The sequence below is a fragment of the Phyllobates terribilis genome, unplaced genomic scaffold (genome assembly GCF_046119375.1).
Source record: "Phyllobates terribilis strain yellow unplaced genomic scaffold, ASM4611937v1 Scaffold_2__4_contigs__length_985480577, whole genome shotgun sequence".
Taxonomy (NCBI): domain Eukaryota; kingdom Metazoa; phylum Chordata; class Amphibia; order Anura; family Dendrobatidae; genus Phyllobates; species Phyllobates terribilis.
Window position 1 is genome coordinate 101,735,076 of NW_027362762.1, and position 72,089 is coordinate 101,807,164.

Below are 72,089 nucleotides of genomic sequence, written 5' to 3' on the forward strand. Positions count from 1 at the left end.
ACACCATCCCTGCTGCCGTAACACCAGCTCCAGAGGACTGCTCCGCAGCGGCGGCCCCCTTAGCCGCATTCCACAGGTGGCGTCACGAACTTTCCCAATTCCCCTATAAACTATTCCCCTTTTACTGACCGCCCTGGGTCACGGACCGGGCCTGCCACCGTGATATCCCCCAACCGGCATCCAGAGGCCCGGCAGCCAAGTACCCTACGGCCCAGGGGGCGTGTCAAGTTCACACTCACACAAGGGAAATGTCTCACCTGCACCCAACTTGTCCCTGTACAGACTAGAAAGGCCCTAGCTGCACAACTAAAAAACACCACTATGGACTTGGCTCCCTAAAAGGCCGTCCAGGGGTTTCTTGAGCCTCCTGAGGGGAGCAATACGGTACCAAGAAGGGGAAAGGAAAGTGTGATGAACTAAGACACATTCAAATAAGGTGAAGGAGTGATGGTTAAGGAGTAATAAATATAAAAGGAACAAGTAAGACCTCCGAAGAACCTATCAGTGATAAAACGAAAAGGTACTGGGAGGGAAAGCAAATCAACTTACTGCAAGAATACAAATGGAGTTTACCCAGCAAGGTAAACCCTTAAGATAAAGAGCTGGAACTCCTAAATGTATATCCACCAGAAAATATAGCCAGCAAGGAAATGCAAAGAAGGGATACTATATAAAGCCCCACACCTGGAAAAGGGCAAACCAAGAAGGGAGAATAAGAACAAAAGAACAATCAGCATTTGAACAGGTAAGCAAAAGAACCATAGCTCAAAAGACAGAATAACCGACCACGAAGCAACAGGTCACCAGACCAAATTCTCAAACCGAGCCATGACACCGAGCAACCCTGAATAGTCCAGATGGATGGAGTAGAGGATATTTGGTGGATTGCCACCATATCCCAACAAACTGCAACGTAAGCAAGTAGGTGGTGGAGTCATGGTTTGTACCAGAATCATGGAGAGAGAGCTGGTAGGCCTCTTTAGGTTACCTGAAGGTATGAAAATGACCCCAGCAAAGTATGTAGAGTTTCTGACTGACTACTTTCTTCCATGATACAAAAAGAAGAACCGTAGCATCCATAGCAAACTCATCTACATGCATGACAATGCACCATCTCATGCTGAAAAGAATATCTCTGAGTCATTGGATGCTATGGGCAGAAAAGGAGATGGGCAGCACGGTGGCTCAGTGGTTAGCACTGCAGCCTTGCAGTTCTGGGGTCCTGGGTTTAAATCCCACCAAGCACAACATCTGCAAGGAGTTTCTATGTTCTCCCCGTGTTTGCGTGGGTTTCCTCTGGGTTCTCTGGTTTCCTCCAAAGACATACTGATAGGGAATTTAGATTGTGAGCCCCAATGGGGACAACGATGAATATGTATGTAAAGAGCTGCAGAATATGTTAGCACTATATAAAAATAAAGATTATTATTATTAGAGACTCATGGTGTGGCTAACATTCTCACCTGACCTCAACCCTATTGAGTACCTTTGGAGTATCCTCAAGCAAAAGATCTATGAGGGTGAGAGGCGGTTCACATCAGAACATCAGCTCTGGGGCCATTCTAACATCCTGCAAAGAAATTCAAGCAGAAACTATTCAATAATTAATAAAATTCAATGGATGCAAGAATTGTGAAGGTGACATCAAAGAAGGGGTCCCATGTAACGTTAAGATGTTTTTGATTAGAAAAACGTTTGATTTCAGTAAATGTGACATCTTAATGCTGCAAATTCAACAAATGATCATTTTCAGTTCTTTACAACCTATAAAATGTCTGAAAACTCTATTGTGCATAATAATTTGGAGCAGTGCATTGTGAGTTTTTTTAGCTTTGAAAAAAATACTGTTATCATTGGGAGGTTTGTCCAATAAAATATGATTTATCCTCTAATGGTTGATGATGTGAACATTATACTGACTCATTGCATCAACCATTTAGGAAAATCACAAAAAAAATAGCATTCGCATAATAATTTGAAACAGAGGTGGTGTATATTATACACACTGTATTAGAATTTTAGGGGTTTTAGTTGCAGTATGCGAAGTTCAGATGAGAGTGTGAAAAAGTTTCAATTTTGCACCCTACAAAGACTGTTGACTGTTCATATGTATGTGTGTCACCCCAGGCCTGGATGCCACAAATATTAAAGGCTGTGTCTGAGAGCAGGAGGGAGGTTCCCTGGTCAGGGACCATTAGCATGCAGCACCTCCTGTCCCAGGCCAGTAGGGGGAGCAGGCTGCCCCTATAAAAGCTGGAACTGGGACAGGGTTAGAGAGACCAGAACCCACTTCTGAAGTGTCCAGAAGGGTTCTCAGAGAAGAGGGACAGGTCAGCAGCAGCTGAGGAGTCCGTGAGGCAGAGGAGAGACTGCAAGCCAGGGACAGAGGGGCCAGAGAGCCGGTCCTGGCTGAGAGAATCACCACCGGACATTGGGGTTCGAGGCTGTCAGGGTTGCAAGCCCAGCAGCAGAGAACCAACCTGCAAGGGATTTCAGGTCCCTTGGCCTAAGAAGCCTGGAGGCTCCGCCACACAGAGGGACCAGTACAGCAAGGAGAAGCAAAAGGTACCCAAGGCCCGAGTCGCAAGCCATACAGGCAAAGTACACGGCCAGCTCAGGGACGTGGGCTATTACACCACGAAAAGGGGGATAGTTAGGAAGAGCATAGAGAGAACGGTAGGCCTACACACTCACCCTGACCAGTGGGGCTCGCCCAAATGCTCTCAGACACCCAGGCCCATTCCTAACCGGTACTCCTGTCGGGTCAGTAATAACATCTGCAATAAAGACCTTGGACTGTTTGAAGCGGACTCTGAACTCTTACTATTACGGCCGGCACTATCACCCCCAGCATTCACCTACACTGCCCTGAGGCTACACTCTTCCCGTGTGGAGTTATCCTATCCCTGTGCTGCACACCAACACCAGCTTCAGCGGTCTGCCTTGCAGCGGCGGTTATCCCTGACCGCAATCCACGGGTGGCGTAGTCGGACATTCAAAACACTTATAAATAGACAGACACCATTCGGTCTGACCACCCTGAGCCACGGGATCGGGTTGCCACTACTACCCCCAGCATCGTACAGAAGCCCGGTTCTGGGTACCCCACGGCCCAGGGGGCGAGTCATATGGTATTCAGTTTTCAATAGAATCAGGTCGTCATGGGGTCTGTATATCTCTTTTTACTATCCACATGAAATTTTTTTCACATTTTGCAAAAACAAAAGCCCATTTTAGTATCCTTTGCCATTTTTGCTACTGATCTATTAAAAATGGATGCCATTTTTTTCTTTCACACCTGTCAAGTTCTGTGGGAAACTTTTGTCTGCAGAACAGACTTGACAACTGCATCCTGAAATTTTCTTCACTCGAGCCGTGTGTCCAAATTGTGCCATTGACTTACATTCATCTACTGTATGTGCTCTCTGGGTTCAGTCCCTCTTGAACACAGACTAAAACCATGTTAGCCTGAACTTAGACTTGAAGAATAAAGACATTAGTGTTAATAGTACTTCTAGCATGTGCAGAATGTACTATATGTGATAGCCGCAGGTCTTATCCATTCTTAATAGTGAACCATTTCTTAAATTAAGAAGAATAACCCCTAGACACTGAGCAGAGTATTCTTGAGTGCTTCTTTCCTGATGTACATGTAACAACAGAGGACACTTAAGATAATAAAACTGCCTTTGAGCCTGGAGCAGTAGACAATACATCTTCATGGCAGATTACTGATCTGTTCCTTGTAGTAATGTCCTCGATATGATGGAAGACAATGGATGAGTAAACCCATTGTCATTTTCCCACGGTGGAATTAACTGGTCACGGTCTGACCTCTGACACAAACCAATGATCTTACACAGTTTGAGAAAGTTGTTCTGTAAACTGAACCTAGAAAACACTGTAATAGGAAGCGGGTGAGTGAGAATTATTCTGGTGGGAAATCATTCAGAACTGTTGTCGAGCTACATCTATCTTCGTCCTCCGGTGCCCGATCTGCAGGTTGGAGGTCATGTACGTTATACTCCTATGTTGAGCTTCAGACAACATCAACTCATTGTGGTGCAGAATATCAGTTGTGGAATTCGCATAGAAATCTACAACAAAGTACAATGCAATTCTGGGCAATGAGGTTTACAACTAAAGTTATTCACACACATCATCAAAAATCCAAAGCGGACGTTAGACATCCTGAATTATTTCTTGAGCTGGACCGGTAGCCTGAGTTTCAGAATAAAGGGATCTTCTTTGTTGAAACAACCGCTTTAATCTTTACGATGAAAAATTGTTCTTAAAATGTTTACCCCTGAGACGCTGCTGTCAAAAGCGACCACAGCATCTAAGGCAGTCATGTCAAACTTAAATACACAGAGGGCTAAATTTTGAACAAATTTGTGGTCCTTGATATTTATTAAAAACATGTCTACAATTGAGGAAGATTTTCTTTATCATCAAATATAACGATGAACCTTTTCATATGGAAACAAACTTAAGTTTTGCTTAAATGTTGAATCTAGAACAAGCAAAGTTTACAGGGAATCTGTCACCAGGTTCTGGCTATCCCATCTGAAGATGGAGTGAACAAAAGGGGTAAGATCTAAATACATAGGGAAAGGATAACAATGTACAAAATAAGCTAAATGCAGAATACATGAAATAGAGCAATAATATAAATCATGGCAAGATCCAAAAAGGCTTAAAGGGGCAAAGCCCCACTAGAAATGACCCATGTCTTGCAGGTGAATAAAACTACATTAAAGTAGTGATTTTATGGAGTAATGAATTTAACCCCTTTCTGACATTTTCGGTAATAGTACGTCCTTGTACCCTGGATCTATTGGGCCAGGGACGTACTATTACGTGGAGTGTGATCGCGCCCACACGCAAGCGGGGCGGGGCGATCGGAGCCGGTTGTCAGCTGATTCTCACAGCTGACACTCAGTGCTATGTACTAGGAGCAGTGCCGCACCAATCCCTGCACATTAACCCCCGAAATGCTGTGATCAAAGATGATCGCAGCATTCTGGGAGCAAGGGGAAGTAAGCGCCGTTACTTACCTCCTCTCCGGCATCCTGCGCTGTCTCTGCCGGGTCCCGGTGGTTGTCATGGTGACCTGATGTCGGTCGTCATGACAACATCCAGGTCACCAGACAGCAGGAAGCTAGGTAGATCGTGCTCAGTGCGCGGTCTACCTAATTTGTGTGCGCAGGGCTGCAGCCTGCATAGTATAGAGATGCTGCTTCAGCAGTTCTATGCTATGCAAGCGATCTATGCAAAAAATGAAAGTCTCATAGTGGGACAAAGTGTAAAAGTTAAAAAAGTGTCAGAAAGTGGAAAAAAAAATATTTAAAAAAAAATAATTTCAAAAAAATAAAAATATATTGTACCCATAAATAAATATTCTGAATAAAAAAACAAACAAAACAATAAAAGTACATATGTTTGGTATCACCGTGTCCAGAACGACCTGACCTATAAAACTGTCCCACTAATTAACCCCTTTAGTGAACACGGTAAAAAAAAGAAAAAAAAAAAACGAAGCAAAAAACAATGCTTTATCATCATACCACCAAACAAAAAATGGAATAAAACGCGATCAAAAAGACGAATGTAACTAAAAATGATACCGCTGAAAACGTTATCTTGTCCCGCAAAAAACAAGCCGCCATACAGCTCCATCAGCAGAAAAATAAAAAAGTTATAGCTCTCAGAATAAAGCAATACAAAAAAAATATTTTTTCTATAAAATAGCTTTTATTGTGTAAAAGCGCCAAAGCATAAAAAAAATATATAAATGTGGTACCGCTGTAAACGTACCAACCCAAAGAATAAAGCTACCTTATCAATTTTACCAAATGCGGAACGGTAAAAAAAACAAAAAAAAACCAATTCCTGAATTGTTTGTTTTTGTTTATTCTGCCTCCCAAAAATTAGAATAGTAAGCGATCAAAAAATGTCATGTGCCTGAAAATGATACCAATAAAAATGTCAACTCGTCCTGCAAAAAACAAGCCATCACATTACTCTGTCGGCGGAAATATAGAAAAGTTATAGCTCCCAAAATATGGCGATGCAAAAACTAGTCTTTGCAAAAAAAAAAGCGTCTTTTAGTGTGTGACAGCTGTCAATCATAAAAACCTGATATGAATCTGGCATCGCTGTAATTGCACCGACCCGAGGATTAAAGTCGTCTAATCACTTATACCGCATGAGGAAAGGTGTAAAAAATGAACTCTAGGGTTAGGGTTGTGCTAGGGTTAGGGTTGTGCTTGGGTTAGGCTTGTTCTAGGGTTACGGTTGTGCTACGGTTAGGGTTGTGCTACGGTTAGGGTTGTGCTAGGGTTAGGGTTTTACTAGGGTTAGGCTTGTACTAGGGTTAGGGTTTTGCTAGGGTTAGGGTTGGGATTTTTTCAAAAGTAAAGAAACAAAATGATGACGATATGGCGACTAGTGTTGAGAGCAAGTGCTCTCTACTTTAGTTTGCATCAGGTGCTCGGGTATGCACCGAGTATCGCGGGTGCTCGAGTCTTCACCTCATATGCTTTGTGGCCAAAAAAAATCCCTCGCGGGGATTGCCTGCCATGCACAAGTGATCCCCACGTGTTTTTTTTGGGTGTCTAACAACCGTGAAACATGCGGGTTGGGGACTCGAGCATGTCACTCGAGCACCCGCGATACATGGTGCATACCGGAGTACCCGATGCAAACTCAAGTAGCGAGCACCTTCGCTCAAGACTAATGACAACTTATTCAATATGATGACCTAATGTTATCAATTTCTGTGTCGTACCTCTGGGTTCAAAATGTTCACTATACCCCTTGATAAAATTGTTGAGAGGGCTAGTTTCCAAAATGGAGTAAATTGTGGGGGGTTTCCACTATTTAGGTGCATCAGGGACTCTCCAAACGCGGGATGGCGTCCTCTCTCAATTCCAGCCAATTTTGCGTTCAAAAAGACACACAGTGCTCCTTCCCTTCTGAACCCTGCCGTGCACCTTAACAGTGTATTTTCCCCACATATGGGGTATCGACGTACTCAGGAGAAATTGCACAAAAGTTTTTGGGGTACATTTTCTCCTCTTACCGTTGAGAAAATAAAATATTTGGGGCTGAAACATTATTTTTGCGGAAAAAGTTACATTTTTTTATTTTCACGGCTTCATATTATAAACTTCTGTGAAGCACCTGGGGGTTCAAGGTGTTCACCACACATCTATATAAGTTCCCTGAGGGGTCTAGTTTCCAAAATGGTGTCACTTGTGGGGGGTTTCCATTGTTTAGGCACATCAGGGGCTTTCCAAACGCAACATGGCATCCGCTAATTATTCAAGCAAATTTTACATTTTACAAACAGTGTTTTTCTCCCACATATGGGGTATCGGCTTACTCAGGAGAAATTACACAACAAATGGTATGGCGCAATTTCTCCTGTTACCCTTATGAAAATGAAAAATTGAGGGCTCAAAAACATTTTTGTGGGAAAATGTGAAAATTGTATTTTTACGGCTCAATGTTATAAACTTCTGTGTAGCACCTGAGGGTTCAAGGTGCTCCCCACACATCTAGATAAGTTCCCTAAGGGGTCTAGTTTCCAAACTGAAGTCACCTGTGGGGGGTTTCCACTGTTTAGGCACATCAGGGGCTCAACAAAAGCAACATGGTGTCCGCTAAATATTCAACCAAATTTTACATTCAAAAAGTCAAATGGCACTCCTTCCCTTCCAAGCCCTGCCTGTTATGATCTGCAACATAAACTAAGGAAAGAATGGGAAAAGCTGTCCCTACAGTAAGACTAAGCTGGATCCCTACGATGTAGCGGGCAGCCTGTTCCTTGTGAACAGACCTGCCTTCGTCCTCGGCTAGTCTGAACAGAGACCTACAGAATAAAGGGAGGGGTCCCTAAAAGAACTAAGGACTGGGACAAAAATGGGACACCTCCTAACAGAAGTTGTTGCAGAGCAAAAGACAAACTGACAAAAAGTACTAGAGGTCCCAGAGGACCAAGCAAACTAGGCAGAGATAGGCACCGAAGCACCTGGCTAGAGAGACAGGCAAAAAACACTGAAGTTCAGCAAAGCCAGAAGGGCGGAGCTGGAATATATAGGCAGCTGGTCACGTGACCGCAAAACACAAGATAGCAAAAACTAACAGGAGGGTTCTAACAGTACCCCCTCTTCTATGAGGATCCTCCGGATCCTCCAGGCCCAGGCCTATCAGGAAACCTCCTGTGGAAAGCTTTAACAAGCCTAGGAGTAGAGACATCATCCGTCTTTACCCAGGAGTTGTCTTCGGAACCGAAACCATTCCAGGAGACAAGATACTGTAATCTCCCTCTATGCCATCTAGAATTCAAAATACGAGAAATTTCATATTCACCGTCTTCCACCACAGGAGGAACTGTGACAGTGGCGTCCCTATTAGATACGTCAGCCTTTTTCAACAAGGAAACATGAAACACAGAATTGATCTTCCAGGAAGTAGGGACATCCAACCTGACAGCAGACGGGTTAACAACCTGAAGCACTTTAAATGGACCCACAAACTTAGGACCCAGTTTTTTAGAGGGAATCCTCAAACGCAAGTTCTTCGAGGACAACCAAACCATGTCACCCACAGTAAACGAAACCTCTTTACGTTTCCTGTCAAAATACTTCTTGGACTTCTTGTTAGCCTCTTGCAGGTTACAACGTAAATTAGTCCAAACTCTCTCCAAATCACCGGAAAAATTCTCCTCCTCCGGCACCGCCGACCCCAATTTGGAAAACGAACCAAAAGACGGATGTCTCCCAGTGCAACAAAAAAAAGGAGAACACCCAGCAGAGGAGGATGTATGATTGTTAAGAGCAAATTCTGCGAGAGGCAGAAACTCAGACCACACCTCTTGATTGTCTGCCACAAAACAACGCAAAAACTGCTCAACATCCTGGTTCTTTCTTTCAGTCTGTCCATTAGACTCAGGATGATAACCAGACGAAAATGACAAATGGACTCCCAACCTGTCACAAAAAGCACGCCAAAAGAGAGCCACAAACTGAGGTCCTCTATCAGAAACAATATCCGTGGGAACGCCATGGAGCTTGACAATCTCCTTAACAAACGCCTTAGCGAGTGTCTTGGCGCAGGGCAACTTAATGAATGGAACCAAATGACACATCTTACTAAAACAGTCTACGACCACCCAGATGACAGTAAAACCCTCAGTCACAGGAAGATCAGTAATAAAATCCATAGAGAGATGCGTCCAAGGCGCACTAGGAACCTCCAGAGGGCAAAGCAACCCTGCAGCAGGAGTATGTGAAGCCTTTGACCTAGCATACACAGTACACTGACACACCCAGTTGATGACTTCCTTCTGCCATCCAGGCCACCAAAAACTGCGACTGATAAGTCTCTTAGTCTCCGAAACTCCTGGATGACCTGCCAACCGAGACTCATGACACTCCACAAACAAATCTCTTCTAAAGGCTCTAGATACGAACAACCTCCCATGGGGAGTGTTAGATGGAGCATCATCTTGAGCATTCAGAATCCCATTCTCCAAATCGGAGTCCAATGCCGCCACCACAACTCCTTTCTGCAAAATGCTCTCCTCCTCCTCGGCACCGACCGTAGGAGAGAAGCTGCGAGATAAAGCATCGGCTTTAACATTCCTAGTACCAGGGATATAGGTAACAGAAAAATGAAACTAAGAAAAAAAAAGTGCCAACCTAGCTTGACGGGCATTCAAGCGCTTGGCAGAATCCAGATAGATCAAATTCTTATGATCTGTGAAAACCTGAATAGGAAATCTAGCGCCTTCCAAAAAATGACGCCAGTGTTCAAACGCAAGTTTAATAGCCAGCAACTCCCGATTTCCAACATCATAATTCAGTTCGGTTTCCGAAAATTTTTTCGAAAAGAAGGCACAAGGATGTACTCCACCCTTGTTCTCCTGAGACAAAACTGCTCCGACTTCCACCGATGAAGCATCGACCTCGACCAAAAAAGGTTTGGTCTCATCAGGCTGTATAAGGATAGGGGCAGAACTGAACTTCTCTTTGAGATACTCAAATGCTTCAATGGCTTCAGTAGTCCACGGGGTCGTATTCGCACCTTTCCTGGTGAGATCGGTTAGAGGTTTAACAATTACAGAAAAATTCTTAAGGAATTTCCTGTAATAATTGGCAAAACCCAAAAACCTCTGTATAGATTTCAAACCAATAGGCCTAGGCCATTCCTGCACAGCCTGAACCTTCACAGGGTCCATCTCAAAGTCCTCACTGGAGACAATGTAGCCCAAAAAACTAATTTTCTGCACAGCGAACTCACATTTCTCCAGCTTAGCAAAGAGTGAATTGTCACTCAATAACTGCAAAACTTCATGTACACTCTGCCAATGGGACTCTAGATCTGGTGAATAAATCAAAATGTCATCCAAATACACAACCACATTCTTACCAATCAAAGGTCTCAGGATGTCATTAATAAGGTTCTGAAAAAATGCAGGTGCATTGGTAAGACCAAAAGGCATCACCAGATTCTCAAAATGACCTACCGGAGTGTTAAAGCAGTTTTCCATTCATCACCCTCCTTCACACGTAACAAATTGTATGCCCCTCGGAGATCAATTTTTGAGAACCACTTGGCTCCCACTAACTGGTTAAACAAGTCAGGAATTAACGGCAATGGGTAGGAATTGCGTACGGCAATCTTATTAATTTCACGAAAATCCAGACATGGACGTAAACCGCCGTCCTTTTATTTAGCAAAGAAGAATCTGACTGCCACAGGTGACTTAGAAGGTCTAATGTGACCAGCAGCCAAGCTAGTCTGTATGTACTCCTCCCAGGCCTTTCTTTCAGGGATAGTCAGATTAAACAAGCGACTTTTGGGAAGAGTAGCACCTGGAACAAACTCAATGGCGCAATCATAATCCCTATGAGGAGGTAAAACTTGCGACACCTTCTCCGAAAAAACCCTCCAAAAATCTTGAATAGGTACTGGTAATTCCCCTTTTTCCACAGCCGCAATGCGACCATTACAACATTTATCATAGCACTTCGGACTCCAAGACTTAATCACATTAGTAGACCAGTCCAATAAAGGATTGTGCAGTCTTAACCAAGGCAATCATAGAACAACTGGAGAGGGCAAATTATCCAAAACAACCAAGTCCAAAATTTCTTGGTGAACACCATTAATAGTGAGAGGAAATGCAGCAGTCTTGTGAGTAATACATTTCAAAGGAGTGTTATCAATTGCAACCACAGAAATAGGAGATAACAATGGTTTGGATTTCAATTTAAGTTTTTCCAAAAACCCTTTATCAATCACATTAAGTGTTGAACCACAATCCACAAATACCTGAAATTCAATCAAATCTCCCTGCAGAGTAGTATACCCTGAAAGGAACACTCCGGCAGAGCGTAAACAAGCTATACGGGCGTAACTGACCTTTTTTTTTTCTTTACTTAAACGACGCTCACAGTGCTTAATCAAATGATCAGCTTTACCACAATAAAGACACAAACCTTCGGCGAATCTCCGATCTCTTTCCTGAGAGCGGAGTGACATCGCCCCAACCTCCATTGGTTCTCCGCTGTCAGAGCAGATTTTCTGGAAACTAGGACCTGAAGTTACAGGAGTTTTTACATCATTGACCCTGGACCTTATTCTCCTGTCCACGCGAACAGCTAACTGCATAGCTTCCTGCAGAGTCTCAGGTGCAGGGAATGCAGTTAGCAAATCCTTAACCCTTTCACTTAGACCAGCAAGAAATAAACTTTTCAGCGCCGAATCATTCCACTTAACTTCTGAAGCCCATCTCCTGAAGTGTGTGCAATAAATTTCAACATTATCAGACCCCTGATTCAAACGTCTAAGTTCTGATTCAGCAGATGAGATTCGATCAGGATCGTCATATAATAGCCCCATAGCAGAAAAAAATTCCTCAACAGAACTTAAACATGGATCATTAGGTTGGAGAGAAAAGGCCCACCCCTGTGGTTCTTTGCGCAAAAGTGACATAATAAAACCAATGCGCTGTGATTCATTCCCAGAGGACCTCGGTCTCAAATGAAAATATAACAAACAAGCATCTTTAAAGGAAAAAAAATCTTGCTGTTTACCGTAAAAAATATCAGGCAGTGCTACCTTTGGTTCCACAAAATGCGCTCCAGGACAGCTACTCACGTGTTGCTGAAGCTCGGCCACCTCCAGAGACAATCTCTGCAGGCGTTGAGCCAACTCCTGGACGGAAACCATATTGATCCCCGAATTTCTTTCCTTTTAGGTTTTTGGTTTTTTTTGGGCTGGACTTACTGTTATGATCTGCAACATAAACTAAGGAAAGAATGGGAAAAACTGTCCCTACAGTAAGACTAAGCTGGATCCCTATGATGTAGCGGGCAGCCTGTTCCTTGTGAACAGACCCGCCTTCGTCCTCGGCTAGTCTGAACGGAGACCTATAGAATAAAGGGAGGGGTCCCTAAAAGAACTAAGGACTGGGACAAAAATGGGACACCTCCTAACAGAAGTTGTTGCAGAGCAAAAAGACAAACTGACAAAAAGTACTAGAGGTCCCAGAGGACCAAGCAAACTAGACAGAGATAGGCACCGAAGCACCTGGCTAGAGAGACAGGCAAAAAACACTGAAGTCCAGCAAAGCCAGAAGGGCGGAGCTGGAATATATAGGCAGCTGGTCACGTGACCGCAAAACAAAAGATAGCAAAAACGAACAGGATAGTTCTAACACTGCCGTGCGCCAAAACAGTGGTTTTCTCCCACATATAGGGTATTGGCGTGCTCAGGAGAAATTGCACAACAAATTTTGGTGTCCATTTCTTCCTGTTACCCTTGCAAAAATAAAAAAATTGGGGTCTAAAGTAACATTTTTGTGAAAAAAGTTAAATATTCATTTTTTTCTTCCACATTCCAAAAATTCCTGTGAAACATCTGAAGGGTTAATAAACTTCTTGAATTTGGTTTTGAATACCTTGAGGGGTGCAGTTTTTAGAATGGTGTCACTTTTGGGTATTTTCTGTCATAAAGACCCCTCAAAGTCACTTCAATTGTGATGTGGTCCCTAAAAAAAATGGTTTTGTAAATTTTGTTGGAAAAATGAGAAATCGCTGGTCAAATTTGAACCCTTATAGCTCCCTAACAAAAAAAAAATTGGGTTCCAAAATTGGAAAATGTTATTTATTAACTATTTTGTATGACATATGTCTCTGACTTAAGGGCATGAAAATTCAAAGTTTGAAAATTGCAAAATTTTCTAAATTTTCGGCAAATTTCCGATTTTTTTAACAAATAAACGCAAGTGATATCAAATAAATTTTACCACTATCATGAAGTACAAAATGTCACGAAAAAACATTGTCAGAATCAGTGGGATCCGAAGCATTTCAGATTTATTACCTCATAAAGTGACAGTGGTCAGAATTGTAAAAATTGGCCTGGTCATTAATGTGCAAACCACCCTCGGGAGTAAAGGGGTTAAATGACAATGAAGGAGGATGGCAATTGTAGGAAGTGAGGAGACACTTATCAGATCATGGGTATAAAAAAGGTAGTTTTTGTGCTATGCTGGGGGATTGCAGACTTACATACAGCGTACTAGAATGCTGCAAAAAAAGGCCTTAAAGGTGGTGGCCGTACTTTATGTTGGGAAAACCTGGTGACTAACCTGGTGACAGGTTCCCTTTAAAGATGTAAAATACCCACAAAGCTTTCCTGAATTAACTCCTTGTAGGGCATATATCCCTTGTAGCAGTTTGTGCATTTTGGGTTACTAAAATGAGCAATAATTACCAAAACAAAAACAATACTGTCCAACTATTAAAAAAAAAAAACCCTTAGATGTAAAAACAATAACTCACAGTTTTAATGCAATGTTTTTAGTGCAATATTGCCTTATAGCTGTTTGAGGACATTGAGAATAGTAGGTGTGTATTGAGTAACACATAGTTATTTTGAGGTCATTGCATTCCCCTCCATGTGTCCAGGTAACTGCAACGATTTCACACAGTTTATCATCACAATGCCTGGATCAACACTGACGTCCCGAAAATACTTGTCTGAGTCAAAAGCACTTAGTGAAATGTGAACACTTGCACCAGCTGGCATTGTATACACTGTTCTTAAAAGTTCTGCTGCAAGTGTCATCTGTAGACCGGCTGTTTGCGGAATCCACATCACTGCAATGTATATACAAGGAAACATTACATCAGCATCCACAGATATATTCAATCTACTGTACTTCCTATAGTTGAACTTTAGAGCTGAGAAGTCAATTATATACCTCTATTACGAATCAGATGTGTAAAGTGGAGTGTATAATGTACTGTTCTGGGCCTATATTGTATCTCTGCATACCTATGATGTTATACAGAGTAATAGGCTTGTCATACTGCATCACATTCCCCTACACATAGACACCATATGGCAGCACATGGATTGTCTACAGTTCAGTAAAATAGCTTTGCCATTTGCATTCGGCCTTAGGATTTTAGAGCTCCTCTGTCCTAATCTCCTCCTCTCTCCTAATGTTCTCATATTTACAATCACCAAACTTGTCATTTATATTCACCTAATATCATGTTGCCATATCAGCTGTTTTGCTGGGAATTTCTACAAAAAAAAAAGTTTTAGTCTTTTCTCACATGAAGTGTTGAGGTCAGTAATACATGCCGGATGTAAAATCTGTGTGGCGAGGATGCCTTCACCAGCTCTTATGTATTAGCAAGAGCTTCATTTTAGGACTGCTTTCTCCTTTGACAGCCCATGAGTAGGGATGAGCGAACCCGTGGAAATTCGGTTTCTGGTACCCGACCGAACTTTAGTTCAAAGTTCGGTTTGGGTATCAGAACAGTACCTGAACTAAGACCAGAACCCCAACCCCAATGAAAACAATGCAGAACCGAACTATGGATCTGGAAAATCAATCAATCTCTCTCTGTCGTCCCCGGGCTTCCCCCGGAATTCCGAACATTAAAACGGACTTCCCTGTTCGGTACCAACCCCAAACTTTTAAGTTGGGTTGGCTCATCTCTACCTATGAGGGATCTCTTCTGTGCTAACTAAGCTGCAGATGAGGATGTGATTTCTGCCTCTTCTTCTCTGAGTCCGCTGTGAGTGCTCTACCCTGTCTACACTCAGTGTATTTAAATCTGACAAATTCTGCTCATCAATTCACCTTAAAGAGCACAAATTGACTCTATAATAAATTGCTTGGCAATCCCTTACTGGCCTGTTATATAGGCCAGCAAACAATGGTGGAGACAGAATGATCACTAAGACAATCGTTTTATCATCACACAATATCATAGTATTGGCAGCACAATCACCGTTTAAATAGGCAATGTGTTGCCGATAACGATGATTTTTGTTGGCCTGTATAAACGATCTAATCATCTAATGAACAAGCATTTTGTTTGTTTGTCAGGTAATCACTGACATGTTTACACAGGGTGCATTTAGAAGATTATCAACTTGTTGAAATGCACCATTAAACAATACTGCATGGATGCTTTCCTTTCCCTCTACACCATGATCTGCATATATAAACTCTTTCCCCTCTCATGGCATTTCTTATAGTAAGATATGTGAGTGTTACAGCAGAGAGAGACAGAGGCAATGTGTTGCCAGATCTATGTCAGAAGCAACAGAACAAGCAACTATGTACAGGTGTTGCACAGTCTTTACAGCAGTAAAATGGTCAGAAATGTTTAATAAAAACTATGTGCAAAGTTGCTTAATTTTGCATTTAAGAAGTAAATAAAATAATAAAGTAAATCAAAACAAAGGTGTCTATAGCCTTTAAGACACGCAAAGTACAGAAGAATTTTGAACAAGTGTTTTTCCATGCGGTGTTGTTCAAATCATTATAACATCTCTGGGGCTTTGTCCTTCATTCCTACACTATGATCACCTGCTGAGAAAAGTAGAACAATGAATACATTTTACATTTGAAAGAACGGATTGTTTTGTTACTATAGAAACAGTGATAATCATGCATTATACGCTCAAATTCTCATTATTAAATCGCTTCTACTGTATGAAACACCTCCACTTTTGCGTTTGCATTTTTCATCATAAATTATCTGCAACTGAATAATAACCATTGATTTATAACAGGCTCTTTGCCAAGCAGGATTGAGCAGCAAAAGCTTTGATAAATATTTCCTAAGGGGGTTAATGCATTAGTTTAACCAATTTTTTAAGTATAAGTCCACTAGTGATCACTGTGAGTATGGTAGATGAAGCCTACCTTGACTGGTGCTTGCATCACCAGGAGATTTTGTATGTAGACCTTTTTTTATTTTGTGGATGGAAGTCAGTCACAGCATTATTATAACATGTAGTGAATGGAGTATATACTACCACACTCGCTGATGTCAAAAATAAATGTCTGAAAGAATCTAGAACACCAGGGTAAACATATGTCAGGAGTAATCCAGCTAATGCCGTAATAGACCTACCTAAAATAGTGTCAATAATAAAATGGAATAAAAAAATCCCTGCACTTGCAATCCCCTATTGTGCTGCTATAGGGATCACAGAGACAACTGATAAAACCATCCAATTAGACACTACATATGAACCAATGCAGTGGATAGCACAATGGTTAAAGTACATGTGTAGTTTGCTTTGTCCTCCTATATTGTGCTGGGTCCTGGAATCCCCTTATAATGCCTGGCAGTGAAAAAGTCTGTAATGGGAGCGTCCTCCCAGAGATGCCCCTTGCCGTGAATCTTCAGCTGGCGCTCGACCTGCGGTATGCCCCGGCCGGAAGCTACGCCGCTAGCTGATGCGGCACACGGGGGGGAGGGAGGGGTGGTTAGGGTGACGTCACTGCTCAGAGAGCCTCAGAGCGACCACATTATTGTAACAAGTACTTATCCTTGACCCTGGTATTGTAAATTGCTTGGTGGTCAAAAACCCAACTTTCATGACCCCTTACTTTACATTCCCTTCTTCCAAACTATCCAATCCCTCCAATAAAACTTTGACACTTTAGGTAGGATAGTTTTGACCACAGCAGCCTTTATTATAACAAATACATTACAACTTCATACAGCTTATATAGCGTAAACTTGGTAAGGTCCTTGAAGCTACAAAATCTGGTGATTTCAAAAACAACCCAATAAACCGTAATTACTTCCAGTCATAACCTACAGGTTCAGGATCACCATAACCCAAATGGTTCCATATCAAGTAACAGATGCATTCCCACCCATCAATATCCTGATGAATCACCCTGACCAGTTTAAAACCAACTTCAAGGACCCTGCCAAGAGCCACAACAAGAGGATTTTGATCCCTTCAAATGCTCCAGATACCCCCCCCTCCATGGTCCGTTCAATGCCCACTTGCAGGGCCATATCCCACGAATCAATACCCATGGCATTTAGATGCCTTCCTGTGTTCCAGATCAAGGTGACACACTACAACTCCCCTGTTGTTCCGACTAACAAAATTAGAAATTGCCCTATTAACTTTTATGCAAGCCTTGTTCAACTTCTCTACTGACTGAGCGTTTCACCAGGTTTTCTGTGGAACAATTTCAAAACACATGGTGATAAGCCAAGAGAAGGATGCCCAGAGATGCAACAAATCATGCTTTATATCTGTGACCAACTCTCTAAGGCTGTGTGCCCACTATGCGTTTTTTAAGCGTTTCCGCAGCGGCAATTCCACTGCAGAAACGCTTAAAAAACGCTTGGTAGAAGGCCTGCCATGTTCCACAATGATAACCCGCATGTGCTGTGCACATGCTGCGGAAATTTCGGCTGCGAATTATCATTGCGGAAAAATCTGCAGCACTTTGTGGAAGCGCTGCTTTTTCGCCGCCATTGACTTGCATTGGACCGCATGTCATCCGCATCACTGGATCTGTACATGCGAATACCATGTGTTTCAGTGTGCGGATGGTACCCGGGTTTGGAGAAGAGGAGACTCTCCTCCAGACCCGGGTACCATAGTACCTGTAAAAAAAAGAATAAAATAAAAAATAAATATTATACTTACCTTCTGATGGCCCCCGGTCTCCTTGTCTCGGCTAGCCGGCAGCTCGCGGTAGACTAAAAGGACCTGTGGTGACGTAATTTAGTCATGTGACGGGTCACGCGACCGCTGACGTCAGCAGGTCCTTTAATCTACCGCGAGCTGCCGGCAAGCCGAGACAAGGACACCGGGGGCCATCAGAAGGTACGTATAATATTTATTTTTTATTTTTTACCATTCTTTCGGTCACACTATATAAATCCATGCCGTTTGCATGGATTTATATAGTGTGACCAAGTTGTCAAGCACTTTCCAAGTGATGCTAAAATCGCTTGGAAAGCGCTTGACAACCCGCATGTGGAAATGCATGCAAAAACCCTTCACATCTGCTTGTCCCTGGCAAGAAAAACGCATGTTAAATTCGCATGCATTTTTTCTGCCAGGGAGATGCAGAAACGCTCAGGAAAAAATCCGGAGCATTTCTGCATCGTGGGCACATAGCCTAAAAGTGCGATCCCCTAAGTCATTACTTCCAACATGTAGAACTAAAATATGTAGGGCCTTATCTAAATGGACGTATCAGTGCATCTTGTAGCACTCTGATCCTCCCCATTCCTCTAAAACTCAGCCACCTGAGCTCACCTTACTCAGCTCGTTTTACCAGCGCATCCACGGTTCTCTACCTTCCTTCCGCAAATCTGCCCGAACCGCTCCCCACATACTAATGGCCCATAATCCATATCAAAAGAGGAGTGCACTCTGCAATAAAACAACAACAAACAGACAACAAAATGGTGTTAATGGCTTATGGCATTTTACTTGTATCAAATACTAACCCTCTACTAGTCTATGAGGCCTAACGTATGATAAAAAACACTAATATTCCCATTGGCCAATAATGATTTCAGGGCTTAAGCTGCAGACAGCGGCATGAGTTGCAGCCCCGATGCGAAAAGAATGAGGCGCTAAACAAGAAAACTCCAAACTGACTAATCATCTCAATAATATTTTGGTGAACTGATACCTCAACAGAAAGGAACCATCTTCATAGCATAGCAAGGGGCCATATAGTTTTGGCCTAAAGCTTTTAAAGCATTCTAGATTTTATAAGGGACACATAACCAATTCTGAGACGACACCTAATAATACATGCCTGCCTCTTCCTGCTTGGTTCGTCTTTGATTTCCGAATCCAAAATTCAACCCCTTTTTTTGTGGCAATGACATCTCTCACCAAGACACCTCCCACTTGCTTCTTACCAGGTGCGACCAATTCCCCCACCATTAAAGCACCAAAGAAGCCAAAGGAGATGGCCAACTGAAAACGCCATTCCTCAAAAACCAAACTGCAAACCGATGCCAATTCCCTACCCAAACATGCAAGAAAAACAAAGAAATTGGAACACCTACCATCTTTCTGTGCCCTGCCTCTCTGAAAAACATTTAGTGCTTCATTCACCAAAAAATTATTTAAGTCCCTCTGACCGTGCAACTTAAAACCAAAAGCCAAACCCAAAATCAAACTATTAACTATCATCTGCTCCATTGCTCAACCCTAATAACAATACTCCTACCTAATCATCTTCAGACAGTACTCCACCAAATGATCCTAACGTTGCCAGACGATTGATATACAGCCCGTGTACTGCTGGCAAGAGACGACCTAATCAGAGGTTTGGCTGCTCGAATACCAAGCTCTATAACTGTAGAGCTGGCCTCCGTGTCTGGAGCCAAATGCTCCCACTGAAAATGGGAGAGGGAATCAGTGATGGAATTCTGAACACTTGGCACATGTGATGCCGTAACACAAGCACTTATAGAGAGACATTCCAAGACAAACTGTACGAAAACTCTAATGACTGCAAGTGATGATGCCAAAATGCTATTAATCGTCAACACTAGCCTCATGTTATCACAATTGTTTCAAAGACGCCTTTTCCACGGTGCTATTGTGACAAGTATGATTCGCTATGATAAGGGAACTGAAGGTAAACTAATCAAATTTGCAGATGATGCAAAGCTAGGAGGGATAGCGAACACTAGAGGAGGCAGAAAAAGGATTCAGAAGGATCTAGATAAGCTTGAACAATGGGCAGCGACTAATAGAATGGTACTTAACAGGACAAGATTTTATATCTGGACAAAAAAAACGAAAATTACATCTACAGAATGGGAGGAATAGAACTAAGCAACAGCACATGTGAAAAAGACCTGGGTATACTAATAGATCACATGCTGCACATGAGTCAACAGTGTGATGCAGCAGTAAAAAAGGCAAACACAATTCTAGGATGTATTATGAGAAGCATATAGTCTAGATCACGTGAAGTAATTATCCCCCTCTACTTCTCCTTGGTCAGACCTCATCTGGAATACTGTGTCCAGTTCTGTGCACCACATTTTAAAAAAGTCATCCGAAAACTGGAGCAAGTTCAGAGAAGAGCTACCAGGATGGTGAGCGGACTGCAAACTATGTCATACGAGGAACGGTTAAAGGATCTGGGAATGTTTGGCTTGCAAAAAAGAAGGCTAAGAGGAGACTTAATAGCGGTCTACAAATATCTGCAGGGATGTCACAGTGTAGAGGGATCATCCTTATTCTCATTTGCACATGGAAACACGAGAAACAATGGGATGAAACTGAATGAGAGAAGATACAGATTAAATATTAGAGAAAACTTTTTGACAGTGAGGGTAATCAATGAGTAGAACAGGCTGCCACGAGAGGTGGTGAGTTCTCCTTCAATGGAAGTCTTCAAACAGAGGCTGGACAGACATCTATCTGAGATGGTTTAGTGAATGCTGCATTGAGCAGGGGGTTGGACACGATGACCCTGGAGGTCCCGTTCAATGCTAACATTCTTTGATTCAATGGTTCTATGTCGCTTACCCCATACGCAGGGCATTGCAGTAGCTTAGGTATCCTTGGTTCCGACCACTAAAAGCTAACTAACTGTCACTATATGAGTGGTCGCATCCATGGATAGTGAATCAGAAGAACAATACTACATTTCTAATTGGAGATATTTGCTAATATTATTATTACACCTACTACATATTTGGATAGGATCTTCTTGGAGATCGGAATACCTCTTTAAATTGCTAACACAAACCCGGCTTTTGAGGTATAGGTTGTCCAGATCAACAATTTTTTGGCATGCTCCTGGTCTTGATTTATATAACCATAACGGCTCAAAGCACCACTTCAGTGTTTTTTCTTTTTTCAGCGCTGGAGTGGTGCTTCTCATCTAAGGTCCCTGACCATAGTCTTATATTTACCCACCGCCATCTTCATATTGTATCAGTGTCTATCAGGTTTATGAACAACATACACCATGTTGAAGAATTTGGTGCAAAAAAACATTAACAAGTAACATAAGACCAATAAAGAAAAGTGATTTAAAACCTCCCACAAATGATGAATCAGATCCATAGTGTTTTAACTTCCCTGACTTTTTTTATTTATCCTAAATGGTGCCTGTACGATCAGAGCACCTCTCCTCATTTGATAAATAATGTGATAGATATCCGCAACTAAATTTATTTAAAATTACTGTATGTTGTTTTGTCCCTGAAAAAATCACTCCAAATTGTCAGCCAATAGGTGTCTCGCTTCTGTCTAATTTTCTGTCTACTGCCTATTGTCAAGTGTAATCTGTCTCTAGCAGCAGAGGCTCAAATCAGATTACAAGGAGTGAAGGCTGGGTTTTGTCTCTCTAGTCCTACTCTACTGTCAAACAGCATGCAGATATACCGGAAAGGTAGGCATTCCGTTCAATGCAAGCAAGTGATTGGATAGTGGCTAGATGTTGTGAGGGAATGTAGGGTCCTGCTCCTATAGTGCTGGTAGAATTCTGAAGAGGAACCATCTGCTCAAAAGAGTGAACAGCAAGTTAGAGCACGAAAATATGGCCAGTTACTGGACATATTAGACTGGTGTGTACACCAAAAGGAATTTTAACTTGTTGTGTGGGGACGACAGTAGCAAAAAAAGCTTTTCTACAAGTTTTGTATGGAAGAGACTTTGACTTGCTGAAGGCTGTGTATGGAGCCAAGTGGGCATATCTGTCACTGGAAAGGCTCTTGGATATTATATGTGTAAGATGTCGGCGAGCCACTGAGATGGACTATGTTATGAGCGGTTTATGATATGTAATAAACTGCTGGACTGTGAATTACCAGAAAAACATTGCATGTGTGCTTTGATTGTCCCGGTGTAGCGTGTACCCCAGAGTGATGAATAGCGCTACCTTACATGTGGTTGGAGAATGCGGGCGACTGCAGCCTGGTTGCTAGGTGTAGCGGCACAGGATGACGAGTGTGGATGCAAGCATCTTGCTGTGGCTCGGCGGGATAACAAAGATTAAAGCATCTGGCTGTTACTCGGCGGGGTTACGAAAATTGTCGTCGCACCCAAACCTGGTTTGCTGTGGCTCGGCGGGGTCAGGAAGATTAAATCATCTTGCTGTAACTCGGCGGGGTTACGAAAATTTTTCCGGGGAGAGCAGTGTGAAGTGTCTAGTGTGAACAGCGTACCGCGAAGGCCATGAATGGAGCAGTATTCCAAAACGGAATGAAGAAGTGGTTAGATGTCCAGCTGCAAACGTTCTGCAGAAAAATGGAGTTTCCTGAAGAAATGCAGGAGCTGATAAAGATGGCTGTGAAGGGAGCAGCAGATGAGACTGAAGCTGTTGAACGATTAAAGTGCCTGTTAAAATCACAGCAGCAGGTATTTGAGAAACAGCAGCTGTTATTTGAGAAACGACAACAGGACTCGCAGCAGGCATTTGAGAAACGACAACAGGACTCACAGCAGGCATTTGAGAAACGACAACAGGACTCACAGCAGGCATTTGAGAAACGACATCAGGTCTTGGTACAGGAAGGGCAGGAGCTGTTGGCCCTTTACAGAATGGCGGTAGCAGACCATTCCTTGAGTTCTCCTGTGGCGCCGGTGCTATCCCAGAGTGCCCAGGGAGGTCGTAAGATGTGTTGTGAACTGGGTCCTAAGACTATTGCTGGTTTTTGTTGTAAAAATCTCCCTACAGGTGTGGGTGTCCTAAAGGGGGCGGAGTCTCAAAAGGGGGCAGAGTTTCAAAAGAGCGCAGAGTATAGAAAACCAAAATTGGTTACTGGTTGCGGGTTGGTACCGCCTAAAAATGACAATTTGACCGTTGATAACGGGGTAGCTCCAGTAGAAAGGGTTGACATCAAAGTGGGAGGTGACTTGTTGGTCCACAACACCATGGGGAGTGACACAGACCCCATAGCTGACGGTGACACTACAAAAGTAGAAAGAGCTCAGTCAGGAGGAGCTAGAAGAGGTGAGAAAGTCCCCCTCTCATCGTCGACGCCACAAGGGCCACAAAAAAGTTGCTCCTGTAGATTTTGCTGAAAGGGCAAATAAAGAAAATGCAAGGCTGTGGACCTTTATTCTGAGTTTGGATCCTCTTTTAGAAGAAGAGGAGGTGACGTTGCCAGTAGCAACCTCCGATACAGTACTGAGACAGAAGGATCAGGATCCGACAGCCCTGAAAGAGGAGGCGGCCAGTCATGACCGAGAGCTGGAGCCTATCAGGCAGCAGTATAAGAGTGACATGCAGCAATTAAGGAAAAACATGGAGAACGGGTCCTCAGACCAGCGGAGCCTGGAGTCTGAACGGCAGAAAATAAACCAGGTTGTAAGGAACTTGCAGCGGGAACTGGAAGAAAGCAGCGAGGAAATCAACAAATGGAAAGAAATGTTCCAGAGAAATAAAGAGGAGGTTTCTCAATTGGAGCTTGACAAAGCGGAGTGTGAATATGAGTTGTGTGAGGTGAAAGATCGTTTCTCCCTGGTACAGTTAGAGCTGTACCAAGTGAAGAAAGAGCTGCGTGAATCCAAGAAGGAGTATGTTGAACTCAGTGGGGAACTGCAACAAATTAAGAGAGACTATGAGGATCTCCTCAAGGTTAAGGAAAAACTAGAGGATGATAAAGCGGATGCAGAGCACATGCGCTAAGTGGTTGAGACCACTGTGCAGGACACCCGTGATGAAAATGATGATCTCCACAGAAAGACCCTAGGTCTGAAAGCTCAGGTGAAGGAGCTGAAGACATTCTGTGATGATCTCCAGAGGGCAGAGACGTGCCCTAAGGAAAGAATCTGCAGGATGGAGGAGTCTATAGGAGAAGGGAGGTATGAAGCAAATGCCTATTTGAATAATGCGAGCTTGGGTAATTCGGTGGATGTAAAAGCCGAGATCAGGGAGCTCAAGGAGGCGCTCCAAGCCCATTTGAACCATGAGAAGGTGGACCTGAGGAGAGCTGAGAGAGTGTTAAAAGAAGATAAGTGTGAAATGGAAGTGGTCAAGACGAGAATTCTTGAATTCATAGCTGCGAGTCAGCTCAGGTGAAGCATACAGGGTGAAGAAGCTGAAAGTCAGTTGTCCCTGAAACCTGAGCCAGATGATCATTTGGACACCACTGGTGAGACAGAAACGTCTCGGTACAAGTGTCTCATAGATGTACCCGAAGATTTGAGAGAAGAATGCACCAGAGAGTCAGTGCATGAAGAGTTTAAGAAGGCCGTGGGAGCCTGTAAGGTGTACCCGACCTCAGAAGCTAAACAGCTGGTGGTCCTGTCCACAACCGAAGTCACAGTGAAGAGGGTGGCGATGCTAAGTGACATGCACTGGCGATGTATTCGCACGAAGCGGTTTGTCCGGTTGAAGACGGAACAAGCCATTAGACAACTGGAGCTTATGAGAAAAGCTCAAAGTCTGCGTGACGAGGTCATCCGGGTGCCTCATGCTCTGGTAAGAAAGCTCATTGGGAGAAATGGCCAAGCCATGCAAATGATGGTAAAGAAGTCTGGTGTGATGAAAGTAAACAGTCTACGTGAACGTCAGGACGGGATACCAGATGAAGACGGCATGGTTTCATTCTCCGCTGTAGGAAAGGAAGAAAATCTTGCATATATACACATGCTGATGGAGTACAGAGTGACCTACCTGCGAGAGGTAGAACGGTTGAATCTCGCCAGACTGTGAATGGAAAGACAGCATCGTCTGAGCAGCAGAAGATGGCAACCGTCTATAAATTGTGAGACCAGACAGAGAAAGGGCCCTTCAAATAATAGGACGGCTACAGGAGAAGTTAGAGACCTTTCAAGATGTCCTGAGGATAGTGGCCGTGGGTTTAGAGGTAGTGAGACCTCCAGTAACTCAGGTCTGAGAGGCCCATACAAACGACCCAATAGAGTACGGGACAGCACGAAGTCAGACCTGACCGTAGATACAAGGGCAAGTAAGTCACACTGCTGTATTGACCGCTGGGAGCGGGGGAGGTCTGACAAGGTTACGACTGACCGCTGAGAGCGGGGGAGGTCTGACAAGGTTACTACTCGGAAATGTGACTTGACGAAGTTAGTGACAATGACAGATGGTAGGTCCCTAAGGAATGGGCTAATGTCAATGACTAATGTTCCAGGGGCTGAGCAGCGCAATTGTCAAGTACATGGTCTCTGTGTGAACCGTGGGTAATAATGTGATTGTGTATGTTATGTGTTCAACCCCACAAGTTTGAACAGAGGGGGGGGATATGTAATGCAGTGGCTTGCTGCATTGCTAGAATGTCCAGGGGGCGTGCTCTAGCTGACCATTTACCTCCCCCTCAGGTGACTGATCACGTGACTGTGACATCATCACAGGTCCTGTGTGCACAAAAGGATATATAAACCCTGGTAGTTTTGAAACAGGGAGAGAAAGAGTGGCCTGGTGAGGCCTAGAGAGAGAGGCCTGGTGAAGCCTGGAAGGCAGAGGCTGGATCCCCCTGTGTTTAGGATACCAGTAGCCTTGGAGGGCAAGAGGCCTGGTCCCTGTGTGGGACTCCACTAGCCTGGAAGGCAGAGGCTGGATCCCTCTGTGTTTGAGATACCAGTAGCCTTTGAAGGTACGTGGCCCGGAGGCCCCATCTGGGAAGCCTTAAAGCCACAGCTGTGGCAGAACTGAGCTGACTGAAGCAGCTACGACCCGGCAAAGGTAAAAACGCTGCTTGATGTGGACCTTGATATTGTTACCTTGCTGAAGGCTGTGTCTGGGCATATCTGTCACTGGAAAGGCTCTTGGATATTATATGTGTAACATGTCGGCGAGCCACTGAGATGGACTATGTTATGAGCGGTTTATGATATGTAATAAACTGCTGGACTGTGAATTACCGGAAAAACGTTGCATGTGTGCTTTAATTGACCCGGTGAAGCGAGTACCCCAGAGTGATGAATAGCGCTACCTTACAGTATATATCTATAAATCTTTTCCCATATGATTGTTCCATATCTCACCTGACCCACACCTATAGTCCCGGAGAGCACTCTTCATGAATCAAAAATCTATCACAGTGGATGAGATTAGTGGACGCGCTCTGTTACTTTAGATTTATTTACGTCAAAAGAGAGAAATTTACAACAAGCAGCCGACCTCTTCACTAAGTTGTGATGTGCTGTCATTTATTACCAATGATGACTGCGCCTCCGAAGAGCCTTACCCACGCTCATCACATCATCATAAGAAGTGCAATGGTTTAAATGTCTATGCTAACCTCATCCTAATTACATTTTCATTTTATTTCATAATGGCTTTTCCTGTAGCGGCTTCTTTCTGTTCAGTAGCCGGCAGTAACATATAATAACACACAATGGCCTTGGTTGCCTCTTGATGTCATTTTCACTAACGTAACCATTTCTCTTTAAACTGAAATTCCTGCCAAAATGTATTTATACTAAGATGTAATCAGTATCTGTGTAAAGTGTCCCGAAAAGTAATTATTTTATTGTTCTGGACCAAGACCATGATGCAATTCAATCAACTGGCTCAGATTAAAATGGGGGTCAGACCATTAAGGCTTTACACAGTGTCAGACTGGGGTGCCAAGGGCCCACCAGTAACCAACTCCAGGGCCCCACTTTTCTGCTACATGTTAATATGACATTATCCTCAATCACAGATTTATATAACAATGAACTGGGTAGATTGTTACATGAATAAGATGCTGCCTTTGTTTGTACATAGTGATTCAAGTATATAGTGCCAAGTACTGCTCATATAAGAGGGTGGTGGCCCACCGGAGGATTCTCCTGCTCTCCTGTGGGCCAGTCCAAGCCTGACAGCTTGAGTAGGATGAGAATCGTGATGGGTGCAGCTGTCACATAGAGGTATGTGGCATCATCACTGCAGGGACCTAAATAAAATGGCAGTGCTGGATCGGTTGGAATTGAATGAATATAGTTTTTTTTTATTACATCTTTTTTATAATTATTTCTTGATCTTAACTCTTTTAGGCTTTGCTCACACAGAGTTATTTTGGATCAAATCCCCTCCAAAATCCTCCTGCTTCAAAATTACTTTTCCTAGTAATTTCTATATAAAATCCACTTAAGCTATGTTCACACTGAGGGTTTTTTTCAGGCGTTTTTGAAGCAGAAGCTCCCCAACTCTCCAATCAAAACACAAGATAATTTAACTCCAGACTTTTATAAAAATTTTGCTCCCAAAATTCCTGAAAAAAAAAAACGTATTGTGGACACACCATGAGCTGTTCATCAGAGCGTTTTTTTTGTTGTTGTTTTTTTTACAGTTTTTTCCCTCTGAAGAGGTTTAGAAAAACAACTGGTGGAGAAAAAAGTAATTTTTTTAAACAGATCCTCATGGTATCTGCTGCAAACTGGCACTGATAAATTAAATAACTGGGAAAAAATTGCTGCAGGTGCAGGGAGAAAAAACTCTTCCAAAACTCTTCAAAACTACTTCAGGAAATGAAAAACGACTTAAAAAACTCAATAAAATAGGAAAACATTCTGAAGTGGTTTCTGCTAAAAATAAACAACAACCCTTGGTTCTGTGTGCCTCAAAAAACTCTGTGTGAACAAAGCCTTATTTGTATTATGAAACAAAATAGGATTTGAGAAGTACAAGGTCTCTGTTTCTGCATTTTTAATATGTAGTGGGTCTCATGCAGAAAAAGTTCTACAGTCAATGATGAAATGTCCCAATTCCTAGTCATTTATCACTGTGCAAATGCCAAAGTGTCATGTATTACACTTGGCTGATATGTGTTGAGCATTTTCCGGATTGCACATGATTAAGTTGCACTGGGAGTTGGTGTTATTAGGGATGAGTTCAGCACAGTCCAGCTGTCCGACCTTCCTGTTTACAATAGCGACCACATATTGCTGAGAAATCTGCTTCTCTCCCTCATAAACCAGTGCACAATTTAGCCTGTGTGTTATGATTTGCTTTCTTTTGTGCAGCACCCCCAGGGCACGCTCGCTTATTAAAGGATTGATTGCTAGTCATCTTACACTTGTAAGGTTGTCTATTCAAAACCAAAATAGACATCAGCAATCAAGTTCACGACACTCCATTACAAGCGCTCCTTCTTACAGATGAAACATCATGGGAAAATATCATTCAATGCACAACATGAATATTCCCTTATCAGGACATTATAACATATAGGTCATTCATTCGGTACATTCAGTAAATATCTAACTTAAAGGGGTTCTCTGGGAATAAAAAAAAAAAAATAACTGAAGGAAATGTTATTATACATAAATTCCTAAATACATTTAATTAGCAGGTCACAATCGTTTTGTCTAGGGAGGTAATCACTATAGGATTAAAATAGCCATCACCTCGTTAGACTGGCATAAACCTGTAATAGAATGTTAGGTAAGATACCTGTGAGCATGTGCAGGAGGAAACTCCTTTGCTGTGACCTGAAGTTACTTATATTGTTATACATAAGTTTGAGTGGCCTTGTCTTACATGAGATCTCTGTTATCTCCAGTATTAGATCAGATAGACAGGGTGGACAACAGTGCCAGCAGCCTCTTCTTACCTCAGCACCACTGGTATCTCCAGCATTAGATCAGATAGACAGGGTGGACAGCAATGTGATCAGCCTCTTCTTACCTCAGCACCTTTTGATCTCCTGTATTAAATCAGATAGGATGGACAGCAGCGTGAGCAGTCTCTTCTTACCTCAGTACCTTTTGATCTCCAGTATTAGATCACATATACAGGGTGAATAGCAGTGTGAGCAGCTTTTTCTTAACTCAGCAACCCTGGTATCTCCAGTAGTAGATCAGTTAGACAGGGTGGACAGCAGTGTGAGCAGCCTCTTCTTACCTCAGCACTTTTAGTATATCCAGTATTAGAATAGATAGACAGGGTGGGCAACAGTGTGAGCAGCCTCTTCTTACCTCAGCAGCCCCGGTATCTCCAGTATTAGATCAGATAAACAGGGTGGACAGCAGTGTGAGCAGCCTCTTCTTACCTCAGCAGCCCCAGTATCTCCAGTATTAGATCAGATAAACAGGGTGGACAGCAGTGTGAGCAGCCTCTTCTTACCTCAGCATCCCTGGTATCTCCAGTATTGGATCAGATAGACAGGGTGGACAACAGTATGAGCAGCCTCCTGTTACTTCAGCACTCTTAGTATATCCAGTATTAGATCAGAAAGATAGTGTGGACATCAGTGTGAGCAGCTTCTTCTTACCTCAGCACTCTTAGTATATCCAGTATTGGATCAGATAGACAGGGTGGACAACAGTATGAGCAGCCTCCTGTTACTTCAGCACTCTTAGTATATCCAGTATTAGATCAGAAAGATAGTGTGGACATCAGTGTGAGCAGCTTCTTCTTACCTCAGCACTCTTAGTATATCCAGTATTAGATCAGATAGACATGGTGGGCAGCAGTGCGAGCGACCTCTTCTTACCTCAGCATCCCTGGTATCTCCAGTATTTGATCAAATAGACAGGATGGATGGCAGTGTGAGTGTCCTCCTCTTAACTCTTGTTTGCACTGTTATCTGAACAGCGCTGTTGAGTAACATTAGTTCGAGTGCTGTCCATTTGATGTCAGTTTTTTCAAGGACAGCACTCGGACCAACTAAAAATATGGTTGTGTGAAGTACCCTAATACAGGGCAATATGGAGGCATGGCATGGAGTGCCTATAGCGCTATCAGGGACAGAAAACGCATCTTACTCTTTAAAGGGGTTTCCCAAAATTGATACCATTTATCTACAGTTCAGTTGATAAATGTACGATCACAGGGGCTCCCTGCATTGAATCACTAGAATGGGGTTCATATATCCCTGTTCCATCACTAACTGACTGCAGTGATGAGGAGTTTTAATGGAGCGATGGTAAAGCACTTACCTTGCTGCTCTATTCATTGTCTATGGAAATTAAAGAAGTACCTGTGCACTATACTTTCTACGGCATTTCCATAGACACTAAAAGAAGCAGAGGTGCAAATGCCCGACCTCCATTCCAATCAGACTGGGGCTTTTCAGTGCCTCATTGTTTTAATCGCTGGGGTCCTAGAACTCAGACCACCAACAATCAGTAAATTATCACTAGAGATTAGCAAATTTTTTGAAATTCAAATTCGCTCCATTAGACTAAATTTTCAAAAAATTTGATTTGAGGAGAATCAATTTGAAGCCCTGAAAAACGTGTAATCTCTTTTCCTCACGCACTAATCTTTTTCACTGCTGAGCTGTTACACACTAGCTGTACAGTTTGTTCAGTGCTTTATAACTTTCTTTCCAAGTCTTTACAACTATGTCCTCTCACTATCCAGATTCATCCCAAAATGGCTGCTGCATTCCCTGTCTCTGCTTTTATACAGGCTGTGAAGGTCCCTCTGGAATGGCTATGCTATATCATGTGATGTGATAGCTTCAAGGCATTATGGGAAAGTCTGTCTTTGGTCATGTGATCCTTCTTTGGTTGATGCAATCTTCTGACGTGTAAAATTTCAACATGCATTTTAGGAGATTAGCACAAAGCAAATGGCAGATTGTTCTAATCACCGAATTAAGCAAATTTGATTTGCATCGAATCAATTTGCTCATCTCTAGTTATCACGTATCCTAATTATTGGTAAAACCTATTTAATATAATTTCATATTTAAAATGCTCAATACAAAATAAAATTATTTGCAGCTTTTAGTGGCAGATATTATAATCCATTGAAAAGACTGATATAGTCAGGTGTGACATTCCTTAATCTGGCATCTGACATTTACCCAGCCCAAAGGAAGACTGAGAAGAGAACAAAACAGAAAATTCGAGGCTTGTGACCGAAGACCCTAGCTCAGGGAAGTCAAACTCAAACACACAGAGGGCCAAAATGAAAAACTTAGACAAAGTTTCGGGCCAACCAGTATACAGTATAATGGGCCCCACATAGTCCTCCATACAGAATAATGGGTCCCACATAGTCCTCCATACAGAATAATGAGTCCCACATAGTCCTCCATACAGAATTATGGTCCCACATAGGAATGATGGTTCTGGTGTCGAGGGCCAAATAAAACCACCCTGCGGGCCAAATTTGTCCCACGGGCCGGAGTTTGACATGTGTGCCCTAAGGCAAGGTTCACATCATGTTTGACGTTATGCTCAGTGGCTCTGTCTGGGCTTATGTCCAACCATCTTCCCTGCAAAATGGGATTTGGGCTCATGCACTAACGAGGCAATGGACTATAATAATGCAGATGGAGTCAAAGTGTGCTCTGTCCCACATTATGTTTGTCCATATCAGCTTATTGGAGGCAGGCAGCAAGACGTAGTAGACTACATCTTGCTACCCGCTTTAGCTAGGCATATACAGCTGAAAATGATGTCCAACAGAGCACACTGTGTCTCCATCTGCATTATTATAGTCAATGGTCCTACGTTAACTTTCAACTTGAACGACTGTTCACTTCATATGAGGCAACTGGCTTTACAGTTGCATTCTCTCATTTGAGGGAACAAACTTGGGGGTTACACACTATGGGCACAGTTAAGATATATTTGTAGTAAGAGGTTGGATGAGTGCTCTGATAGTTTTTGTCATAGCACCCCCCTTACAAGAGTAATAAAGGATAGGTGAAGAAGAGGTTCGTATAAAAGTGCAATCTTAATTACTCAGCTATAGCTATTGCTAGAACCCTCCTGTTTGTTTTTTCTATCTTGTGTTTGCGGTCACGTGACCATCTGCCTTTATATTCCAGCTCTGCCCTTCTGGCTGTGCTGGACTTTAGTGTTTGACTGTCTCTCTAGCCAGGTGCTTCTGTGCCTATCTCTGTCAAGTTCGCTTGGTCCTCTTGGACCTCTAGTACTTTTTGTCAGTTTGTCATTTGTGTTCTGCAACAACTTCTGTTTAGGAGGTGTCCCATTTTTGTTCCAGTCCTTAGTTCTTTTAGGTACCCCTCCCTTAATTCTATAGGTCTTCGTTCAGACTAGCCGAGGACTAAGGCGGGTCTGTTCACTAGGAACAGGCAGCCCGCTACATCGTAGGGATTCAGCTTAGTTTTATTGTAGGGACAGCTTTCCCCTATCTTTCCTTAGTACATGTTGCAGATCATAACAGTAAGTCCAGCCCAAAAAACTAAAAGGAAAGAAAGATCAGTATGGTTTCCGTCCAGGATTTGGCTCAACGCCTGCAGGGATTGTCTCTGGAGGTGGCCGAGCTTCAGCAACACGTGAGTAGCTGTTCCAGAGCGCATTTTGTCGAACCCAAGGTAGGACTGCTGATGCTTTTTATGGTAAACAGAAGATTTTTTTTCCTTTAAAAATGCTTGTTTGTTATATTTTTGTTTGAGACCAAGATCCTCTGGGAATGAATCACAGCGCATTGGTTTTATTATGTCACTTTTGCGCAATGAACCACAGGGGTGGGCCTTTTATCTCCAGCCTAATGATCCGTGTTTAAGGTCTGTTGAAGAATTTTTTTCTGCTATGGGGCTATTATATGACGATCCTGATCGAATCTCATCTGCTGAATCTGAACTTAGAGTTTGAATCAGGGGTCAGATGATGTTGAAATTTATTGCACACACTTCAGGAGATGGGCTTCAGAAGTTAAGTGGAATGATCCGGCATTGAGATGTTTATTTCTTGCTGGTCTGAGTGAAAGGGTTAAGGATTTGCTAATTGTATTCCCTGCACCTGAGACACTGCAGGAAGCTATGTAGTTAGCTGTTCGTATAGACAGGAGACTGAGGTGCAGGCTCAATGAGATAAAGACTCCTGTAATGTCAGGTCCTAGTTCCCAGAAAATCTGCTTTGACGGCGGGGAACCGATGGAGGTTGGGGCGATGTCACTCCGCTCTCAAGAAACAGATCGGAGATTCGCCGAGGGATTGTGTCTTTATTGTGGTAAAGCTGACCATTTGTCAGTATTGTGAGCGTCGTTTAAGTAAAGAAAAAAAAAAGGTCAGTTACGCCCGTATAGCTTGTTTACGCTCTGCAGGAGTGTTTCTTTCTGGGAGTTCTACTCTGCAGGGAGATTTGATTGAATTTCAGGTATTTGTGGATTGTGGTTCAACACTTAATATGATTGATAAAGGGTTTTTGGAAAACCTTAAATTGAAATCCAAACCTTTGTCATCACCTATTTCTGTGGTTGCAATTGATAACACTCCTTTGAAATGTATTACTCACAAGACTGCTGCATTTCCCCTCACTATCAATGGAGTTCACCAAGAAATTTTGAACTTGGTTGTTTTGGATAATTTGCCCTCTCCAGTTGTTCTAGGATTGCCGTGGTTAAGACTGCACAATCCTTTATTGGACTGGTCTACTAATGTGATTAAGTCTTGGAGTCCGAAGTGCTATGATAAATGTTGTAATTGTCGCATTGCGGCTGTGGAAAAAGGGGAAATCAAGATTTTTGGAGGGTTTTTTCGGAGGAGGAGTCACAAGTTTTACCTCCTCATAGGGATTATGATTGAGCCATTGAGTTTGTTCCGGATGCTACTCTTCCCAAAAGTCGCTTGTTTAATCTGACTATCCCTGAAAGAAAGGCCCTGGAGGAGTACATACAGACTAGCCTGGCTGCTGGTCACATTAGACCTTCTAAGTCGCCTGTGGCAGTTGGATTCTTCTTTGTTAAAAAAAAGGAAGGCGGTTTACGTCCATGTCTGGATTTTCGTGAAATTAATAAGATTACCGTACGCAATTCCTACCCATTGCCATTAATTCCTGACTTGTTTAGCCAGTTAGTGGGAGCCAAGTGGTTCTCCAAAATTGATCTCCGGGGGGCATACAATTTGATACGTGTGAAGGAGGGTGATGAATGGAAAACTGCTTTTAACACTCCAGTAGGTCATTTTGAGAATCTGGTGATGCCTGTTGGTCTTTCCAATGAACCTGCATTTTTTCAGAACCTTATTAATGACATCCTGAGACCTTTGATTGGTAAGAATGTGGTTGCGTATTTGGATGACATTTTGATTTATTCACCAGATCTAGAGTCCCATTGGCAGAGTGTACGTGAAGTTTTGCAGTTATTGAGTGATAATTCACTCTTTGCTAAGCTGGAGAAATGTGAGTTCGCTGTGCAGAAAATGTGTTTTTTGGGCTACATTGTCTCCAGCGAGGGCTTCGAGATGGACCCTGTGAGGGTTCAGACTGTGCAGGAATGGCCTAGGCCTATTGGTTTGAAATCTATACAGAGGTTTTTGGGTTTTGCCAATTATTACAGGAAATTCATTAAGAATTTTTCTGTAATTGTTTAACCTCAAACCGATCTCACCAGGAAAGGTGCGAATACGGCCCAGTGGACCACTGAGGCCATTGAAGCGTTTGAGTATTTCAAAGAGAGGTTCAGTTCTGCCCCTATCCTTATGCAGCCTGCTGAGACCAAGCCTTTTTTCGTCGAGGTCGATGCTTCATCGGTGGGGGTCGGAGCAGTTTTGTCTCAGGAGAACAAGGGTGGAGTACATCCTTGTGCCTTCTTTTCGAAAAAATTTCGGAAACCGAACTGAATTATGATGCTGGATATCGGGAGTTGCTGGCTATTAAACTTGCGTTTGAACATTGGCGTCATTTTTTGGAAGGCGCTAGATTTCCTATTCAGGTTTTCACAGATCATAAGAATTTGATCTATCTGGATGCTGCCAAGCGCTTGAATGCCCGTCAAGCTAGGTGGGCATTTTTTTTTTCTCGGTTTCATTTTTCTGTTACCTATATCCCTGGTACTAAGAATGTTAAAGCCGATGCTTTATCTCGCAGCTTCTCTCCTACGGTCGGTGCCGAGGAGGAGGAGAGCATTTTACAGAAAGGAGTTGTGGTGGCGGCTTTGGACTCCGTTTTGGAGAATGGGATTCTGAATGCTCAAGATGATGCTCCATCTAACACTCCCCATGGGAGGTTGTTCGTGCCTAGAGCCTTTAGGAGAGATTTGTTTGTGGAGTGTCATGAGTCTCGGTTGGCAGGTCATCCAGGAGTTTCTGAGACTAAGAGACTTGTCAGTCGCAGTTTTTGGTGGCCTGGATGGCAGAAGGAAGTCGTCAAGTGGGTACGTCAGTGTACTGTGTGTGCTAGGTCAAAGGCTTCACATACTCCTGCTGCAGGGTTGCTTTGACCTCTGGAGGTTCCTAGTGCACCTTGGACGCATCTCACTATGGATTTTATTACTGATCTTCCTGTGTCCGAGGGTTTTACTGTCATCTGGGTGGTCGTGGACCGTAAGTAAGATGTGTCATTTGGTTCCATTCATTAAGTTGCCCTGCGCCAAGACACTCGCTAAGGCGTTTGTTAAGGAGATTGTCAAGCTCCATGGCGTTCCCACGGATATTGTTTCTGATAGAGGACCTCAGTTTGTGGCTCGCTTTTCGCGTGCTTTTTGTGACAGGTTGGGAGTCCATTTGTCATTTTCGTCTGGTTATCATCCTGAGTCGAATGGACAGACTGAAAGAAAGAACCAGGATGTTGAACAGTTTTTGCGTTGTTTTGTGGCGGACAATCAAGAGGTGTGGTCTGAGTTTCTGCCTCTCGCAGAATTTGCTCTTAACAATCATACATCCTCCTCGGCTGGGTGTTCTCCTTTTTTTTGTTGTACTGGGAGACATCCGTCTTTTGGTTTGTACTCCAAATTGGGGTCGGCGGTGCCGGAGGAGGAGAATTTTTCCGGTGATTTGGAGAGAGTTTGGACTAATGTACATTGTAAGCTTCAAGAGGCTAACAAGAAGTCCAAGAAGTATTTTGACAGGAAACGTAAAGAGGTTTTGTTTACTGTGGTTAACATGGTTTGGTTGTCCTCGAAGAACCTGCGGTTGAGGATTCCCTCTAAAAAACTGGGTCCTAAGTTTGTGGGTCCTTTTAAAGCGCTTCAGGTTGTTAACCCGTCTGCTGTTAGGTTGGATGTCTCTACTTCCTGGAAGATTAATCCTGTGTTTCATGTTTCCTAGTTGAAAAAGGCTGACGTATCTGATAGGGACGCCACTGTCACAGTTCCTCCTGTGGTGGAAGACAGCGAATATGAAATTTCTCGTATCTTGAATTCTAGATGGCATAGAGGGAGATTACAGTATCTTGTCTCCTGGAACGGTTTCGGTTCCGAAAACAACTCCTGGGTAAAGACGGATGATGTCTCTGCTCCTAGGCTTATTAAAGCTTTCCACAGGAGGTTTCCGGATAGGCCTGGCCCTGGAGGATCCGCATAAAAGAGGGGGTACTGTTAGAACCCTCCTGTTTGTTTTTTCTATCTCTTGTTTGCGGTCACGTGACCATCTGCCTTTATATTCCAGCTCCGCCCTTCTGGCTGTGCTGGACTTCAGTGTTTGACTGTCTCTCTAGCCAGGTGCTTCTGTGCCTTTCTCTGTCAAGTTCGCTTGGTCCTCTTGGACCTCTAGTACTTTTTGTCAGTTTGTCTTTTGTGTTCTGCAACAACTTCTGTTTAGGAGGTGTCCCATTTTTGTTCCAGTCCTTAGTTCTTTTAGGGACCCCTCCCTTAATTCTATAGGTCTTCGTTCAGACTAGCCGAGGACTAAGGCGGGTCTGTTCACTAGGAACAGGCAGCCCGCTACATCGTAGGGATTCAGCTTAGTCTTACTGTAGGGACAGCTTTCCCCTATCTTTCCTTAGTACATGTTGCAGATCATAACAGCTATGCTGGATGATACCTGCCTGGGTAAGCTAGGTATGTAGCACCCTGAGGATTCGGCTGCTACAGGGGTATTGCACCTCAACCCAGAGGTGTGATATTCCACTCCCGGGTAAGGAAGGAGTGTGGAACTGAGCTCAGTAGGCTGCATGCACTACACACATCCCATTTCCGAGGAACAGACCAACGGTACTCCCACTTAGAAATGTGCAGGTACGACCGAGTCTGTTCCTGGCTGGAGTGGGAGGGGGGTGGTACATCCCAAGTAGTGTAGGGGCAGATAGGGGGAGCAGCCTGGGTAAAGATAGGAGCTCATTGGGTGCTGGTCACCTGAGCTCACACATAGAGGGTGTATATAAGGTGGGCACCAACTAAGAACAGGGTCAGTTGCAGAGAGAAAGTCAGCGAGCAGAGGAGAAGAGAGACCCAGAGTGAGAGAGGAGAGAGAGAGACCCAGAGGGGGAAACAGAAGAAAAGGACTCCAAGAACCCAACTTAAATCCCCGGGTGAAGAGTCGGCACAGGGTACCGGAACCCAAGCTGGTGGGGGCAAAAACACACCCCAGCCAGAGACCGGAGACCGTGGGCAGCGTTTGCCACGGTCACCCACCACATCCACCACGAAGGCATACCACGTGGAGGGTCAGGGAACCCGAGGCCAAGGGTCTCCCAACAGAAGGCCCGAGGGAGCTGGACCTGGGTGGATCAATAGTGGGGACGGCCAGAGAAAGGACAGAAGGAGAGCTCAGGGTCATGCTCCGGACTTATTTGGGGGTTGGCTGGATCCAGAACCTGGTGGACGCAGCACGGCTCGGGAAGTCACTCGAAGCTGGAGTGACCAGAACATCAGCAGTGAGTAAACATCCTAAACTGCATAACCCGACTCTGTCTCTGATTGCCGTCTACACTGCATCACCACAACCCCCATCCTCTGCACCTGATCCCCCTGAGGCTATACCCCACCCGTTGGGGGTTATATCACCAAAGCTGCACCTACACCATCAGCCTCAGCGGACCCTGCTGCAGCGGCGGCCATAGTGACCGCAATACAACGGGTGGCGTAGTCGACATTAAGAACTTTATAACATCTGTAGGACTGCCACATACAACTGAGTTTGACACCCTGGGCACGGACCGGGTCACAGCCACTCGGAAGACTACAACTCCCATCTGATCCGGCTCCGGATATTCCCCCTAAAGAATATGGCCCAGGGGGCGCGTCAGGTACATCTGCTTATGATCAGAATACTACAGATATTACTGACCTACCATGTGTTTACCAAGAGCACAAAATACTTACATCAAAGGATTTTCATTACAGTGGTTAAGATCCATGAAAGTGGAATACACGAAAACCATCTGCAGCATAACATTAGGGGAATCCAAGTCACCCATTCCTCCCACATCTGTCCTACATATGTATGGCGACACATGTCAATAGCCCTTGCTCTAGAAAAAACTCAATTGTTCCCAAACATCTGTGGTCATAAAGGTGAATATTTATACAGTGATGATGTTCAGTTCAATGCTGTAGAGTCAGGGCCATGGTCAAGGGTGGTGGAACCTGCTGGGGGCAAGACATGTATAAACCCTCTCCCATTTTGGAAACTGATTTCATGACTGTCACTTTGACAAGAATATGTGACCTGTCAGGTACGAGGCCAAAATTGGTCATAAACACATGAGAGCTATTTGTTTTAAAGAGGGGAAAAAAAAGATTTAGCTGCTGTTAAACTCGTATGGCAGCTACTTATCTGCTACAGGAACAAAGGATTGGGCATGATAAGATTTAAATTGCTTGATCAACAAACATCTTCTGCCAAAGAGTTGAGAGAATAGGAATATTGCAAGCTAGGGATCATCTTGTAATATCTCTTGTTCTGATGGTTTGCTGCAGGGTTTCAGTGAAGGTAAAATGTAACACTCTGGAATTCAGGCTGTTCTCCAACAAATGTCAAGCACTCCTCAGTCACACTTCTACTGGTCTTGTACCCCATGTACCTCGTATTAGGTGATGATGGCTTGCCATTCTGTACAGTTTCTATGGACATCTCTCCTTCTTTTGTTTTTTATTTCTCCTACCTCTGTCTGACGCCTGGCCCGGCACACCATTTGTGGACCTCTTCTATTGTCTCATCAGCGTGACTCATTGGCTTCTCTTCTTATTAAATAATTTTTATTGATTTTCAAAACAGGACATAAACAGTTGACATTGGTCAAAACCCAAAGGCTTCTTTATGGACATACTACGTGAACTGGCTGACCCTATTGATCAAAAGCTTAACATCACATGTCCACTCCAAGAGGGCAGGAGAGAAGCGAGTAAGCTACTGCTGGACATTTTTGGTCGTGGGTTATCTTTTGCAGAAACAAAATGATGACTCATTGAAATTCACCTTGCGCCATCTGTCAATGGAGAGTCGGGAGGCCTCTATATTCATTAAACAGTCCAATGGTCCCACTGAAATAGATAAGTTTAGTCAATATTAAAGCGGATCTCTCATCAGATTTCACAATTCAAACTGTATACAATTTTAAATAGTACTGTTACACCTTGATGAGTCTGGTGTATTAACTTTGAAAATCCATGTTAGAATGAGTCTTTAATTGGGAAATTAATGTGAGAATTATATTATTCAACTTATAGAGTAAGGAGCTAATGAGTTCTAGTGTATTCAGTTTCTGCGCACCCAGCCTGACCAACAACTGCAGCTTGTACTGAGCAGTGTTAGATCTCAGCAGGTAGGAGGAACACTGAGGGGCTGTCAATCAGGCAGGAGTGATGGAAATTGACAACTTCGGATCTAAGAGATCTATTTAATAATGTATATGGTTTGTATTGTGAATTCTGGTGATAGATCCACTTTACTCCATTGTGTAAGGGTCCTTTAGACTGCATAAAATTGTAGCAAACCCTCAGCATTGAGAAATATTTGGCTTGTACAGGTTTTCATCCTCTGGAATATTATGTTCTTTTGACCCATACTTTATCAGTTCTACTACTGCTCTACTTTGATGGTGGCACCAGTTTTCCTGTATCCTATATTGTATACTGAAGACTGATAATTAAGGGTCCAGCCGGTTCCTCTGGAATCTCTCAGACTACTTATTTGGATGAAGGCTTCTTTCCCTGTGTATTTTGACAGCTGTCCTGGGCTTGGCAGCTGACACACTAGAATCAGTGGCCCAGGACCTGTTCACACAGCAGGGTTTTCTCAGCATGATCAGATTTGATATTCTCGCTTCATCTGTTCATGTATTTTAGAAAGTGCTATAAAAATATGACAAGTACTTGTCTGCCTTATTTTGTCCGTCTGGATTTCTCACTAAATAAAACAGTGTAATGCTTTGCAAGTGAAGGGTGGCACTTTTCCTAAATGGGGGAGAAGAAATGAGGGGCATCGGCCTTCAAGGCAAGCTACATTTTTAAGGGAATGAAATAGCGCCTTCAGTGGCAAAAGTGCAATTAGAAAATGTGATCTAAATCTTGTTCACACCTGAGCATTTTAGCGCCTTATTCTATTCACATGTCACAGTCCCTGGAGCTAATGATAATCTATGGAGCTATTCACACATCTTATACATAGGTATTTCCAAGGCCAATGTACATAGCTCTATTTGTGCCCCCTACTTTCAAACTGCATGGGGCTGTGAATCTGTGTTTTTACGGTATGCCTCCTATTTCAGAGCTATATACAGTAAAGGAAAATATACGGAATCCTACAGAAAAAAGTGCCCCCTGTTCTATTAGATGTTGCATTATTATAGTAATACATGGTGATTAATAATCAGCACTTCAGGATGAGAAATTCTCTTTTCACCTTTTTGACTCATAACTGAGCTTCCTAAGAAGAAGACCCCCTTCTTCTACATCCATAAACCCTAACAGGGCAAATGGAGGTGGGTTATCCTGATGGGAGAGCTGTCCCTTTAAAACTAAAATGTAAATATTTGTGAATTGGTTATCCAGTTGTCTGCTGCAGGCATTTCCAGAGAAAAACTTTATTCTAGGAAAATCATGAAAAACAGATAAAGTGGCGACCCATAGGACGGTACTGCTTTCTTGCAGGATCGGAGCCATGTTTTATTATCCAACTTTTGCATTGTTCTACTGTCTTTTTTTCTTCAGTTGATGGGGATATATCCTCCTTTTTCTCATACAGTCATTAAAAGAAAAATGGATTAAATGGACTATCTGATCTGACAATAGCGCCCTAGAAATCATCCCTTGGAAACCATTGTGGTCAGTTGTTAGCACTAGGGGAAATTTAGTGCAGCCATATATCTTTCTCGCGGCAGCCACTACCAGAGCAGGAGCTTCTCTTACTTAGCGGCTCTTTCTTAGGCTAGGGTCCCACAAGCATATATTCTCTCATCTGAGATAATGGGATCAATTATGCAAGTTACACTCTGATCAAACTCAGATTAGAGTGTGACCATAGTGTGATCCGATTCTATTGGATGAGAAGAAGATGTGTGGCACCCCAGGGGTCTGGTTGCCACAGTGATAGAAATATCACGTCTGAGAGCAAGTGGGAGGTTTCCTGGTCAGGAGCCCTTAAACAAGCAACACCTCCTGTCCCAGACCAGATAGGGGAGGAACCTGCCCTATATAAACTGGATCTGGGGCGAGGTTAGTTCAGTTAGAGCCTGGAGTGAAGTTCCAGACACAGGGAAAGCAACAGCTAGGAGCTCTGTAGGAGCATGAGCAGGAGCTGAGTGCCAGTGACTGAAGGAAGCAGATATTACTCGTCCTGGCTGAAGACACTACTACCGGACAATGGAGTCCGAGGCTGTGAGGACTTATATATCCAGCAGCAGAAACCAGCCGGCAGGGGATTCCAGGTCCTCTGGCCATAGGAAGCCTGGAGGCTCAGTCACACACACAAGGGACCGCTACCGCCATCGAGGAGCGGAAGCTACCAGAGGGTCCAAGTCACCAGCCATACGGGTGAGCACCACACGGTATACTCAGGGACGTGGACTACTTCCACTCGCTTACAGCAAGGTAGCCAGGAAGAGTGCAGATAGACGGGGGGGCCTACAACTCCACCTGGCCAGGGGAACTCCTGTTTGTTCACAGACTGACCAGGCCCCTTATGCTAGCCAGTACTCCGGGGAGGGTCTGCCTTATCATCATCAGTAAAGACCCTGAACTGCACTGCAAAGACTCTGAGTCGTTCCTGCTTCACCCGTGCACCATCACCCCCATCATCCACACTCACTGCCCTGAGGCTATACTCCTCCCGTGGGGAGTTATCCCATCCTCTGCTGCGCACACCACACCAGCCTCAGCGGTCTGCCTCGCAGCGGCGGTACACCCTGACCGCAATCCACGGGTGGCGTAGTCGGACATTAAATCATAAAAACCCTATAAAGGACGGCCACTGGTCTGACCACCCTGAGCCACAGGACCGGGTCACCGCCATGGAGATTACAACCCCCAGAGACCCGGCTCCGGGTAACCCACACACGTGCACACACAGCCCAGGGGGCGCGTCAGCCTTTTGGCGTAGTCGGCAGGATTGTGACCAACCCGCCACAAACGGGTATTGCGTGCCTGAAAAAGACTTTGCACTTACCAGAATGAAGTTTCCCGCCATCCGGAGCCGTTTCCCGCCATCTTCAGTAGTTTCCCGCCGTCTTCAGCCGGTTTCCCGCCATCGGACGCCATCTTCAGGACGCTGCGCGGGAAGACGAGGGGCGTGGACGTCCAAACCGCGCAAGACCTGAAGCCCCGCCCTACGCACCGACGCTGCGCAAGGTCCTGGAAGGAGAGAGAGCGGCGCTGACGTCACCAGGACGCGACGCAAGGTCCTCGGTCGGAGCAGCACCAGCGGAGCTGTGGCCTACGGAGGAAGAGCAGCAAAAGGTAGGCCCCGGTTAACTAGGGGGGCGGAAGATACCAGGAATGGAGGGAGCTCCCACCGCCAGTGCGGCAGCTGCCGCAGTAATGCCATTTACAATGCCTTACATCCCTGGAGCGGCCTGGCTGCCCCAATACTCAAGGGAGTCGCATACCCTAAGCGACTTTAAAGAGAAACTGTACAGCCTATTTAAAGTGTACCCCCTAACGGAGGGACAAAAAGTGAGCATATTGGTAGGCCAGCTAACCGGCGCAGCCCAACGTGAAGTAAAGTCCTGGTCAGTCAGGGACAAGGAGACTGTGAAGGAAATCTTAGCCCGTCTGAAGGACACTTTTGATACCCGTACCTCAGCAGAGATCAAAATGAGATTTTATGGGTGCAAGCAGTGGGCCCAAGACAGTATAAGAGACTATGCTTTGAATTTGCAAGAGGCCCTGGGAGCCATTAAACAGGCAGACCCTGACAGTGTGCGGAATGCAGATGAACTGTTGACTGAGCAATTCATTGAGAGTCTGCTGTCCAACGCCCACCGAACCCAGTTAAGTGCAATGGCCTTGCAGAACCCTGGGTTAGACTTTGCAAAGTTCAAAGACAGGGCCATCCGGGTGCTCCGAGAACCGGCACCGGGTAGCGCTGTAACCCACCGGTGCCCTGCTATTACCTATCACCAGGAGGCGGCGCCCTTGTCTGCAGAGCCTGTGGGAGCTGGTGCGCAGGCTTTGGATAAAGACCCGGCTGCAGACCTGCACCATCAGGTCCAAGAACTGACCAAAAGCGTTGCCGCATTAACCAGGACTGTGCAGTCGTTATAGGTATCTTCTCCAGGAAGGATCAAGCTGGCCACCAGTCCAGAGGACGTCCCGTGGCGCCGACAGAGGAGGATCCCATCGTCCAGAGGAAGACCCAGCGACAGATACAACGAGGACGGACAACCCATCTGCCGCCGCAGCAATCAACCCGGATATATGGCAGAGGGCCAATCCCCAGGCATAAGATCATCAGGCCCATCGAACTGGCATGATAAATACGTAGGGGGACGTCCGGTCTTGCCTGTGGTACTGGATGGCATTCCTATGAGTGCCCTACTAGACACCGGGTCACAGGTAACTACCATCCCTTATGTGCTCTTTAAGCGGTACTGGAATGACTCGGACATAACCCGCTACCCAGATGACGACCTGAGTATCATCGCCAGCAATGGTCAGCCCGTGCCGCAGGTGGAATTCAAAGAGGTGACCATTAAAATCGGTAAGGTCGAACTGGCGGCACAAGGACTGATTATTGTGGACATTGATCGTCGTGAAAGTCACCCTAAAATAACCTTGGGTACTAATGTTATTGAGAATTGCCTTTCAGAAGTAATTGCCATTTTACAGCAGGTTGCCATGAATGCCAGCTCCGGCCAGCAGTGGGTCCTACAAAAGGAGATCCGGGCACTGATGAAACTGCAACAGGTAGAACTGTCGGGTGGTGAGATTGGTAGTGTTAGGATGAGTGACCCGTTCCCTATCGCCATGCCCCCAAAGAGTGAGATGATGATCCGCAGTCGGGCAGCTATTGGTCTGAGGGGTAGAGACTTCCAAGCTATGGTAGAACCCGTTTACTCAGACAGTAGGCCCACCATTTTGACAGCACGGGGGGTGGTTGATGTCCGCCATGGGAGGGTACCGGTCCGCATTCTAAACATTGGGGAAAGAGAAGTATACTTGCCCCGGTATGCCACGCTAGCCAAATTGTTCACCATAACCCAAAATTCTGTAAAGGCCGTAGAACCCTTGCCTCCATCTCAACCAGAGGAAGGTAACGGCTCTAAGAAACAAATGGAGGACTGGTGTCAGCAGCTGCATTTGGGTACTGACTCCACTCCCTCACACCAAAAACAGGGAGTCTACAGGGTGGTTCAGGAGTACGAAAGAGTCTTTAGTAAACACCCGCTAGACTTTGGGCGAGTAAAGGGGGTAGAGCATCACATCCCCACAGGAGACCATCCACCCATAAAGGAGAGATACCGACCTGTACCCCCTGCACACTATCAGCATGCAAAGGGGATGTTGCGAGACATGAAGGAGGCTGGGGTAATCAGGGACAGCTGTAGCCCCTGGGCAGCTCCACTAGTTCTAGTGAAAAAGAAGGACAACACAATGAGAATGTGCGTAGACTACAGAAAGTTCAACAGTATCACACACAAAGATGCGTACCCATTACCTAGGATAGAAGAATCTTTAGCTGCATTAAAATCTGCTAACTTCTTCTCCACTTTGGATCTTACTAGCAGGTACTGGCAGGTTCCTGTAGCAGAGGCGGACAAGGAGAAGACTGCGTTCACCACCCCGATGGGTCTCAGCGAATTCAACTGTATGCCGTTCGGGCTCTGCAACGCACCAGGAACCTTCCAGCGGTTGATGGAATGCTGTCTGGGACACCGGAATTTCGAGACGGTCCTGTTATACCTGGACGATGTCATCGTTTATTCCAAAACCTACGAGGACCATCTGAAACACCTGGCAGAGGTGTTTGACGCCCTGGCAAGCTACGGCCTAAAGGTGAAACCCTCCAAGTGTCATCTGCTGAAACCAAAGGTACAGTACCTTGGACACACGGTGAGTGCCGACGGAGTGGCTCCCGACCCCGATAAGATCACCGTGATTAAGAACTGGCCAAGACCCTCCAACATAAAGGAAGTGCGGCAGTTCCTCGGGTTGGTAGGCTACTACCGAAGATTCATTCCCGGTTTCACCAAAATGGCAGCTCCTATGCAGGACCTCCTGATAGGTCAATCCAGGAAGGCCAAAAATCAGAAGCCACCCTTCAGGTGGGAAAAGCTGGAGGAGGAGTCCTTCCGCCAGCTGAAGATGGCCCTCACGGGGGATGAAATCCTGGCGTACCCTGACTACAGCCAGCCCTTTATCCTCCACACAGACACGAGCAATATCGGGCTAGGAGCCGTACTGTCCCAGATCCAGCAGGGGAGAGAACGGGTAATCGCTTATGCCAGCCGAAAACTACGGCCCACAGAGAGAAACCCTGAGAATTATAGCTCATTCAAGCTAGAGTTCCTGGCAGTGATGTGGGCAGTGACGGAACGTTTCAAGCATTACCTTGCCTCCTCCAAGTTCACCGTGTACACGGACAACAACCCGTTGACACATCTGGACACTGCAAAACTTGGTGCCCTGGAGCAGAGATGGATGGCCCACCTGTCCAACTATGAATTCACCATCAAATACCGGGCGGGACGCTCAAATGCCAACGCAGACGCCCTGTCCAGGATGCCAAACTTACCGGACGGAGGGGAGAATCCAGAGGAACTGGAAGAGATCGAATTCCCTGCGTTCCACCGTCATGGGATTACCCAGTATTCCCACCGTGTAAGGGACAGGCCCTCTGCTACGTTCAATCCCTTACCCCACTACAGCTGGGCAGAGACTCAAGACAGTGACCCCGCAGTCCGTCTGGTGAAGGAAATGCTGACACAGGCTGATGCCCGCCTCGACCCAGACGCCCCGTAGGAGACCAAACAGCTGTGGAAGGAGAAGAGTAAACTGTTTCTCTACAAGGGGAAGCTGTGCCGGAGAACTGTCAACTCGCGGACACATGAGCTGACCTGGCAGGTAGTGGTCCCGAGACGGGACGCGGCTATGGTCCTGGAGGCATACCACGACGGAGTAGGGCACTTCGGATGGAAGAAGCTGGAGTTCCTGTTGCGTGACCGGTTCTTCTGGGTAAACATGAGAGGGGCCATTGAGAGATGGTGCAGAGACTGCGGCCCGTGCAACCTGAGGAGGAAGGACCGTGCCAGCCAGAAGACCCCCCTGCAGCCCATCATCACGAAGCAACCACTAGAACTGGTAGTCCTGGACCATGTGAAGCTGGCTCCGAGTAGGTCCGGGTACGTCTACGCCCTCACCATCGTAGACCACTACTCCCGGTTCCTGGTGGTGGTCCCTGTCAAGGACTTAACGGCTCAAACAGCAGCTAGAGCCTTCCAGCAGCACTTCTGCCGTCCACAAGGGTTTCCGTACCAAGTGTTGACTGACCAAGGTCCAGCCTTCGAAGCGGAGGTCTTCCAGGAGTTCTGCAACTTGTATGGCTGCAGGAAGATAAGGACAACGCCTTACCACCCCCAAACCAACGGGTTGTGTGAGAAAATGAACAATATCGTCATTGATCTCCTCAAGACATTGCCCCTGGAAGAACACAGCCTGTGGCCGGAGAAGCTGCCAGACCTGATTGGCTTGTACAACCATATCCCGGTAAATGCTACAAATTGCACCCCGGCTTACCTGATGCGCGCAAGACCAGGTAAGCTGCCAATTGACCAGGAGATGGGAGTCCTGACACCCGAGGACACCTCACCAGAAGCAGACTGGGACACGGAATGGCAGCAGCAGTAACGGAAAGTACAGGAGACCGTGGAGCGAAGTCCGTCTCAAGCATGAGGAAGGCAAGAGAGGACTTATAACCAACATGCTCCTGCTGTTCCCCTGGCACCTGGAGAGCAGGTCTTGAAGAGGAAGAGACGGCTCCACAAGTTGGATGACCAGTGGGAGAAGGACCCGTACACCGTACTGCCCTCAAGCCATGAGAACCCAAAAGTATCTGTCATCAGTAAGGATGGAGGAGAGACCACAGCCACTGTCTCCAGAGACCACCTGAAGAAGTGTCCCGAGCAGCTACAAGGTGCTGAAGAAGACCAGGATATCCTTCAACCCGCAGAGGAAAAGGAAGAAATGATCAGTACCGTACTCGGAAACTTTCCCCGGTCCTGGACTCAAATCAACAACGCAGTCGTGGTACCCATCCTCACCTTTCTCCAGCCAGCCCCTCAAGGGCCTACAGAAGAACAGGGAGTGTCAGGAGAGCAGCCAGCCCAGGAGGCAGAAGGATCCATACAAGCAGCCCAGGAGAATCAACCCTCTGCTAGTAGTGAGCCTGTCGTGCCCCTAGTAAGCCAAAGAGTACGCAGGAAGCTGCCAGGCCTACCCGCAACACCTCCTACACCTTGTAGTGCAGAGCCAGTTAGTGGGTTACGTAGGTCCATCAGGAGCACTAGAGGACAGATGCCCGCTCGCTGGAGAATCTAAAATGTAATGTGAAGTTGCCTGTAAATTGCCAATGTTGAAAATGGTTTATGTTTTTGTTGCCTCTTTATTGATTATGTTTCTCTAGTTACCCTGCAGGTTTATTTGGACTGACAGGTTATGGATGCTGAATAACCGGAACTACATTGTAAATAGTAGCACTTGGTGCCTCTTGCGAAGACGGCCACGGAAGAAAAACCTGTCTGGCGTGGCCCCGTGTGGTCCAAAGAAATTAGCTTCGCCTTGCAGCCACGCCCAGGGCCAACGTTTGGGGTTTGCTTTGGACAGGTCCCCTATTCCATTCTAAAACTTCACCTTGGGTGATATGGACACCCGGTTACGGAAATGCCGTGACCATCAAGACAAAATGTACTTTTTCCTGTCATTGTTTATACCCTTGCATTTGTGTTTAGTCCCGCAGTACTAAATTTCACTAGGGGGGAATGTAGCACCCCAGGGGTCTGGTTGCCACACTGATAGAAATATCACGTCTGAGAGCAAGTGGGAGGTTTCCTGGTCAGGAGCCCTTAAACATGCAACACCTCCTGTCCCAGACCAGATAGGGGAGGAACCTGCCCTATATAAACTGGATCTGGGGCGGGGTTAGTTCAGTTAGAGCCTGGAGTGAAGTTCCAGACACAGGGAAAGCAACAGCTAGGAGCTCTGTAGGAGCAGGTGCTGAGTGCCAGGGACTGGAAGCAGATATTGCTCGTCCTGGCGGAAGACACTACTACCGGACAACGGAGCCGAGGCTGTGAGGACTTATATATCCAGCAGCAGAAACCAGCCGGCAGGGGATTCCAGGTCCTCTGGCCATAGGAAGCCCGGAGGCTCAGTCACACACACAAGGAACCGGTACCGCCATCGAGGAGCGGAAGCTACCAGAGGGTGCAAGTCACCAGCCATATGGGTGAGCACCACACGGTATACTCAGGGACGTGGGCTACTTCCACTCGCTTACAGCAAGGTAGCCAGGAAGAGTGCAGATAGACGAGGAGGCCTACAACTCCACCTGGCCAGGGGAACTCCTGTTTGTTCACAGACTGACCAGGCCCCTTAAGCTAGCCAGTACTCCGGGGAGGGTCTGCCTTATCATCATCAGTAAAGACCCTGAACTGCACTGCAAAGACTCTGAGTCGTTCCTGCTTCACCCGTGCACCATCACCCCCATCATCCACACTCACTGCCCTGAGGCTATACTCCTCCCGTGGGGAGTTATCCCATCCTCTGCTGCGCACACCACACCAGCCTCAGCGGTCTGCCTCGCAGCGGCGGTACACCCTGACCGCAATCCACGGGTGGCGTAGTCGGACATTAAATCATAAAAACCCTATAAAAGACGGCCACTGGTCTGACCACCCTGAGCCACGGGACCGGGTCACCGCCACGGAGACTACAACCCCCAGAGACCCGGCTCCGGGTAACTCACACACGTGCACACACGGCCCAGGGAGCGCGTCAGATGGAGAAAACAATTTCTCCATCTTCTTCATTCTGTCAGTCTGCAGAAATCGGACTGCACTCAGATGTCATCCGATGATACCAGAACCGCCTCACTAGCACCATCCATAAAGGAGTTATGATCTTTCATAGGTTTGGGGAGCTTTAGCTGCAAACATCCTGGGTCCAGCCCAGGTGGCAGGATGGGAGTGACACCAAAGGGGTTAAATGCTCGTGTAAAGCAGGGAGTAGTGCTTTTTCTTTGGGAGGTCATGACTACATATCGTGTGGGGAGAAGTCACGCAACAGAGGGGACTACAAGCCTCCCATGAGGCAGCTCCTCTCTCGTAAGCCAGGCCTTTCATCTGACTGGTAAATTACTCTTAATAGCTGCATACTTTTGTACCACTACTATTTGTATTTGCATATCTGACCAGTGTATATGTATAACCCTTGTGCATATAGTGTATTGTCTAGTGTGCACTTAAGGCGATTAAATATATAATTTGACCTTGGGCTGCTCTTTTATCTTGATCCACGAATCGACACGTCTGTTTCTCGCTTTAATTTCCCACGCTACCGGAGCTGGTTTCTGGCCCAATGTAATGCCCGTTAACGGACCGGGCTTATATCGAATAGGAATTGGTGGCGGCTTTATCAGGCGGATAAGGTTCTGTTTCACTGGGGCTAGTAAAAGGGGCCTCTCAGCCTGTCAGGAGTGTGAGCCAGTGGGGTGCAACGTAAGTGACTGACTGGGCCACCTCTTCTCACTCCCTGTGCCTTCCTGAACTCGTGTGGACAGGTGGTGTCTGTGTGAAACTGTCCCAATCTGAGCTTACGTGTCCTCAAGAGGTGCGGAACATCACGTTGGTGCAAGTGAGGATCCGTATCATGTGATCCATCTGATGTAATAGTGACATCAGACAGGGTGGCGTGGTGCGGATTCCTCACATGTGGTGGCAGCGCGATGGGATCAAGATAATAGTGTGTGTGAGTGTAGAACCCATACTCCCAGATACTAAAGACTGCCAGAAGTAGCTTTTTCTGCAGATAAGCACTAGACAGTCCAAGTGCAAATACTGTAAGGTGTGTAGGTGCATCAGGTTGCAGCACTGTGTCAGTGACCAAAGAGTGCAAGGATGGTCAGTGGCACCAGGGTCAGAGCCAGGGAGATGGCCAATGCTGCGGACGGTGGGGAGGAGGTGGAAGACTATGTTGCTCAAGGAGAGGGGGAGCTAGTCGCCGTTGGTCAGTCCCCACCAGCCAGGCAGGCTCTGATAACTTCCTTCAAGCTACCCTGGCCAGTCTCAATGAAGGAGACAATGCCTCCTACGAGACCCTCATAGCAGCAGCAGAACGTCACGAGGCAGCGTCATCAACAGCAGAACGTCACGGTGCAGCTGCAGAACGTCGAGAGGAAGCTGCAGAACGTCAGTGGGAGTGCTAGCACCAGGAAAAAAATGCTTCAGCTCCAACTCCAGCTCCAGCTGCAGACCCCAGCCAGTGACGAGTCCACTGATATCCGAGTCCTGAAGCTATGGGCAAGAGTACTTCCCCCTGCTGGACAAAGGAGGGGACTTGGACACTTTCTTGCTGGCATTTGAAAAAACTTGTCATCAGTACCATCTGCCTGAGGCCCAGTGGGTCCTGTTCTTAACCCCTCACCTCAGGGGTAAGGCCCTAGAAATATTTGGGTACCTGCCCATTGAGACCTCCCTAAGTTATGAGGACATCAAGCAGATGCTCAGGAGTGTGCAGCGGGGTCCTGCAGACAGCTGGGGCGATACCATGCGGGCCCTACTGAGAGCAGTTGATCAATGGACCAAAGGACTGAATCTCACCATCATCCAGCAGCTGAAGGAGCTCATCACGACTGAGCATTTTTTGTGGAAAGACAAAAACTGACCTGAAATCTGCAACGTGTCAGTTTCTATTGCAGTAAATATGCGTTTTATTTGCAGATTCTCCCATTACAGTTGATACAGATGAGGAAAATCTGCAGGTTAAAAACGTATATGCCTTTTTATTGTGTTTCATCAGTGGAAATACAGTAAAAATGTATGTAAAACATGATTGTATCAATAAAGATTCCAAAACGAAACATTTTTATTTCAAACAAGACAAAGCAAAAAGAGACAAAATCTGTGATAAAAACAGATGTAAAAAAACACTAATAAATGCAATGAAATAACGCAAGTAAACCAATTTAGCTGATTGGTGCAAAAAATCTGCAACATTAAAACTTCCTTAAATATTCATCGTGGGAAGTTGTCTTCATAGTAAAACTCTTTTATCTGGCATCCTATAAAGTTAACCATAACATATCCCCCATATGTTTAAGATAAGAAAATTATATAATGAGCCCCAACCGGGTCCAGAATTGTTATGAATGTATAATACCTCCAGGCTATAATATGTATATTATTTCTATTTGCAAGACGCCGTTTTATAGTCCGTCTTAATCACAAGTAGAACGTTACATGTTTATTATGAAGATTAACACTTTACCTTCAAAGCGTTTTCAGTTGTTTTATCTGCCAGCAGGTTTATTTTATTTTTCTTTCGGAAACAGCGAAGCATTATTATTATCCAAACTGGGTTCAAAGGGAAGGAAATGCTTGTTTCTCAATGAATTTCCCAGTGACTGTCTTTCATTTATGGATCACAGAAAAAAAAGCATCAGGAGTTTCTGAACTGAAAACATATTTTGTGATCAAAGAGGGGGACAATGGGTCTCCTAACATGAGAGACTGAAGAAGGACGTCCACCTCCAGGTCTACAGTGAAAGTTCATACTTCAATCATTAACTTTCCCAGGATGGAAGTGAGCTCACATTTAACAGTGTTAGCACAGTACATGGCATTGTCCGCCACCATCAATCATTTGGGGAATAATGTCGTTTCGTTAGTATCATAGGTTACAATGTTTTCAGCCGTGAAAGACAAGAAGAACATGGTTAAGAAAAATGACAACTTGGCCGGTGTTCCATATAGCTAACAAAATCTCTGTACCATACTAGTATAAAGTGTCATAATCAGATGCCTGAGCGTTGTATTGTTGAATTGTAAGTGAATGTTCATTTATTACTTTAATTTTACGTGCTATATTTTGTGCTAATTCATTTGTAATGTACTTTAATAAGGGTCAGAGCTGTAATTCTGCTACAATGGTCCAAACGAAATATACCATTCTACCTACCTACAGCCACCACTAGAGGGAGCTAACTGCATACTATGAATTTACTCAGTGAAATGTATAACTAGTATGCAGTAAGCTCCTGAGCTCCCTCTAGTGGTAATTGCAGGCAGTCAATGTGTTATATTTTGAATCAAAGGCTATGCAGAGGATTCGGGGCTCTATATTAGATGAAAAAAGCTCTAATCATTAGAAACATATATTACTAAAATGGTATTCTCTGGTAGAAAGTCACTTTAAAAGTGAAGTAACAGGGTTGTTCCAGTTAGCTGTATAAGCTTTGCTGCAGGGAAATGTGTTTTGAACCCATTATTCACAGTCATGTGTATAAATCGTTAAAGGGGACCCATCACTTGTTCAAAAAATATACATTTTGAAAAATCACTCTGGCGCTGTTTTCGGTTTTGCTCTGCATTTATGCATCTTCCCGCTACGTAATGGAGCGGTAGGTGAGACGCCCGGCTGCCGCTCTAATCATTCTCTATGGGGCTGCTGGAAAAAGCCAAGTGCAGCACTCGTCAGCCCCATGGGAATTAATGGAGTGGCTGCTGAGCTTTGGCACTACTGCTCCATTCTAATGATGTACTGATCAGTGAAAGTCACGCTGGGTATGGGGACAATCCAGGGTATGATGACAGGAAAAGGGAAGTGTACCCTACAAATAGGGAAATGGGGCAGTGGAGACCCATAAACAGCTCAAACAACAAACCCTGACTCCCTTATGGACCCTATATAGGTTCTGCACCTATCACTGAGCAGGAAACCTGGCCCTAGCTGACCCTAAAGCAACAAGGGAATACACTTAGCTTTAAGATGACACCAGAAAGAACATGACAATTCACAAAGTAACTCCAAGGAAATTCTAGCTGACTACTAGAATTCCAGGCCTGAATAGAAGAAGAACATTCTATCACCAGCAACTCTCTGGAGAAACTGAGTGTATTTAAGGATACAGCAAGGGTGTGGTAATTAGCAGCAGAAGGTGAAGATCACCGCTGGGTCCTAAAGGTATATTCCCCAAGCAAGGTGAGGATCACCGCCGGGTCCTAGAGAGAGAGGGATCATGAAAGGATCAGGAAGATGTTTGCAAGGCCAAATGCAGCGACCTTCTATAGCCGGACCCTGTATGGCTGTCTGTCAAACCTGTCACACCAGTGACAGTGAAGGTTCTAGCGGTCAGACCCTCACTGTCCTGTGGATAGGTAATACCTTGTTTTCACCACTTTAACTAAATTCACATAAAGATATGGCTGGACACCTCTGTTCATCATCCACTTCTATATAAACTATTCCAATAAACTACTTTTCATGTTTTGATCGTCACCGCACTGTTGTCTTTTACCTACATAGACATTGATTTATTGCTTATTTATTAATTCATCACCAAGCTATGACCGTCACCGGTCTCATATCACGTGCACAGAGTTTCACAACCTTACCACAGCAGAATAAAGCTTCCATTATCGCTCACCACTGCGGTGAGTTTGTTGTGGCGTCCTCCATCATTACTACATTCCGTTTCTATGGCTCAGAACGTCTTGTCATGGGATTAGATACAATGTCGAACCAGATCCAATTCTGACCTAGTCGGACAAGTTCCAGTTCATGGCCGCACCCCGGCTTTTTAAGTAGTCAAAGACAAACAAGGTAATCCTGTGTGTATTTTATTACGATACTAAATTGTGAACAATCAAAAGTGATATTCTAAGCCTCCTCAACAATAAAAATGTGCCGTGTATAATGTACGGGGCTTTCTTCAGATTTTACACAGTCTACAATCATTTATTTATTACTTGATCTTCCGGTTTGACTATAAACTATTGCTATGGGTATTTATAGGGCAGAACTGTTAACTTAAAGGGGTTATCCAAGACTTTATATTGATGACTTATCCTTAGCTTAGGTCATCAATGTCAGATCGATGAGGGTACAACATCCGGCACCCCCTTCGATCAGCTGTTTGTGGTGCTGGTAGCGGCAGATGTAATCAGTTGCAGAGCTGCACATCCATCCCTATTCGAATGATACTGCACTTCCGTTCCATAAATAGGCCACCAAAAGTGCTGGACGGCCCCTTTAATTTGCTATTCTATGTAAGGGCAGCGTATTACAGCTACAGATCTGAACTCCTACTAGTCAAAAAAGGCCCTACTTCATCATTTGCATGTCTTTTTTTAAGTCACTTTTCTATTTTGTCTTGTGGTATCTGTTGCCGTTATTTGTGCCAAATCCTTCAAAATGGCACAAAAATGGTCTTTACTTTTGCCTTTGACATGTTTTCCGACTTCTTAGCACATTTCGTAAGATGGCACAAAGTTTACAACAAATTAACTGGCATAGATAAAATCTCTCTTGAATACATTTGGGGGAAAAAAATTTTTACATTTTTTGAAAGGGCACTTTGATGAATCAGCCAAAAACATCTGGAAATCTCAAACTACACTCGCAATAACGTATATAAAAAGAAATAGGCGAACATGTAAAATAGACTTTAACAATTGCGCAAAGAATTAGGCGCGAGTGGAAAACGATGAAAACCAACAAAAACTAGTAAAAGAAAAGGTGTAAGAGCAATACTGAATCTGGCCCTAAATGTTGTACCGCTTAGCTTCTGGAAGAGAATAAGATACACTGAACACATAGGGGCTATTGATCAAGACTGACATTTGAGAACAATATAGGGTAGAAGTCATACAATATCCAGAAATAGTGTTAGTCCTCATGCACACTTGACAACCTTTTGTAAGAAGTCACCTGAAATTGCAGTTGTACTTTAAATGGTACTTGTCATTCCAGGTAAATTTTCAGAATAAGCTGTCGTGTTTGTATATGAGGAATAACATTTTTTCTGCCCATTATATGATTTGTACCCTGCTTTCTTCTCTAGTTTTCTCATCCTCATATTCTTTATTTAATATTCAGTTCTCTCTGAACTAGAGGGTAGACTAGCTGTTGTGATGTCTCCAATACACAGCACACACGGAGAGATGAGGCATCACTGCTCTTTTTTCTCTATTTAGAACATGTTCAGAAGTATGAGAAGCAGGGTGGCGGTGATTATATAGCAGTACTGATCGGTGTGGCTGTGAATCCTGGGTGAACTAAATTATTCACTAACTTCACTGATCTGCCGGTTCCTGCCTCTGCTTGATTTTTCACTCTGCTCCTCATTCCTTCTCACCACTCCACAGAGTATCATAAGAGCTGTAACCTGGCCCCTCACTGTGCTAGCAGTTCATCTTACTTTGACCAAAACAGTTTTGGGCTTGGAGTTTTTTTCCAAGTGAATGGTGAGTTCAAGAGGCAGAAGGATGGGACAAAGTGGCTCATAAGTGAAGAAAGAAGCAGATTTCTCTTATATTCTCTTCTACTATTGGTTAATGCAAAGTTTGTTGAAATAACAGTGACCGTTTAATACCTATTTCTAGGATTTTAGCTTGTTCATTGGTATCATGTTTTGCTTGATTATATATTACTATTTGTGGGAGGAATCAGGAGGCATTATAACTATATGTGAGAGGAATGTCAGGGTACATTATTAATATATGTGGGGGGCTTGGGGCATAATTAATATACAGGTGCATCAAAAAGTTAATTTATTTCAGTTCTTCAAAACAAAAAGTGAAACTCATATATTATATAGAGTCATTACGAACAAAGTGATCTATTTCAAGTGTTTATTTCTGTTAATGTTGATGATTATGGCTTACAGCCAATGAAAACGCAAAAGTCATTATCTCAGTAAATTAGAATACTTTATAACAACAGTTTGAAAAATGTTTTTAAAATCCGAAATGTTTGCCTTCTGAAATGTATGTTCAGTAAATGCACTCAATACTTAGTCGGGCTCCTTTTGCATCAATTACTGCATCAATGCGGTGTGGCATGGAGGCGATCAGCCTGTGGCACTGCTGAGGTGTTATGGAAGCCCAGGTTGCTTTGATAGCAGCCTTCAGCTTGTCTGCATTGTTGGGTCTGGTGTCTCTCATCTTCCTCTTGACAATACCCCATACGTTCTCTATGGGGTTAAGGTCAGGCGAGTTTGCTGAGATAATGACTTTTGTGTTTTCATTGGCTGTAAGCCATAATCATCAACATTAACAGAAATAAACACTTGAAATAGATCACTGTTTGTAATGACTCTATATAATATAGGAGATTCACGTTTTGGATTGAGGGACTGAAATAAATTAACTTTTTGATGATATTCTAATTTAGTGAGATGCATCTGTATGTGGAGGACTCAGAGGTCAATATTACTTTTACTTTGGTGCATTATTTTAAAGCTGGAGTTCAGGGGCCATTATTACTTTTTGTGTGGCACCGAGGGGGCATTATTACTCTTTTGAGGTATTTAGGACATTAATTGTTAAGGGGACACTCGGGGTATTATAACAATCACAGGAGGCATTATTACTTTCTAAAGGGCATAAAGCGGGCACAATATTTTACATTTTATATTTTTTTTGCCTAGAGGGCAAAAAGGAGGCATTGTTCCTAAGTAGGGGCACAGCAGTGGGCATTATTACTATGTGGGACACTAATGGGAGCACTCTTTCTGTGCCGCACAGCAGGTGGAATAAAAAGGGACAAATAGGGCAGCAAAAACCTCAGCATTGGTGTAATAGTAGGATGAGAAATTTTTGCAGGTAGGGAATAGATTGGGACGGTAGTAACTGTGCAGATGAGTCGTGGCTGGAAGATGTCGTCATGGCGGTCTGGGCCAGAAGAAAATTATAGGGAAACTGAACAACTCCATCACCTGTGAGTCACTATATTCAACTGTACTGTAATCTCCAATACTCTACGCAGGACTGATAAACACCGCTATGTGGTCACTATAAGGCGGTAATATCTGTCTTACGCTTTGTGTAATGAATTTTATTCAGTAACAGCATATTAATCCGTTGAGGGGTGCCCACCATACCCGACATGATTAGGCTGCACCTCTGTAAATGTAAACATGGTTGCTTAGGTTAGGGGCCTATTCTGGTGTGTTTTTCTCCCATCCCCCCTCTGCTGAACGCCTAGGTTTGCCTTTGATCCTATCCGCTAACTCTGGCTTGTCCTACAATACTCTTGCTAACTAGACTAAAGAACTGTGTTTTGTCCCATTAGCACCAGTAACAATTCCTACTGGGGAAATAATTACCCCAAAGTACCATCTCACATACTGTACGTTTGACCTCATGGGAATTAGGTAACACAGTATACGTATTTCTGCTTGTTAAAACTGCTGCAGGATATTCTGTAATGTTATGTATCACAATGCAGGGTTAATTACATCACACCTAATTTCTCTACGAGAGCCAAATGTTCGCTCCGTTCTATCTTCCAAGTTCCATCAATTAACGTCCATATTCACAATTTTCCAAATGTTCTGTAATCTTGCAGTGATTCACCAGCCATGTCCCAGTACATTCTGTTTTACAGACATCTGCATAATACAGGAGCAGCCAGAGACGTGATATTCTCTAATTATAATGATAGATTCCAGGAGTTAGCGGACAGGGTTTGTATGAAATATAGCCATTTATCACTGAAAAGAGATGATAGACAAGCGACGGTAGAATGCTGAAAATGAGGCCTATTCAGGAAGTAAAGAGATAAAACAAAACTTTTAACTAAATGCTGTGTCCACCTCTCTAACCAAATATTGGACTATTGGAAGAAGATATCTCCGTGCCCAAAGCAGGAGTTTCAGACCATTATAACTGGTGGTAATCCCAGACCAGTAAGTGCTCACAAAAAGTTGTCACACAAGGTGTGGGAAAGACTAAGTGCAACACAAGGGAAGAGGGGGAGGAAGCCCAAACACTAGGGAAAAGGGGAGTGGAGACCCCTAGGCAGATCTGATATCACCCTGCCTACTCTACCATCCCTATATAGGTTCCACACCTATCGCCGAGCAGGAATCTAAACCCTGAATGTCCCTAGAGCTTGACCCTAGATAGGGAGGGGGAGGGTTGAGCACTGGTCAGGGCCCACTACAAACTAAAGACAACAAGGTAGACTACAGGTAGTACAAAAATTCAAATATCTAGGCATTATAATTAATCAAAACCCAATTATGGACCTGAAGGACAATGTGTACCACATAAAGGATATGATGAGGAAAAAATGTTAAAGCTGGTCCCAACTTCCATTGTCTGTGGCGGGAAGAATTAACCTAATCAAAATGATTATCCTTCCAAAATGTTTGTATGTATTAGAACATTCATCCATTAAAATCCCTAAAGATTTTTTTCGGAAACTGCACGGCATGATGGCGACATTTATATGGGGCTCAGCAAGGCCCAAACTAAGTGATGGATCTCTGCAGAGACCCAAGGATCAAGGGGGTAGCACGGTGCCCGACCTATTTCTCAATTATTTAACTGGTCAGATACAATATTTGAAGTGTTGGATAAGCAGTGATAAACTCACTAATGCAGAAGCGCATCTTATACATTTTTTAAATAGGAATACACCATAGGCTATATTAGAAGGCTCCTACAGGTCACCACAGGGCTTATTGTTTGCACATAGCCTAGCGATACAGGTGTGGCGAGAGAGTAAGCGTATCGTGGGGTTTACTGATCAAATGGGAGAAACCCAAATGTGGGATAACCCTGAATTTCCGCAGCTTAAAAACCTACAGGACACAATCTTCTGGAAGCAACACGGAATAACAACACTTAATCAGATTTTTGAAAACAAAATTTTATTGTCATTTGATCAAATTCATATAAAGTTTAGAATCCCTCATAGGGATTTCTACAGATATCTACAAATGAGGCATGCCATAACACATCAATTCCCATATCCTAGAAAGCAAATATCTAAATACCCATTAATAGGAGTACTAAAAACTCAAGGACCCACAGGCGTGGTATCTTCTCTATATACCTTTCTACTGAATTCTAAAATCACTTCTACCAAACTTGTTGTTAAGAGTAAATGGTGACAATTAATCCCTTCTATAACTGATGATCAGTGGAATGTTTCAATGGAAGCACATACGGTGGTGTCACCAGCCGCCAATAATAAATTAATTCAATTATATATACTACATCAATCTTACCTGACCCCTGTGAGAATGAATAGATTTGGTAGAATGGCATCTGATGAATGCCACAGACGTGGGGAATCAGGAGCGGATTTCTGACATCTTATTTGGAATTGTGGGATAATACGAAGATATTGGGGTGAAGTGATAACTACACTGAAACGGATAGTTGGGATGCCAATTGAGAGTAGTCCAGAGTTTTGTGTCTTGGGTATTGTGGACAAGGAAATATGGACACACTATGATCGGATATTTCTTCGGGAGGTTATATTTATGGCCAGGAAAGCGATAGCACTAAGATGGATGGGAGGGAAATCTCCTACTATCAACCAATGGACAAAACCAGTGAATGATACAATAGCGCATGAAAATATAGTATATAGAAATAGGGAATGTCCCCAGAAATTCCAAAGGATATGGGAAAGATGGTGTGATTCGCCCTTAACACACTTGTCTCCTGGTGCCATGACTTCGCTAATCTCACGTTATGAGTCCTCATATATGCCCTTTAGAGTGCATGGGAAATGACATATGATATACAATACAGACCAAAAGTTTGGACACACCTTCTCATTTAAAGATTTTTCTGTATTTTCATGACTATGAAAATGGTACATTCACACTGAAGGCATCAAAACTATGAATTAACACATGTTGAATTATATACTTAACAAAAAAGTGTGAAACAACTGAAAATATGTCTTATATTCTAGGTTCTTCAAAGTAGCCACCTTTTGCTTTGATGACTGCTTTCCACACTCTTGGCATTCTCTTGATGAGCTTCAAGAGGTAGTCACCGGAAATGGTCTTCCAACAATCTTGAAGGAGTTCCCAGAGATGCTTAGCACTTGTTGCCCCTTTTGCCTTCACTCTGCGGTCCAGCTCACCCCAAACTATCTCGATTGGGTTCAGGTCTGGTGACTGTGGAGGCCAGGTCATCTGGCGTAGCACCCCATCACTCTCCTCCTTGGTCAAATAGCCCTTACACAGCCTGGAGGTGTGTTTGGGGTCATTGTCCTGTTGAAAAATAAATGATGGTCCAACTAAACGCAAACCGGATGGAATAGCATGCCGCTGCAAGATGCTGTGGTAGCCATGCTGGTTCAGTATGCCTTCAATTTTGAATAAATCCCCAACAGAGTCACCAGCAAAGCACCCCCACACCATCACACTTCCTCCTCCATGCTTCATGGTGGGAACCAGGCATGTAGAGTCCATCCGTTCACCTTTTCTGCGTCTCACAAAGACACGGTGGTTGGAACCAAAGATCTCAAATTTGGACTCATCAGACCAAAGCACAGATTTCCACCGGTCTAATGTCCATTCCTTGTGTTCTTTAGCCCAAACAAGTCTCTTCTGCTTGTTGTCTGTCCTTAGCAGTGGTTTCCTAGCAGCTATTTTACTATGAAGGCCTGCTGCACAAAGTCTCTTCTTAACAGTTGTTGTAGAGATGTGTCTGCTGCTAGAACTCTGTGTGGCATTGACCTGGTCTCTAATCTGAGCTGCTGTTAACCTGCCATTTCTGAGGCTGGTGACTCGGATAAACTTATCCTCAGAAGCAGAGGTGACTATTGGTCTTCCTTTCCTGGGGCGGTCCTCATGTGAGCCAGTTTCTTTGTAGCGCTTGATGGCTTTTGCAACTGCACTTGGGGACACTTTCAAAGTTTCCCAATTTTTCGGACTGACTGACCTTCATTTCTTAAAGTAATGATGGCCACTCGTTTTTCTTTACTTAGCAGCTTTTTACTTGCCATAATAGAAATTCTAACAGTCTATTCAGTAGGACTATCAGCTGTGTATCCACCAGACTTCTGCACAACACAACTGATGGTCCCAACTCCATTTATAAGGCAAGAAATCCCACTTATTAAACCTGACAGGGCACACCTGTGAAGTGAAAACCATTTCCGGTGACTACCTCTTGAAGCTCATCAAGAGAATGCCAAGAGTGTGGAAAGCAGTCATCAAAGCAAAAGGTGGCTACTTTGAAGAACCTAGAATATAAGACATATTTTCAGTTGTTTCACACTTTTTTGTTAAGTATATAATTCCACATGTGTTAATTCATAGTTTTGATGCCTTCAGTGTGAATGTACAATTTTTATAGTCATGAAAATACAAAAAAATCTTTAAATGAGAAGGTGTGTCCAAACTTTTGGTCTGTACTGTATATGGGCTATAAGAGTGTACCTCTATTGCAACTATAATTGATATATATACTGAATTCTGATAGGGAATGGGCCGGTTTAGTAAAGAGTGCAGTGCTTCACAATGAAGCTTATGTTTCAAACTACACTGCTCAAAAAAATAAAGGGAACACCTAAACAACAGAATATAACTTCAAGTAAATCAAACTTCTGCGAAATCAAACTGTCCACTTAGGAAGCAACACTGATTGACAATCAATTTCACATGCTGTTGTGCAAATGAAATATACAATAGATGGAAATTATTGGCAATTATCAAGACACCCTCAATAAAGGAGTGGTTCTGCAGGTGGGGACCACAGACCACATCTCAGTACCAATGCTTTCTGGCTGATGTTTTAGTCACTTTTGAATGTTGGTTGTGCTTTCACACTCGTGGTAGCATGAGACGGACTCTACAACCCACAGAAGTTGCTCAGGTAGTGCAGCTCATCCAGGATGGCACATCAATGCGAGCTGTGGCAAGAAGGTTTGATGTGTCTGTCAGCATAGTGTCCAGAGGCTGGAGGCGCTACTAGGAGACAGGCCAGTACACCAGGAGAAGTGGAGGGGGCCATAGGAGGGCAACAACCCAGCAGCAGGACCGCTACCTCCGCCTTTGTGCAAGGAGGAACAGGAGGAGCACTGCCAGTGCCCTGCAAAATGACCTCCAGCAGGCCACAAATGTGCAAGTGTCTGCACAAACGGTTAGAAACCGACTCCATGAGGGTGGTATGAGGGCCCGACGTCCACACATGGGGGTTGTGCTCACAGCCCAACACCGTGCAGAACGCTTGGCATCTGCCACAGAACACCAAGATTGGCAAAGTCACCACTGGCGCCCTGTGCTCTTCACAGATGAAAGCAGGTTCACACTGAGCACATGTGACAGACGTGACAGAGTCTGGAGACGCTGTGGAGAGCGATCTGCTGCCTGCAACATCCTTCAGCATGACCGGTTTGGCAGTGGGTCAGTAATGGTGTGGGGTGGCATTTCTTTGGAGGGCCACACAGCCCTCCATGTGCTCGACATAGGTAGCCTGACTGCCATTAGGTACCGAGATGAGATCCTCAGACCCCTTGTGAGACCATATGCTGGTGCGGTTGGCCCTGGGTTCCTCCTAATGCAGGACAATGCCAGACCTCATGTGGCTGGAGTGTGTCAGCAGTTCCTGCAAGATGAAAGCATTGAAGCTATGGACTGGCCCTCCCGTTCCCAAGACCTGAATCCGATTGAGCACATCTGGGACATCATGTCTCGCTCCATCCACCAACGTCACGTTGCACCACAGACTGTCCAGGAGTTGGCAGATGCTTTAGTCCAGGTCTGGGAGGGGATCCCACAGGAGACCATCCGCAACCTCATCAGAACCATGCCCAGGCGTTGTAGGGAGGTAATACAGGCACGTGGAGGCCACACACAATACTGAGCCTCATTTTGACTTGTTTTAAGGACATTACATCAAAGTTGGATCAGCCTGTAGTGTGTTTTTCCACTATAATTTTGGGGGTGATTCCAAATCCAAGCCTCCATTGGTTAATAAATTTGATTTCCATTAATGATTTTTGTGTGATTTTGTTGTCAGCACATTCAACTTTGTACAGAACAAAGTATTGAATGCGAATATTTAATTCATTCAGATCTAGGATGTGTTATTTGAGTGTTCCCTTTATTTTTTTGAGCATTGTATTTGTTTTCTTCTAACTGTTTACTCTGATTATTGAGAACGTGATGTAAATTGTAGTAAACTGAGAATGGTTAATGTTTGGATTACCCTGACCTTATATTATGATAGTATCGGTTTTTAACCATTATCCTGTGGAATTTTTCAATAAAAAGAGTTAAAAAAAAAGATAACAAGGTAGACAAACAAAGGGTATTAACTTAGCTTGAGCAGACACCAGAGGAGTAACGCCAACTGTCCTCCTAGGACACCAAAGAAGACCCTAGCTGACTGCTAGTGCTCCAAGCCTGTACATATAAATATCACCAGTGATTGCCTGGAGCAAACTGAGGGCTTTTAACTCCCATGCAAGGGTGTGTCAATCAACAGCAGGAGGGAGGTCGCCGCTGGGTCTTAAAGGAAGAAGGATTAAGAAGGTGTCTGCAATGCCAAGCGCAGTGACCTTCTACAGCCAGATCCAGAGCGACTGTCTATTACCCCTGACACACCGGTGACACAAGTGCAGGGAGAGTTCATTAAAGGGGTTGACAGAGACTTTAGCATTGATGGCCTATCCATAGGGTAGGTTATCAATGTCTTATCGGTGGGGGTGCAATCAGATGTTCATGGTGTCTGTAGCAGCTGGAACTGCTGAGTTGCGGAGCTGCACAGCTTCTTCAACTGCTATATGGTGGCTGTGGCCGGATACTGCACATCTGCCCCTTATTCAAATGATTAAGGGTGGATGTGCAGTACCCGGCTGCAGCCACTATTTTGTCGATGGAGCTGTTCTATGAAGCTCCACTACTAAGCAGTTCCAGCCATGGCCACCAGGAACAGCTAATTGGCAGGGTGCCTGTGTCACACCCCCACTGATCAGACATTGATGACCTATCCTAAGGATAAAGTCCCGGGCAACCCCTTTAACCCCTTAATAACATCTGACGTACTAATACGCGTCTGTGCCCTGGGACTTAAGAGCCAGACCCGTATTAGTACGTCATGGCGATCGCGCGCGCACACAGGCTGTGCGGGAGCGACCGCCTACGGGTGTCAGCTGATTGTCACAGCTGACACCCGGTACTATGTGCAGGGAGCGGTCCTGCACCGCTCCCAGCACATTAACCCCCGCGATGCTGCGATCGAAGTCGATCGAAGTCGATCGCTGCATTGCGGGGGCAAGGGGAGGTGATCGGCGATACTCACCTCCTCTTCCGGCTTCCAGCGCAGTCTGCAAAGGCTTCCCGGGTGTTGCCATGACGACCCGATGTCGTCATGACAACATCCGGGTCACCAGAGAGCAGGAAGATTGCTTGGGCATGCGCAGTGCATCTCCAAGCAATCTTCACACTGTGCACTTCTGACAGCCTTCATGGCATAGGGATGGTGCTTCATTCCTGTGCCATGCAGGCGATCAGAAAAAAAAAAGTGAAAGTCCCAGAGTGGGACAAAGTAATAAAGTGTATAAACTGTGTGAAAGTGGAAAAAAAAAAAAAAAGTGCAAAAATATTATAAAAAAATAAAAAAAATAATACACCAAAAATAAAAACATAATGTACCCATCAATAAATATTATTATAAAAAAAACAAAACAAAAACAATAAAAGTACACATATTTGGTATCGCCGCGTCCGGAACAACCTGACCTATAAAACTGTCCCACTAGTTAACCCCTTCAGTGAACACGTTAAAAAAGAAAAAAAAAAAAAACGAAGCAAAAAACAATGCTTTATCACCATACCGCCAAACAAAAAGTGGAATAACACGCGATCAAAAAGACGCATATAAATAAAAATGATACCGCTGAAAACGTCATCTCGTCCCGCAAAAAACAAGCCGCCATACAGCTCCATCAGCTGAAAAATAAAAAAGTTATAGCTCTCAGAATAAAGCTATGCTAAAAAATTTTTTTTCTATAAAATAGCTTTTATTGTGTATAAGCGCCAAAACATAGAAAAATGATACAAATGTGGTACCGCTGTAAACGTACTGACCCGAAGAATAAAGCTACCTCATCAATTTTACCACACGCGGAACAGAATAAAAAAAAAAAAAAAAATCAATTCCTGAATTGGTGGTTTTTGTTTATTCTGCCTCCCAAAAATCGGAATAGAAAGCGATCAAAAAATGTCACGTGCCTGAAAATGGCACCAAAAACAACGTCAAGTCATCCCGCAAAAAATGAGCCGTCACATGACTGTCTGCCAAAATCTGGAAAAATTATAGCTCTCAAAATATGGCGATGCAAAAACTAGATTTTACAAAAAATGCGTCTTTTAGTGTGTGACAGCTGTCAGTCATAAAAACCCCATATGATTCTGGCATTGCTGTAATCACACCGACCTGAAGAATAAAGTCGTCTAATCACTTATACCGCACAAGGAACGGCGTCAAAAATAAACTCTTGGGTTAGGATTGGGCTAGGGTTAGGGCTGGGTTTGGGGCTAGGGTTGTGCTGGGGCTAGGGTTGTGCTGGGGCTAGGGTTGTGCTGGGGCTAGGGTTGTGCTAGGGCTAGGGTTGTGCTAGGGCTAGGGTTGTGCTAGGGCTAGGGTTGTGCTAGGGCTAGGGTTGTGCTAGGGTTAGGGCTGGGGTTGGGATTTTTTTCAAAAGTAAGAAAAAAAGATGACGATATGGCGACTAGTGTTGAGAGCAAGTGCTCGCTACTTGAGTTTGCATCGGGTGCTCTGGTATGCATTGAGTATCGTGGGTATTTGAGTGACATGCTCGAGTCTCTGCCCCATATGCTTCGCGGCCAAAAAACTTTACGGGGATTGCCTGCCATGCACGAGCGATCCCCGCATGTTTTTTTTTGGGTGTCTAATAACCGTGAAACATGCGGAGCAGGGACTCGAGCATGTCACTCGAGCACACGCTGTACATGGTGCATACCTGAGTACCCGATGCAAACTCAAGTAGCGAGCACTTGCGCTCAAGAATAATGACAACTTATTCAATATGATGACCTAATGTAAACAAATTCTGTGCCGTACCTCTGGGTTCAAAATGTTCACTATACACCTTAATAAAGTACTTGAGGGGTATAGTTTCCAAAATGGGGACACTTGTGGGGGAGCTCCACTGTTTAGGCACATCACGGGCTCTCCAAACGCGACATGGTGTCCGCTAACAAATTGAATGGAAAATCGGCTCAAATTGTTAGCCGATGCCATGTTGCGTTTGGAGAGCCCCTGTGTGCCCAAACATTGGAGCTCCCCCACAAGTGACCCCATTTTGGAAACTAGACCCCCCAAGGCACCTATCTAGATGCATAGTGAGCACTTGGAACCCCCAGGTGTTTCACAAATTGATTCATAAAAATGAAAAAGTGGTTTTTTTTTCACTTTTTCATTTTACGAATCAATTTGCGAAGCACCTGGGGGTTCCAAGTGCTCACTATGCATCTAGAAAGGTGCCTTGGAGGGTCTAGTTTCCAAAATGGGGTCACTTGTGGGGGAGCTCCAAAGTTTGGGCACAGAGGGGCTCTCCAAACGCAATGTGGTGTCCGCTAACAATTTGAGCCGATTTTCCATTCAATTTGTTAGCGGATACCATGTTGCATTTAGAGAGTCCCTGTGTGCCCAAACATTGGAGCTCCCCCACAAGTGACCTCATTTTGGAAACTAGACCCCCGAAGCCACCTATCTAGATGCATAGTGAGCACTTGGAACCCCTAGGTGCTTCACAAATTGATTCGTAAAAATGAAAAAGTGTTTTTTTTTTCACTTTTTCATTTTTACGAATCAATTTGTGAAGCACCTGGGGGTTACAAGTGCTCACTATGCATCTAGAAAGGTGCCTTGGGGGGTCTAGCTTCCAAAATGGTGTCACTTGTGGGGGAGCTCCAAAGTTTGGGCACAGAGGGGCTCTCCAAACGCAATGTGGTGTCCGCTAACAATTTGAGCCGATTTTCCATTCAATTTGTTAGCGGATACCATGTTGCATTTAGAGAGTCCCTGTGTGCCCAAACATTGGAGCTCCCCCACAAGTGACCCCATTTTGGAAACTAGACCCCCCAAGGCACCTATCTAGATGCATAGTGAGCACTTGGAACCCCTAGGTGCTTCACAAATTGATTCGTAAAAATGAAAAAGTGTTTTTTTTTTCACTTTTTCAGTTAAACGAATCAATTTGTGAAGCACCTGGGGGTTCCAAGTGCTCACTATGCATCTAGATAGGTGCCTTGGGGGGTCTAGTTTCCAAAATGGGGTCACTTGTGGGGGAGCTCCAAAGTTTGGGCACACAGGGGCTCTCCAAACACAACATGGCGTCCGCTAATTATTCAAGCAAATTTTACAATCAAAAAGTCAAATGGCGCTCCTTCCCTTCCGAGCCCTGCCGTGCGCCCAAACAGTGTTTTTTCCCAAAATATTGGGTATCTGCGTGCCCAGGGGAAATTGCACAACAAATTTTGGGGTCCATTTTTTCTTGTTACCCCTGTGAAAATAAAAAAAATTGGGTCTAAAGTAACATTTTTGTGAAAAAAGTTAAATGTTCATTTTTTTCTTCCACATTCAAAAAATTCCTGTGAAGCACCTGAAGGGTTAATAAAGTTTTTGAATGTGGTTTTGAGCACCTTGAGGGGTGCAGTTTTTAGAATGGTGTCACTTTTGGGTATTTTCTGTCAAAAAGACCTCTCCAAGTGACTTCAAATGTGATGTGGTCCCTAAAAAAATGGTTTTGTAAATTTTGTTGGAAAAATGAGAAATCGCTGGTCAACTTTTAACCCTTATAACTTCCTAACAAAAAAAAATTTTGGTTCCAAAATTGTGCTGATGTAAAGTAGACATGTGGGAAATGTTATTTATTAACTCTTTTGTGTGACATATCGCTCTGATTTCAGGGCTTAAAAATTCAAATTTTGAAAATTGCAAAATTTTCAAAATTTTCGCCAAATTTCTGTTTTTTTCACAAATAAACGCAAGTGATATCGAAGAAATTTTTCCACAATCATGAAGTACAATCTGTCACGAAAAAAAAATCTCAGAATCAGGGGGATCCGTTGAAGTGTTCCAGAGTAATTACCTCATAAAGTGACAGTGGTCAGAATTGTAAAAATTGGCCCGGTCATTAACGTGCAAACCACCCGCGGGGCTTAAGGGGTTAAGGATGAACTTGGGTCATGTGCTTATAAAGTAACAGACATTTTAATTTCATTTTTTTTCACAAGTCAGTAATACACATGAAAATAAGAAACTTTGAAATATAGTTTTATTAGAGAAAGTTTATTTCTCCTCCTGGACTGATTTTTCATTCTCAAAATTCTTACTTCACAGGTAAAATCAGTCTTCAGTGAATACAGACTTTCCCATTACTAAGATAGGAGATGACAGCTGGTGCTCATAATGTTCTATGGAGAAGTGTAATTGTCGTTTCAGGAGAACTTGCAGCAGAATGTCTGTCTCTGCCTCCAGCTCCTCCTCCCTCCTCTCTCCATGGTATTTTAAAAGCACCAACGATCATTTTTTATCTCAGTAATCTCCTATCTTCATTGAACACAGATTTTACCTATGAATTGAGAGTGAAAGATCGGTACATAAGGGGAAAGAAGCAGATTTCTCTAATAAGATATATTACAAAGTTGCCTATTTTTCATGAGTACTCTTTAATGAATGACTAATCGTAAACTGACTGCATGTTCCATTATACAGAATAAGCAGCTGACGTGATCCATTCACAAACTGCTAACTTGTTTGGACAGGTTTCTGCAGGAGAAATAAAAGTACAATTAAAGTAATGAGTAATTAGTCTGACATCATTTCCTTCTCACAAGGATCTAATTATCGCTCTAATGATATTTGACATATTGTGTCCAAGGATATCTGAGATACCTGCACTAAAGGTCTATTTACACAGGAGACTTTCTACCTGGAACGACCACCAGTCCATGATATGGGAAGATGATCGGTGCTTGCAGTGTCGGACTGAGGTGCCGAGGGCCCACCAGTAACCAACTCCAGGGCCCCACTTTTCAGCTACATACAAATGTTACATTATTATCATCAATTAAAAATTTATATAACAATTAAATGGGTAAATTGTTAAATGAATAAGATGCTGCCTTTGAACATAGTGAATTAAGTGTATTGTGCCACGTGCTGCTCATATAAGAGGGTGGTGGCCCACCGGAGGATTCTTCTGTCCTCCTGCGAGCCAGTCCAAGTCAGGATGCTTGTGTGCTTTCATTTTGATTGATCGTTCCTCCTACTTTCATTATTCTCAGCAGGGGCATCATATCTCTTTATATGTGCTGCCAACCGAAATAATTTTTAGGTCAACATAAAAAATGCGATTAGCTGACAATTGAGCTTAGCTTTGTCATCAGTTCTTCGCTGGGCTGTTATACACAGGGGCAATAATCAGGAGTAAATGTTCCTATGAACATTCATTCATCTACTCACTGTCCCATGTAAAAGCATCCTGAAAGGTGCTCATATTTTAAAATGAGTTTAATGGGACCCACTGAGTGTCTAACGTGTATGAATAATACCGCAAAATCATACACAGACATAGTAATTATATAAAGATTTTAGTACAGTAACGATATTGGAAAGGTTTCATGTACGTAGCTGTTATTTTGTCATATTATATCGGTATCGTTTGAGCACTGTATGGTGATATTCATAAGGCAATGTTTGGCACGACTATTAGAAACTGTACAGTACATTATTTCTGCAGTGCAGGGTGAATGTGGCTCTGTGTAACCTTGGGCACCCTATTGTATGGCACCTATTAGTGTCTGTATGGTATCGTTATATATAGTCATTTCGGCAGCATGCTCACATTTTTTTGTAATTCATTGAAGTACCATTCTTTACAATTCTGCTGCATTAAAGGGCTATTTTAATTGTAAAATATAAGAAGAAATTAAGTTTGCAAATTTCCTACAATTTTTCTCTGCCTCCATTCTCCTTCTATCACTCCTTTTCTGTTTTGTTTGCTAGCAACCAAGGGGTTCAATGCTGCCTGGGAGCAATGGCCAAACATGCGCATTGCTTGTCCTTTCCAGCTGATGTTGTAAGCACTCACCTGAGGCAGGCCAAGATTGATGAAGCACCTAGTTAGATTCTGATTCCTACCAACTGGAGACTGCTCTTCTGATCATGCAGAGGAAATGCGGCCTCATAGAGCAGCATAACAGCGACCACAGTTCAAGCCTGTGACGCGCCCAAGGGATGGGGACTCGGCGTCCGGGCCCTGTTGTTGGTTTTGGGGGATGCCGCGGTGGCCGGCTCCCGAGGCCGTACCCTGGGGTCACTCTTAAAAGGCAAGGGATAATGGGGGGAAAGGTGTATGGGAAAGGGGAAAGTTCGTGACGCCACCCGTGGTGTCTGTTGAGGATCACCAGCGCTGCTACAGTCCTCTGAGGCCGGTGGTCAGGCAGCTTGGTTGGTGCGGCTCCCCACAGGTGGAGCGGGGCCTCAGGGCAGCGTAGGAGAAGGGATGCAGGACAGAGGGGACCCAGCCGGGTCAGAAGAAGAATAGGCACACTCACAACAGTTCACTTCAGTACCTTTACTGGTGGTGTTTCAGGCATGATCCAGGGCACTGTAGGGTAAAGGGTGCATTTCAGGACTCTCCCCAGTAAGCGGGTGTGGAGCCTCCTGTTTCTTGCCTTTTCTTGATAAGTTTATGACCTGCCTGGAGCTAGGCCTAACTTGGTCTCTGTCTTGCACCGGCTGACCTGGTGGTAGGGCCTTCTGTTGGAGATCACACTCCCTGGACTCTTGGGCCTCAGTGACTTCTGACCCTGGTATATCAGTCAGCTTTTGGTGTTCCTGGGACATGTAGTTCGCCAGGGGTTCCGGTAGTTTCTGCTGGTCCTAGAGATCCTTGCAGACACGGACCCGGTGTCCGGTAAATGCTTGTGGGGTGACCTGGTTAAGCTCCTCTGCCCCCTATGTAGCTCGCCTACTCCACTTGCCTTCGGCCTGGCTCGGGGCCCTCACTAAGCTTCACACTGGCAGTAGGCCTCGCTACTCTTCACCGCTCTTATGGCATTGGCACGCCTTAGGCTCACTAACCTGAGCTCCCTGAGTCTAGGCTGGACTGGCAAATTCTCTGGCTGCAGAAGACTGACCTCCTCACAGACTAGACTGAACTGCCTAGCTCCACCTTCCCTATTTATATCCCTATCCGGGCTCCCTCTGGTGGTCTGAGGTGGAAGGTGGAGGTGTGTCTATGCTATGAGGGCCTCTTGTGGAGGAATCCGTCCATGCACCCCTCTAGGATCTGTGGCACCAATGCGCAGCAGGGCGCCACACCAGCAGCATGGTAAATCAGAAGCGCCTGCCTAGCCAGCAACCAGGGAAATCAAGAGGCTGGGGAGCGGTGCGCTACTGAGAAGAGGAGAAGAGAAGGACTTATCATCATTAATGGGTAAAATTGCAAAATGCTTGTTGTTGAGAACAGAGAGATTTTTAGTCCCATTTTAAACAGTTCATTGCCTATTTTATCAGCCACCCTGCAGTCTCAGAGTGACCAGTTACCTAAATAAAGAGTGCACACCGCTAGTAGAATCTCTGCTTTAGAACCTGAAAGAGCCACTCTGAAGCTGGCCAGATCACTGGATCCGACAAGACACAGTGCCCCTGTCCTTCTCCCAAGTTGTAGAGCAAACACGTCAAACTCTGGCTCATGGGACAAATCAGGCCCGCAGGGTGATTTTATTTGGCCTGCGATACTAGATTGACAATCC

The 72,089-nt window shown here is 44.4% G+C and overlaps 1 long non-coding RNA gene across 2 annotated transcripts; it reads right to left on the bottom strand.

Annotated features, from left to right (window-relative positions):
- Positions 1 to 15,529: 15,529 nt before the first annotated feature.
- On the bottom strand, positions 15,530 to 52,090 carry LOC141249840 (uncharacterized). Of its 2 annotated transcripts, none has more exons than XR_012312368.1 (4): positions 51,809 to 52,090; positions 39,309 to 39,373; positions 18,628 to 18,744; positions 15,530 to 15,913 (listed from the first exon to the last, which is right to left on the bottom strand). It is a non-coding gene; the product is annotated as an uncharacterized lncRNA (long non-coding RNA). The 2 variants fall into 2 exon arrangements; XR_012312362.1 differs by having other exon boundaries at positions 38,914 to 39,373.
- Positions 52,091 to 72,089: the final 19,999 nt, after the last annotated feature.